The sequence below is a fragment of the Scyliorhinus torazame genome, chromosome 18 (genome assembly GCF_047496885.1).
Source record: "Scyliorhinus torazame isolate Kashiwa2021f chromosome 18, sScyTor2.1, whole genome shotgun sequence".
NCBI lineage: Eukaryota > Metazoa > Chordata > Chondrichthyes > Carcharhiniformes > Scyliorhinidae > Scyliorhinus > Scyliorhinus torazame.
Window position 1 is genome coordinate 11,544,947 of NC_092724.1, and position 72,089 is coordinate 11,617,035.

Sequence of the window (72,089 nt, forward strand, 5' to 3'; positions counted from 1 at the left end):
TTTCACAAAGACGAAGGTGGGGAGATCAGAACAGGAGACCAAAGGCTTCAGCAAGAAGATGGATTTTGCAGAGGGGGGGGGGGGGGGGGGGGGGGGGGCGGGGGAACAGAAGACATCCTGAAGCAATTCCCAGCGGAGATGTTTAAGAAGTGAATTCTAGTAAGTTGGATGAATGATTTTCTGCCAATGTTGTGATGTGTGTATGTGGGGCGCGGGGTGGGGGGGGGGGGGGGGGGGATGCTGGACTACTCCAAAGGCCCAAGTCAGGGGGATGGAGCATTTAGGAAGACACACAGAACTGGGAAGAGCTGCAAAGATGAGGTAAGGCAAGGTTACACAGGGATTTTGAAATGGCAGCGAATTCTTAAGGACTTAAAGTTGGGTATGAAAGCACCAAGTCAACACTTCAGTGATTTTATTCAATGAGTAAGTACTGAAAGGTTCCGGGTTCAATCCCAGCCTGTGCTGAGTTAAGGTTGTCGTGTTATTCACCCTGGGGTAACACGGACTGCAACTGGATGCAGTTGGACTGGAAAGTAGACTCCAAACTTAGACATTGGTTCAATACGATTTATGGAACTTCTGTAACAATGCACACAGCTTGCTGTAGGTTGACACTCTACTAATCTAAGTGTGCTAACTATAACTAACTAGACCAGACTAGCTCTGATCCACGTGTAAAAGGTGCTGACTGATATATACGCCCTGACTGTCACTACAGTTGTCACCAGTGGAAAGAGGGAGAATGTTGATGCCTTGTGTGTTTTATAGTGGGAAACCCCCCTCTAGTGTTCTGTCTGGTGATTGGTTGTGTTCTGTCCTGTGTGTTGATTGGCTGTACTGGGTGTCTGTCACTGCCTGTCTGTATCTCATTATGTGCATGAGTGCATATCATGACAAAGATCACCTCAGGCAGAGTGATGTTAGTTAGCGGTGCCCGAATTGAGCTCAGTGCTGTGGTTAAGCTGGGGAGAGCTGCTGTAAAGTGAGCTTGCTGAGAAATACACATATGGACATGAAAAGGCAGGACTGGACTCGGCGGTTGGCCAGTAACCTGCTGACATTCGCTCTCCTCGCTTCCTGAACCCATCCCGCGATTCAGTCAAATTTCATTTCTGAGACCTAAGGTGCAAGTTGCTGTTACCCAACTTGGCAGGAATCAATAAAAACATTGTTGCAGTTCTCTTTTAAAATATAAAAAAATTCTGATAAATATATAATCCATAATTCCCAGATAAGAGTTGGGGGGGGGGGGGGGGGGGAATGACTCTGGAATAATTGCCATCTTGCGTGATCATTTAGCAATCAACATAACGCATGCACCGGAATGTTATGTAAATAGCCATTAGCATCTGCAAGCAATAAGATGCTTCACTATGATAAACCATCAGACGGGAAACCATTTTTGGCAGCAGCAATTGGTAGTGCCTTTAATGCATTTGAAGCCGGTTGTAAAATCCTTCTTCAGAATGTTTTTTTAAAGGAGACTCCTTGTGCTGCACGGCACCCCTCCTTCGAGGCAATAATGATACTCTGCTGAACAAACAGATGCCGGCGGTCAAAAACCGGTGACCTGTGCCTCGAGGCTCGTGATCTTTTAATGAGCCCTGTTTTGTGCAGTTGATCAACCCTGGTATATAACAGGACTGTGACCCTGCCATAAATGACAGTGTGAAGAGTATATAACTGGATTGATTGTCCCATTAAACTGCGTAAAGAGTGTGTAACAGGCTTGTGGCCGTCCTTTAACCGATTGTGTAAGGAATGTATTACATGTCTGACTGTCACATTGGCGATTGTGTGAAGAGTGTATCGCAGGACTGTGGCGGTCCCATTAAACTGTGACAGCAGCGCATAGCAAGACTGTACCTACTCCATTACTGACTGCCTGGGAAACACATCACAGGGCTGAGTATCCCATTACCGGCTGTGCAATGAGCATAAAACCAAAGTGACACTCCCATTACTAAATGTGTAAAGAACACATCATAGGACTGACTGTCCATTAATGACCCAGCTCGGAATGGAAAGTTTGAAAGCCATATTATTTTCAAAAATGCATTAAGATATGATTTAGTCAAGATTAAAGACTCAGTAACAAATTCACAGAAGTGTAAACCTTTGGACACTTTGCAGCCATCCACAGTCCCGTGTTTCGGCCAGTCAGCCATGGCAGGAGAGGCCCTCCAGCAGTGGCACACAGCAGCTGGTAGTTGACACTTGTGCCAAAGGCAGATCTGTGCCGTCATGGTGTCCTGTACTGCTGCAGGTTCACTAAAGTTAGTTGTGGATATTATACCCACAGCACCGTCGCCAGTGCAAACAGCCTCTATCTCCGTGCCATTAACTTGCATTTCTATAGCTCCTTTCACTGGAACGTAGGAAGTGGGGGCAGGAGCAGGCCATTCGGCCCCCTGACCCTGTTCCCCCATTCTATTAGCTCATGGTTAATCTTCGACGCCTTCCACGAGGCATATGAGAGGATGGGCCTCAGACTAAACAACTGGAAAAGAAAGGTTCTCTGCCAGCCCGCTACTGCCGCACAAAACACCCCCCCCCCCCCCACCCCTGACCATCAAGGTGAACCCCTGGGCAATGTGGGTCATTTCCCATACCTTGGGAGCCTCCTCTCGGTGCGTGCAGACATTAACTGCAAAATCCAGCAGCGACTCCAGTGCACCAGTCTTCGGATGCCTGAAGAACAGAGTGTTCAAAGACCGAGACCTCAAACCCAGCACCAAACTCATGGTCTACAGAGCAGCCGTGGTCCTGGCCCTCCTGTACGCACCAGGGACTTGGACAATGTACAGCAGGCACCCAAATCCCTGGAGAGATATCACCAACGTAGCCTCTGCAAAAGGTCTGCAAATCCACTGGCTGGATTGGTGTACCAACGTGAGCCAATGTACCATTTACTTTTCTAGTTGCTTCCTGCACCTGCATGCTGACTTTTACTGACAAGGACAGACAGACACTTTTGCACGTCAACATTTCCCAGTCTCTCAGCATTTAAGAAAAAACATGTAATTTCTGTTTTAAGGGTGGTTAGCACTGCTGCCTCACGGCTCCAGGGGCCCGGGTTCAATTCCGGCCTCGGGTGACTGTCTGTGGAGTCTGCACTTTTTCCCCGTGTCTGCGTGGGTTTCCTCCAGGGGCTCCGGTTTCCTCCCCCAGTCCAAAGATGTGCAGGTTATGTGGATTGGCCATGCTAAATTGCCCTTAGTGTCCAAAAAGGTCAGGTGGGGTTACTGGATTAAGGGGATAGGGTGGAGATATGGTCTTATATAGGGTGCTCTTTCCAAGGGCCGGTGCAGACCCGATGGGCTGAATGGCCTCCTTTTGCACTGTAAATTCTATGATTCTATAAATATTGGCCAGGACACTCCACTGTTCTTTGGAATAGTGTCATGGGGTCCTTTCTGCCCAGTTAAGAAGACAGACAGAGTGTTGGTTTAACGTCTCATCCAAAAGCTGGTACCTCTAACAATCCCTCAGTATTAAAGTGCCAGCCTAGATTATGGGGGGGGGGGATATTCCGCCCTGTTTTCAGCGGGCAGGAATCATGGCCGGGGCGGCGAATTGACGGAGAGCCCCAAAACGCGGTCACTCCAGCTGGGTTCCCCCACCCGATTTTCCCGGCTCCTGTCAATGATGTAAAGATGGTTAAACACATTGACGTACTCCTTGTGGGCCTCCCTGCTGTATCGCCCCTGCACCCCCCCCCCCCCCCCCCCAAACTCCTATTGGCATGACATTGCATCAGCAGGGTTTACAACTGGTCTTTTAAAGCAGGAACCTGGCAAACGGCCCCCACCAGCGCTGCACAGTTAAGTACAGCCCCCCCCCGGGGGCGGGGGGGGGGGGTCGTGCCTGGGCAGTATCCTGGTAATGACTGGGCAATGCTGGGAATAGTGCTAAGGGGTAGTGCCTGGGCATTAACGGAAGTAGCGCGAGGGGGTAGTGCCTGGGGTTGTCGAGGGGGGGGGGGGGGGGGGGGCTTCCATTGGGGTGGTCCCGATCTCTATGGGGGAAGGGTCCCTGTGTGGGGGGGGGGGGGAGGTCCCTGTGTCCATTGAGGGTGGCCTCCGCGCCTGTGTTGGGGGGAGGTGTCTGTGTCCATGGGGGGGGGGGGGGATCCGTGTTTTTCTTTTTGTCTGATTGGGTACCCTGATCTCAGTCAGAGCCGCCCTGCCCGTGTGGTGCTATGGGACCCGCCTCCAGCATTTATTTTATGTAAGCTCTAAATAATATGGCAGGGTAATTCAGCCGTGGAGTTAACAGGCAGCACATCACTTCTCGCCTGAGTCGACACTGAATAAAACATTTTTTTAAAATTCCCCCTACGTCTCCAGGGTGGAATTCTATTGCCCCACGGTGGAAAACACAGTGAGTTGTTCAAAGGTCCACAGGTTTCAGCGGGACTGAGCGATCCCACAGGCAGGAGGGCCTGTAACGCTCCGGCCCGAATCTATGGTGTGGAAATTGAACGCACAACCTTTCGACTCTGAATTGAGCACTTTTTGTACAAATAGGCAATGAGCACAAGGCCATTCACAACACCCAAGAGGAAACCACCAAGCCGAACACATCAAACACTCACACCCACAGAAACACTGACTAAATTTAATTCAATTTTAATGCATTTTGTGGTATGCGCTCCGTCGTGTAGAAAAGAAAATGCCGGGATTCCCCCAGGTCTCTGTGGTCTCTGAGATTTCCCCAGTAGCTGATTGAAAGGATCCTGTGCCATTAAAGTGGAGGGAAATGGGGAGATGTGTCAGATTGGAAATGTCACTGGATTGGAATCCCAATTAATAAACAAACACTTCAGAAATCTGGAATATAAAGCTCGTCTCCATAACGGTGAAAATTAAACTATCATTGATTGTTGTAAAAACCAATCTGGTTCACTAATGTCCTTTAGGGAAGGAAATCTGCCGTCCTTGCCTAGTCTGGCCTACATGTGACTCCAGATCCATAGTAATGTGGTTGACTCGTAACTCTCCCCTGAAATGGCCCAGCAAGACGCACAGTTCAAGGGCAATTATGGATCGGCAACAAATGCTGGCCCCGCCTTCGATGCCCACAGGCCATGAAAGAATTGAAAAAGAAATGGTGACCTTCACTATTGCTGTTACTTGACTGACCTTGTAAATCATTGGAGCTCAGCAGCCGCCTGAGCCTCCTCAGCCATTGCATTTCAGTCATGCCTGGCTGGTTCATAGATTCACAAAGTCATACAGCACGGTGGCACAATGGTTAGCACTGTTGCCTCACAGTGCCAGGGACCTGGGCTGAATCCCGACCTCCGGTATCTGTCTGTGTGGAGTTTGCACTTTCTCCCCGTGTCTGTGTGGGTTTCCTTTGGGTGCTCCAGATTTCTCCCACGGTCCAAAGGTGTGCAAGTTAGGTGGACTGGCCATGCTAAATTGCCCCTTAATGTTCAAGATGTGCAGGTTAGATGGGGTTATGGGGATAGGGTAGGGGAGTGGGCCTAGGTAGGGAGCTCTTTCAAAAAGGCTGGTGCAGATTCGATGGGCCGAATGGTCTCCTTCAGAGTCGGGATTATATGATTCTATTACCCCGGGGTAGTACCGGTTGTAAATTATGAAACCCTGACACCGTCTCTTTCTCTCATCCTCAACTGCCTGCAGTGTCCTGTACCCACTAGTGACGAATAAACCTCTGTTTTCTGACACAAAACTTATTCACACCTTTGTCACTGCTGTACTCATATTTGGGAAGGGTGCTTTAACCAACTGGGGCAGAATTTGCTCCTTACTGCAGCTGGGTTTAAATGATAATGAGGGCAGCATCATAACAATCTCCAGAGTAGGTTAAACATGGATGATGACCGTCCTGCAGTTTCCGTTCACCGTGTAGTATAGCGGTTATGCTCCTGGATTGGTAACCCAGAGGACATGAGTTCACATCCCACCACAGAAAATTTGTTTCAGTGAAAAGTTTCACATTCAAATGAAGACCTGGGGCTGGATTCTCCGCACCCCAACGCCAAAATCGCGGCGGGCGGCAGGGCAGAGAATCCATTTCTGCGCATGGAATTGGGACCGGCGCCAGTTCCCCGATTCTCCGGGCCCTGAAAAGGGGCGTACTCTCCAAGTATCCCGTGCATCCCCTACCTGGGGCCATTGCTGGAGGCCCGCTCCGCCCCCGGCCGGCCAAATCCCCGACGGTGTGGATCTAACATGGTCCTGCCGGTCGGGATACTAGTGTGGCGGTTGCGGACTGAGTCGGTGGTGGGCCGATCGGAGGTCGGGGGGGGGGGGGGCCTAATACGGCACCGGGCTAATTCTGGGCGGGCGGTCTGGGCCGGGCGCGCGGCCCACTTTTTGGGAGGTCCAGCTCTGCGGTCTGAGTCCGCCATGGAGCATGGCGTGGCCGCTGCCGCGCCCATGCCCAGCCTCTGACCCGGAAGTGCGGGGACACGTATCTGCAGCAAAAGCTGCTAGATCAACGCTGGTTCACTGCTAGCCCCCTGCAGGGCTTGGAATATGTGGTCCTTTCACGCCAGTTTTCCTGTCGTGAAGGCCACAGTTTTTACGATGGCGTGGGGACATAGTCCCAAAAACGCAGAATCCAGCCCCTGCTCTCAGTAAAATTAATGTTAAACCCTAACTGGTTCTTAAAAGTCTTTTAGGGAAAGAAACCTGCCATCATTATCTGCTTTTACCGAAATGTGACGTTAGTTCCACCTCAGCATTAACTGCCCCTTGAAGTGACTAAGCAAACTCTCAACTGTATTGCCTGCTGCCAATGATTCACAAATAAAACCAGGCACCATTTTCTCAGGGTAACCAGGGTTGGGCAATTAAAGCCACCCCCATACCCTGAACATTTAACTTTAAAAAAGGACAACGGTCAGGTTCCCTTCTGCACAGTTGAACCTCTCCCACCCGATTCATGTCTGCGGCCCCAAATATAACTGGAGCAAAGCATTCGCTGTTCAGTTTGATTGTGCAGCTGTGGAATTCTGCAAGAGTCTCTCATTAACGATGTTAACGAGGCCTTAACAAGCAAAGATCAGCTTCTTTTATTCCCTGGCTGTTAATGCTGCTAATCTATTTTTCTGGAGGGATTGAAATGACGAGAGCAGTGGTGAACATTGACAAGGAAGTCCATTAGTGCTTTCCAATTGACAGCCCAGCACTTCTTAAAATGAGCAAAAGGTGTAGATTTCAGCCCTGAAAGACTTGATAACAAATACCCAGACATCGGAGGGCAGGTTGTGAGGAAGGTTTAAAAACAGAAAATGCTGGAAATACTGAGCAGCGTCTGTGTCAAGAAACAGACTTAACTTTGGGGCAAATCTTCTGGTCTCAAGAGTATTTTGGAGGGCCAGTTATTAATGGTCCTTCCGCCAAGTTACTGCCTCCCAGTTCCTGATGACCTCATGGCTCAGGCGCGGAGGAGGGGGGGCAGCAGACTGAAGTCAGGAAAATCCTGGCAGCGTTTTCACCACGGCTTGGCACTGGATCCATAATTGACCCTGAATTAGTCACCTGCGTACGACACTCAGGACCAGGCGCTGACAACATCGCTTGGTGGGGGGGGAACGCATCTGGGAGCCAACCCAATGCACAACTTTCAATTTGCCCCCAGCCCCTCCTCCAACCCGTTCTCTGTGGGGCTGGGCTGGGAGGATTCTGCTCAAAGTTTCAGGTTGATGACCTCAATTGGAAAAGCTCAGAGAGGCCCCATTTTTATGGACAGCAGCCGTCATGATTCTGCTTTTCCCATTTACACTCCTCTCCACCCATCACCTGTTTCTTTACTTGCCCCATTACTATCTCCTTTTGCCTTGCGCTGTCATCCCTTTAATAATTCCTGCCTTCCACCCTATCACTGACCTTCTCCTCTTCTCCCACCCCCATTCCTTTGCATTTGTTCGAAACCTCTTTATGTCTCTACAAATGGGTCCAGACGGGATGGCACTCCTTGGGGTCTCCCAGGGCATCGCAGGCCCCCAGCTGCATGCCTTTTGGGCAGAGGGGTAGCCGGGCACTGCTGGTGCCACCCTGGCACTGCTAGCCTGTCATCCTGGCAGTGCGACCTTGGTGCCAGCCTGGCACTGTTGAGGTGCCCAGGTGGTGCTGGCAGGGGCACTGCCAGGGTGCCAGATTGGCACTGCCAAGGTGTCAAGCTGGTTTTTTTTTTGTATGCTGTCGATTGGGCCGGGGGTACCCAGCGCAGGTGTTGGTGACCCTCACATACTGCGTTGGGGCTTGGGGGAGCGTCACGCCTGAGGATTTGGGGATTGGGAAATCCCGATCTCTCGCTACACTCAGGAGCTCCGGTGAGCGGTCTTCCTCGGTGTAGAAAACGTGGCTCTGTGCAGCCTGGGCCGTCCAATCGCCACCGAGGCCCCTTATTTAACGCGAGTGGCGGTGTGCAGCCATGTGCGTCTCAACACGCGGCTAAGCGCGCTCACTATGGGACTTTCTTCCCATTTAATTGAATCGTGCTGATCAACTCTTGTTTCCCTCTCTTTACAGATGCTGGCAAGAATTTCCAGAATCCCCATTGAATTGACTTTGGCTTACTGGAGGAATTAATCTGTGCGAATATGCACCGTGGAAACTCTCGCACATAACACACATCGCACGCAGAATGTGATTTGGGAATTAACACATCCAGACTCCACTTGAATTTCCCATTAAAAGACCTTCTGCCTTGCAAACTAAATAAATTATATTACAGCAATATAAATGGGAAACCTTTTGTGATGGAACATTTGCATAAATGATGGACGCGGACAAAAATAAAATTCTCAAATTGTTTGCGAAATGGAATGTTTGATATCCAAGGACACTTGGCAGGGACTGCTGCTGATGTTTTTAATGGGAATTGTGTTCCTGTATTCCGTGATTGCACACTGGTCAGAAGCTATCTTTTGAAGTTGGTATTTCAGCGCTGTGTCCTTACTGGCTTTATTAAAAATACAATTTTTCATTTTAGATTTGGAAGCGATTGCCCACAAGCACATTGGCTTTGAAAGAACGCGGTGGGCTTGAAACAGGAGCGAGCGGCTGTGAAAAGCGGTGGGCAGATTCTGCTGGCCCTGCACTCCACTCTACCACCACTGGGTGAAGTCTTGCTTTGAAAATTGGAGGAGGCAGCAGCGATTCAGACGGCAGGAAACTTGGAGAGAAAGTTAGCAAAGTGGTGTTCAGAATGAACCAACATAAGAAGTTTTTAAAATAAAGGAAACATGGGGCACAAAATTATTTTTAAGTTATCCAGTAGTTTGAAGAGTGCGCTGGGCCATTTGAGAGGGCAGTTAATCACGCGGGTGTGAGATTGGAGTCACATTCTGGCTGCACAGGCTAAGAACAGCAGTTCCTTCCCTGAAGGACACGAGTTGGGTTTTAATAATAATCTTTATTAGTAATAGTAATCTTTATTATTGTCACAAGTAGGCCTACATTAACACTGCAACAAAGTTACTGTGGAAAGCCCCTAGTCGCCACACTCCGGCGCCTGTTCGGGTACACGGAGGGAGAATTCAGAATGTCCAATTCACCGAACAAGCACGTCTTTCGGAACTTGTGGGAGGAAACCGGAGCCCCCGGAGGAAACCAGCGCAGGCATGGGGAGAACGTGCAGACTCCGCACAGACAGTGACCCAAGCCGGGAATCGAACCCTGACCCTGGTGCTGTGAAGTAACAGTGCTAACCACTGTGCTACCGTGCCGCCTTAAAGGTTAGGTCAAGGACAATCTGCTGGCTTCATGGTTACTTTAACTGGTAAAAACTTTTCAAAAGCATAACAAAGACTTGCATTTATATTGCGCCTTTCGCACCACCGGACATCGCAAAGCACTCTACAGGTGATGAAGTGCTTGTGAAGCGCAGTTACAGGTGTGACATAGGATGCGCGGGGCTGAAACTCCCTGCCCGGCCCCGTCAATGTTTTGGGGTGGTGGGGGGCGCAAATCCAGCTGGATGCCCAAAACAAGTTTCGTGCGGGTGTGAATTTCGAGCGGGACCTTCTGCCTACTTGCGACAATAAAGATTATTATTATAACTTCCAGAATCTCTGACATTTTCTCAAAGAAGGAAGCCCAAAACTTAACCAACTTAGAGCAGGACCGAAACATATGTGAGTAGTTCGCCGGCTGCTTCGAGTAACGCTCGCATCGATCCTCTACCCTCGGAAATAACCCACTCACACGTGCCCTGGTCATGTGCGTCCTATGTACCACTTTAACTGAATCAAATTTAGTCTTGCACACGAGGAGGTAGAGTTGACCCTATGCAGCAACTCGCTCCACATCCCTTTTTCACAAATATTATTGACCAAAGCAATTTTGCTCCTCCCAGGCCATTCATTTACTTCCAAGAGAGTTTGCTCCCATTCCATGTCAGCCTAGTTTCAGAGGTTTCTTTTGGTTTGTGTTTACTAAAATGAGGCAAGTAAGCGCGGGAGAGCGGAAGTCTTTCCATTTCGGGCTCTTCCTTCTGTAATGAGGCTGAGGGGCACCCCAAATGTACCAATATAACTCAATTTCCATTTCCTCCCCCGCTGACCTGTAGCTTCCATGATTGAACCTTGGCAATAGCAGGTTTATGGTCCAGATCCGTAGAGGTTTCCAGTACAGAAGGAGCCCACTGATCCTGTGACAACCGGGGCGGGATTCTCCAATAATGGAAGTCCCCACTCCAGCGTCAAAACGCGGGCGTTTCTCTCTGAACTTTCCTGAAGAAAGTCCAGAGTGATTCTCCCACCTGAAGAGGGCTGGCAGGGCCCCGGAGTGCTCCTCGCAGCTCTGGCTGCCGATACGGGGCCCTGCACGTCCAGTCGGGAGTCCGCGCATGCGCACGACGGCGGCCTGCATTGGCGACATGGCGGACCCACACCGCCGTCCGGCCCCGGAAATATAGGCCCTCCCAAGATCGTGCGCACCTGCGGAGCAGCGGCCCCCGATCGCTAGCCTGGCCCTCTGTGAGGACCTCCCCCACCCCGGTTAAAGATCCCCCCACCCCCCCACCCGGGCAGCCGCGGACTGAGTCCACAGCCGCCACTGCCCGTTCCCGACAGGCAAAACATGGCTAGAACCATGCCATTGGGAACTCGGACAGTTTCGTCGGAGAATCGCCGCGGGGGCCTGTGTCAATGGCCCCCTACCCGCGCTTCGTAAACCGCGTGCGTGCGATTCACGGCAATTCTCCGGTGACCGGAGAAATGCGGGAGTGGCGTCACGCCGGATTTCGTCCTCAAGCCCATTCTCCGCCCCCGCGCCGATCGCAATTTAGGCACGGAGACTCAGAGTGTCCCTCACCTGGTTTTCTCAATAGAGGTTTGCTCTGGGCACCTGCTCATCAGGAACTGTACTGGGCTGACTGGGACTCCTTTCCGAGAGTACCTTTTGCCATCGATGAACAAAGAAAATGTCCATGAAAGGCCACGGCTGCATTCACTGTGATACCTTGTCCACCCTAATGCTGATTTACAAACACAATTATCAGCAGGTCATGGCACTGAAGGAGGTCTTGTGGTGCAGTGGGTTAGCGTCCCAACCCCTGAGCCAGAAGCTCTGGGTTCGAGTCCCACCCCAGGACATAATGGCCAAGGGAGGTGCGTTCATAACGCAGTCAAACAGGTGGAGTATTGTAATAACCCGTCCGAGACCCATGGGGATGACCCAATTAATCCCTCCTAGTGCTAATGGAATATGAGCTCCCCCTGCTGCTGAGGCTCATGAAACTAACACTTAAAAGCCGGCCCATATTGGGACCGGCATGATCAGTAGTTCTGGCTGGGACGTATGTGCTGTATGCCACGTTGCGGATTTGCCTGAAGAATAAACCTGTGTTGTATCACCTTCTTGGGTCTTCAAATCCTTTCAAACACACCAATGACTGGCGGTCAGAGCAGAGAGAGTCCTCTCCGGCCGTGCTTGATGTGGAGTGGCGTCCCTCTGGTGATAGACCAATGACCTGTTCCAGGAATAACTAGTTATGGAAACAGACAAAAGTCTGCCACAGTGCACACTGGCTGTGGGAAGGGACATGGCAGTGATCATTCGGGATAAATTAGCCCGATTAAAATAACCAGACAAAATGAACGTGAGGCATGTATGACAGTTTGGCTCAAGATAGAATCAAAGCTTGATGGGAAATGGAATGTCAAATAGAGCTTGATGGGAAATGGAATGTCAAAGCTTTGTTTAAAATGTGTACGTGACTTTCGGGAAGCGCTTCTTGACTTTTGGGATGAATCGCTTCTGCTTTTGCACTATACAGTTTGCAATGACAGGATGCAGCCTTGGGAATGGGTTCCTCGTTCTAAAGATAATTATAACTTAGCTGAGAGCAACAGAATGTCGTAATTGGGGCCTCCTCTAAGGGAGCTGTCCTCAGAAAAGGGACAGTGTCATATATTGTATATAAGCTACTGTCGGATGTACTAATTTTGGCTTGCTGCTGTACTCCCCCGAAGTACAGTGGTGCAGCCCCGGCCGTGAATAAACATCCGTTGAAGTGACTTGGTGTTCAATTGATCATTTCATCCGACTGACAATAGCGAATTCTCATGTACTCTCAGTTGATTGATTTGTACATGTCTGCGTGGCCAAAGAGCTTGGATTGTAAAAGCCTGTGGTTTGTAGGGGCACGGGAAGATTGAGGGAAATAAGGAGTTAGTTAAAAATAACTCTGAATAGGTGCAATGAGTCATGCTTGCAACATGCGTTGTAAACTTGGAGAATAAAACAGTTTATAAAAATATCAACTGATAGCCAAAATTAGATTATAAACTGTATCTTACCTGGCAGCTGTTATTTGCTACATCTATCTTTTTTTAAATCTGTAGGTCGGTGTGCATTCCCTTCCCTCAATATAAATTGCTATGATCACACAGAAACTGTCAATGCAAAAGCTGTAAATCCGAAACAACAGAAAATGCTGGAAATACTCAGCAGGTCAGGCATCACCTGTGGTGGGAGAAGCAGAGTTCACGTTTCATTAAAATTGCCGATGCATACTTGCCCACCATTGTGCTCTCTTGCCATTGGTGGCACGATTAGAGACCCAGTTGGTGTGTCTCAGCCTTCAAGGCACAGCAGCTCCTACGGTTCCAACCAACTCTACCTCTCTGCTCTCAAATTACCGAAAGCTTTATCAAATTGCTATATAAAAATTTAATAATGACAGAATGTATGACTTTAAGATGGGAACCAAATTATAACGGTTAGCATTGCTGCCTCATGGCGCCAGGGACCCAGGTTTGATTCCTTGGGTGTCCGTCTGTGTGGAGTCTGCACGCTCTCCCAGTGTCTGCGTGGGTTTCCTCCGGGTATTCCAGTTCCCGCCCACAGACAAAGATGGGCAAGTTAGGTGGATTGGCCACGCTAAATTGCCACTGTGCCGCCCTAAGTGCTTGGCCCAGACTTTTGTACAAAAGAGTTTAATCATATGTGCTGTGCTCCTGCAATACTATTCAGATATTCTGACTTCAAGCAAACTCATATATGAATAATGGCCAATTGATTAAGTTCTCCGGATGAACCAGCAGATACAGTACAGAGGAGAAAACAAAGGGGAAGGAGAAAATAAAAGAATTAATAGTAGCAAATATGCATCAGATTTGATGGCAATGTTGTTACTTTGAATTTTGTGTGCTCTACGCTTTCTGATTTCCTAATTTTGCATTACACATCGTAAATTTTGAGATTTGCAAACTGGGATATAGCAAATCCTTTGTTTTAATGCAGCTATGGTCTTGCCCTGTGTACATAACTGATTAACTGATGTTGATTAACATGTTTTTTTAATAGGAAGTTCTCTGATGTGCTTGCAGTTTGACTTGATAGAAGATAAAAGCATTCTATTTCGTTGAGTTCAGATCAGCTGAGAATTACAGCACTGAGATAATTTCCTAATTGGCTATAGGTGACATGGACTAATCCTCTGAAAGGGGAAGGGTGCAGGAGCAGAGGAACCTGGGTGTGTATAAGTGCACAGATCTTTGGAGGTGGCCGGACATGTGGAAAGAGCAATTCATAAAACATAATTGGGCGGGATTCTCCGCGGCCCGGCAGAGCGGGCCACTCCGGCGTCGGGCCGCCCCGAAGCTGCGGAATCCTCGGCACCTTCAGGGGCTAGGCCGGCCCCAGAGTGTCCGGCGCCGCACCAGCCGGCGAGCAAGGGCCTCCACCAGCCGGCGCGAGTTGGCGTATGCATGGGAGTGCCAGCGTGTGCTGGCGTCATCCCAGCGCATACTCAGGGGGGGTTCTTCTCCGCGCCGACCATGGCGGAGGTTGACAGCGGCCGGTGTGGAGGGAAAGAGTGCCCCCACGCCACAGACCCGCCCATGGATCGGTGGGCCCCGATCGCGGGACTGGCCACCGAGAGGACACCCCCGGGGCCTGATCCCCCCGCACCCCCCCTCCCGAGGACTCTGCAGGCCGCCCGTGAAGCCAGGTCCCGCCGGTAAGGACCTGCCGCAAACGGGCAGCCACTCGGCCCATCGCAGGCCGGAGAAACGCTGGGGGGGGGGGGGGGGGGGGGGCGCTGCCAACGGCCGCTGACTGCCGTACCGTGATTCCCTCCCCCACCAAAACCCTGGCGCCGGAGAATTCGGCACTCAGCGGGGGCTGGATTCATGCCGCCCCCGGCGATTCTCTGACCCAGCAGGGGGTCGGAGAATCCCGCCCATAGTATCTCCGGCTTTATTAATTGGGGCATAAAGTACAAAAGCAAGGAGGTTATGCTGAACTGATACAAGACACTATTTAGACATCAGCTGGAATATTGTGCACAGTTCTGGGCGCCACTCTATAGGAAGGATGTGAACACATTGGAGAGAGCGCAGAAGAGGTTCACAAGAATGGTTCCAGGGATGAGAAACGTCAGTTATGAGGATAGATTGGAGAGGTTATGTTATGCTAGCTGGGCCAGCATTTATTGCCCATCCCGAGAACAAAGAACAAAGAACAAAGAAATGTACAGCACAGGAACAGGCCCTTCGGCCCTCCAAGCCCGTGCCGACCATGCTGCCCGACTAAACTACAATCTTCTACACTTCCTGGGTCCGTATCCTTCTATTCCCATCCTATTCATATATTTGTCAAGATGCCCCTTAAATGTCCCTATCGTCCCTGCTTCCACTACCTCCTCCGGTAGCGAGTTCCAGGCACCCACTACCCTCTGCGTAAAAAACTTGCCTCGTACATCTCCTCTAAACCTTGCCCCTCTCACCTTAAACCTATGCCCCCTAGTAATTGACCCCTCTACCCCGGGGAAAAGCCTCTGACTATCCAAAAGTTTCCAATTTATTATTGCAATGGCCGGGAATCGAACCCGGGTCAACTGCTTGGAAGGCAGCTATGCTCACCACTATACCACCATCGCTCACTGATAAACTAACTGCCCTCTATTTCAGAGAGCATTTAAGAGTTAACCATAAAACTGTAGGTCTGGAATCACCCGTAGGCCAGACCAGGTAAATTTGGCAGATTTCCTTCTCCAAAGGACAATAGTGAACCAGGTGGGTTTTCATGACAATAGACAATGCTTTCATGGTCATCATGTGGGGATGCCAGCATTGGACTGGGGTGAGCACAGTAAGAAGTCTTACAACACCAGGTTAAAGTCCAACAGGTTTGTTTCGAATCACTAGCTTTCGGAGCACTTCCTCAGGTGATTCACGAGCTCGGAAAGCTAGTGATTCGAAACAAACCTGTTGGACTTTAACCTGGTGTTCTAGGTCATCATTAGACGTTTAATTCCAGATTTATTTATTTTTTTAATTCAAATTTCACTATCTGCCAATGGTGAGATTTGAACCCAGGTTCCCAAATCTTGCCCTGGGTCTCTGGATTACTAGTCTGGTCACAATACCACGCGAGAAGAAGGCTAAGAAGAGATTTGATAGAAATGTTCAAAATCAGGAGGGGGCCGAGCAGAGTAGACAGGGAGAAACTGTTCCCGCTGGTAAAAGGAGCCAGGACGAAAGGGCACAGATTTAAAGTGATTTGTAAAAGAAGAAAATGTGAGAAAAAAACCTTTTCACACAACAAGTGGTTGGGGTCTGGAATACACTGCCTGGAAGTGTGGTGGAGGCAGGTTCACTCGAGGCATTCAAGAGGGCATTAATGATCATTTGAATAGAAACAATATGCAGGTGTACGGGGAATAGGCAGGAGAATGGCAGTAAGTCATGATGCTCGTTTGGAGAGTCAGTGCAGAAACGATGGGCTGAATGGCCTCCTTCTGCACCATGGAAATTCTGTGATCCCATGATAAAGTATACTGGTATGTTGATTTTGTTCAAAATGGCTCCCAATGCCCACATTAAAATAAATATAATTGGAAATTGGTATTTCTTCCTCCTCCAGGTACCATGCCCCTAAGAGGGCACTGGCATTTATGGAATAGTCTCTGATTATACTTGGAAAAATGCTGCAGTCATTTGCTGTTGCCTTCCACAGTCTGGCTGACTAGGAAACTCCCGCTCTTACTATCAGCCATATTGGAAGGATTTACAGGCTGATATTCAACCTGTCTGGCCACGTTGTGAATGCCCCTTCCATGGCCATCAAGTCCTGAAGTGGGATTTGAACCCAGAGCTGTGGCTCTGAGACAGGGTCACTGCCCAGTGTACCCCCCACCAGGACCTCATGGTACTTTTTACTGTTTTAAATAAGGGCGGCATGGTAGCGCGGTTGTTAGCACTGTTGCTTCACAGCGCCAGCGACCCAGGTTAAATTCCCGGCTCGGGTCACTGTCTGTGCGGAGTGTGCACGTTCTCCCCGTGTCTGCGTGGGTTTCCTCCGGTGCTCCGGTTTCCTCCCACAGGTCCCGAAAGACGTGCTTGTTAAGGTGAATTGGACATTCTGAATTCTCCCTCTGTGTACCCAAACAGGCGCCGGAGTGTGGCGACTAGGGGCTTTTCACAGTAACTTCATTGCAGTGTTAATGTAAGCCTACTTGCAACATTAATAAAGATTATTAAGAACTGGCAAATTTCCCACTTGCCACGTTGATCCTCGGTCCCTCCAGATCAGTCTAATCATATCATTTCTGAGAGGAAGTGTCTCTGTCCTAGGGTTTCTATCATAACGCTGTTCCATCAGCTACCAAGTTATCACTTTAAAAGTTACCACCAGAGCTTGAAAAGAAAGAAAGGCAGAATGGCATGGATTCATTGGGGATGAAATGTTGCTTATGTTAAGATGGGGTGGAACAGCTGTCTCGATGAATCAGGGGTATAACTTCTGCCTCCAAGACAGATGGGCCAAGAAGCACCCCCACCCCCCCCCCCACCCCCCCCCCCCCCCCCCCACCCGCCCTGCCCCACCAGACTTAACTTGTCACGAGTTAGCTAACTTCAGACAGTGAGGCTAAAATTGGGAAGAGCCTATCTGTGGAAACCAGGTGAGAACAAGTTTGGGCCTACCTCTTGTATTCACTCCAGGCTGTCAGAAGATGATAGCTGCTTTGGTGAGATACTGGAGGCAAACTGCTATCGGTGCATAGAACAATCTCAGAAGATATTTTAATCATTTGTTCTTGGAATGTAGATTCTGGTGGCACCGATTGCCCTGGCTTGTATCGATTTGATGTGAGCGAGGGGCTTGCCAGGCCGCTTCAGAGGGCAACCAAGAGTCAACCATGTTATTGTGGGACTTGGGAGTCACGTTTAGGCCCAGACTGGGGAAGGACAGCAGTTTTCTTTCCTAAAGGACGTGAGTGAGCCAGTTGGGTTTTTACAACAATCCAACAGCTTCACTTTTACTGAAACCATTCTTATTTCCTGTTTTTCAAAAAAAGGCTGAGCTCAAATTGTCAAATGGCCACTGTGCGATTTGAACTCGCAGTTCTTGTGTCTGTTAGTCCAGGCCACGTTTGGGAGAGGAGGGGTGGGGGGCGCGGGGAATGGGGGAATTTTTTTTTTTTTAATGGTCAGGGGTATATTTCTAAATTAATATTTTTTAACATAAATATTGAGGCAGCGATTTGGACCAAAACTGCTCCCTCGACTCTCCTTTCCCTTCAGTTGTCTAATGAAAGCCAGAATTTTCTCTCACTGATCCCTGTGGACTCCTGCTCTCATAACTGCTCAATAATAAAGAGTTATTTTCTTTTAAATACCATAATTCAGGTGTGTAAATATATTTTTTGCTTTTAAGCCCTCAGAATATGAAGGCATGACTTGTACTCTTGGCTGATTTATACAAGACGGGGAAGACGAACAAGTCAGCCCGGCCATTAAGTGGATCCATTTGGACAGAATCTAAACAGCTCCTTCTCCGCTACTTACTGGAGTTTATTTAGCACAAGTAGGAATACGTCATTTTAACAAACTCTGTAATTACAAACCTTCCCTTTCCAAAGGCTGATTCTCTGGCCCTCAGTTGAAGATCCATTGTGCAGATATAAAAAGATAGAGATTTATTCTGATTGATTGAAATAAAAATACTTTAAAAAAACGAACGGCCAGAATTTTAAACTCCCCTTGGCCGGGTGTTTGGGCAGGATAAAGCGTGAAATTGATTGGGATCCCTCTTAACCGGACCTTGCAGTGATTTTACGCAGGGGAGGACAAGGCCTCAGACAGGAAGCCCGCCCATGCCCCTATTGAGGCCTTCAGTGGTCAACGAATGGGCCATTTTTGATTTGATTTATTATTGTCACATGTATTAGTATACAGTGAAAAGTATTGTTTCTTATAGAATTTACAGTGCAGAAGGAGGCCATTCGGCCCATCGAGTCTGCAGCGGCGCTTGAAAAGAGCACCCTACCCAAGGTCAACACCACCACCCTATCCCCATAACCCAGTAACCCCACCCAACACTAAGGGCAATTTATCACGGCCAATCCACCTAACCTGCACATCTTTGGACTGTGGGAGGAAACCGGAGCACCCAGAGGAAACCCACGCAGACACGGGGAGGATGTGCAGACTCCACACAGACAGTGACCCAAGCCGGAAGTGAACCTGGGACCCTGGAGCTGTGAAGCAATTGTGCTATCCACAATGCTACCGTGCTGCCCTAAAATGGGAATTATAGATAGAGTCAATGGATGGGAGGCTGGTTTGCGTGATGGACTGGGCTACATTCACAACCTTTTATAGTTTCCTGTAGTTTGTATTTCCCAGCCAGCCTCAGGTTTAAGGCTGGCGGGTGGGCAGCGTGGTAGCACAGTGGTTAGTACAGTTGTTTCACAGCTCCAGAGTCCCAGGTTCGATTTAGGTCTCTGTGCGGAGTCGGCACGTTCTCCCCGTGTCTGCGTGGGTTTCCTCCGGGTGCTCCGGTTTCCTCCCACAGTCCAAAGATGTGCAGGTTAGGTGGATTGGCCACGCTAAATTGCCCTCAGTGTCCAAAAAGGTTTAGCTGGGGTTACTAGGTTACGGGGATAGGTTGGAGGTGTGGGCTTAAGTAGGGTGCTCTTTCCAAGAGCCGGTGCAGACTCGCTGGGCCGAATGGCCTCCTCCTGCTGCATATATTTTCTATGTTATGTTTCTATCTCACCTTCAGCTATTTCGCCAATTGTCTTAAAAATGTCCCCTCAGTACCTCGATTAAGTGTCAGCCTAAATCAGGATTTTTTAGTCACAAACTTCTAACTTGGAGGCAAGTGATCAATTGTGGATCACTGAAGAAATATTGGCCTGGATTTTTTAGGATGACTTTCGAATGAGCATTGATTGGCCGTCGGCAGCCAGCAGCTCTTCAGTCCTTGCAGCAACAGCGCTGCAGTGGCCGGACAAAGAACTGCACGAGGAGGCCTGAGACCATGTCCAGGAACCCAAGGAAAAGATCAAAGTTGGGGGTCCCTGGGTGGAGAGAGCAGAGAAGGCAAAACGGTTGTCAGAGGAGCAGTGGGCCTTCAGGAGGGGGCCATTCATTATGATCATGGCTGATCATCAAGTTCAATACCCTGATCCCGCCTTCCCCCCCATATTCCTTGATCCCTTTAGCCCCAAGAGCTATACCTAAACGGAAATGAGGGGGACCTTTTTTTAAACCGAGTTGTTGTGATCTGGAATGGGCCGCCTAACAGGATGGTGGAAGCAGATTCAATAGTAAAATTCAAAAAGGAATTGGATAAGTACTTGCAAAGGAATTCAATCGCAAGCTGATGGGGAAGGATGAAGGAGCAGGACTCTTTCAAAGAGCTCGCACAAGCACAGTGCAGCAATGGCCTCCGTCTAAGCTTTAAGAATCTGCCATTATCTGTTCCACTATTGGGACTTCCGGTGTTGGGAGGGTGCTGAGCAGTTGCACATCATATGGCTCTCCTCCTAAGAACCAGAAATTAGTCTCTTTTACTCAAAATAGCCCGCTAAAACTGGGAAGAACGTATCCCCTCACCCTATCCAACAACAATACGAAATGAAAATCGCTTATTGTCACAAGTCGGCTTCAAATGAAGTTACTGTGAAAAGCCCCTAGTTGCCACATTCCGGCGCCTGTTTGGGGAGGCTGTTACGGGTGAATACAAGAGAATATGCTGAGCAACAGTAGGTCCAGAGGCCGTAAAAAAACACAAAGCAACAGAGACCAGGCGAAACAAGCGGTCGAGACGGAACGCACAGGCGGTGGTGATGTGCCGACCACACCAGAACGAGATGGGACCGGCAAATCGCACAGGGGACTCCCCCTCAGTGGATGGAGGACAATCCCCTCCAGGGAACTAAGGGAGCTGATAATAATAATCTTTATTGTCACAAGTTGGCTTACATTAATACTGCAATGACGTTACTGTGAAAATCCCCGACTCGCCATATCCCGGCGCCTGTTCGGGTACACTGAGGGAGAATTCAGACTGTCCAAATTACCTAACAACATGTCTTTCGGGACTTGTGGGAGGAAACCGGAGCGCCCGGAGGAAACCCACACAGACACGGGGAGAAGGTGCAGACACCGCACGGACAGTGATCCAAGGCGGGAATTGAACCTGGGACTCTGGAGCTGTGAAGCAACGGTGCTAACCACTGTGCTACCATGCCGCCCACGGAAGCTCAGGGAAGAGATAAAGACCGACATATGTTATGCGACTGGGAATGCTACCCGTTGAGTGAATCAATCAATCCAGGCCTGTCTGATCTTCAGGCATTATTTGAAAAAGAACAGCGAATTGTCTTGGTGTCCTGGCCAACATTCATCCCTCAGCCAACATCACCAAAAGTAATTACAAGGCTTTTCTCTCTGTTGCTGTTTGTTGGTCCTTGTTGTGTGTAATATTTGCCTGTTGCAGTTGCATACAAAACAGTCGTGATTGGATACCAAAGGTTAACTCACTGGCTGTGAGGTCATGAAAGTCATTAAGGGCGGAATTCTCCCAAACGTTTGTCAGAGTGTCTGGCAAACCATCGAGTTTCTCTCCGGAAATAAAGCTGAGTTTTCAGATCCGATTTCCTGGCACTTAGTGCACAGAAAATCTGGAGGGATGGTTGGTGCCGTCACCCTGGTGAGTGATGCTTGACAGAGCCGGCAAGGCATCCTCCACAGAGATTGGGGCGCCATCTTTCAAGGGGTCTGCATTTAAACCCCCACCCCCATTGGACACAGAGGACCGCCACCACAGGTTTAGGGTCTACAACCCCCCCCCCCCCCACCCCCACCACCAGGTAATTATCGGGGAGCATTCTCTCCCACCCACACTGCTAATGGGGTCTCACCCCCCCCCACCCCCCCACCCCCCCCCCCCCCCACCACACATTGGGGAAATGCCCCCTCCCCATAGAGGGAGGTTACCCCCCTGGCAAATCTTGTGCGGGGGCTGCTGGGGAGGGAGTGTGTGGTGTGTGTGTGTGGTGTTAGCCTGATGGAGACAAGGGGGTGCGATGTGGAAGGAGGGCTGTGCAAGAAGGGTGGAGGGGCGAGGGCTCACGTTGGCAGGCAGAGGGACAAGGTTGAAGAAGGTGAACAATGGAAGGCGGAGGGAAGACTATGGGGAGGGAATCTGGACTCAGACAAAGCTGCTGAAAAGTTCACAAAGGGACAGTACATTATTTACTGGAAGGGGTTGCATGAAGACTCCAAATGCTGTTGGTAGAGGTCCAAATGGCGTGTGGGCTTGGAGGTGAAGTGTTGAATCGAGGAACGGGCTTCTTATTGAGGCGACTGGCCTTTTCCCTCTGGGTTGCTGACATCCTGCATGGCCTGGTGATTCAGGAGCGAGCGAGATGAGTGTGCGGAACTGGTAGTCAAATAATGGCGCCGAGACCTTCAAACCCGCCTGCTGGGGGCAGGCAGAAGAATCAACCTCTGGGCTTGCCAGGAGATTCGAGGGGAAACTCGCCTGTGCCGTGTATGATGAGTGAGATTCCAAGCGCGGAATCCCGCCATTCTGACCAGTGGGAAAGGCACCATCAGAGCCACCCGCCACCACATTCAGTCTCAGAAACGGTGAAATCCGCCCGCTGTGTGGATTGAGACGGCCCTCCCCCCTGTTATTCACGACGTGGAGATGCCGGCGTTGGACTGGGGTGAGCACAGTACAAAGTCTTACAACACCAGGTTAAAGTCCAACAGGTTTGTTTCGATGTCACTAGCTTTCGGAGCGCTGCTCCTTCCTCAGGTGAAGGAGCAGCGCTCCGAAAGCTAGTGACATCGAAACAAACCTGTTATTCACAACATTGTCCACCAGGACGCGCCAGTCGCTTGATATCTGATGTTGTCAAATGAGGCATGAAGTAACAGATGTAAACACCAATTTAATCCTTCATGTGATCGCATCAAAGATTTAATCACTGTTCTGATTTAAGACGTCGTGAATTTCTAAAGTACAATTTCTCCGTACATTGTGTGGGAATGGCAAAAAGCTGCAATGATTACAAAACAATAATCTTATCGAGGAATTCAATTCATCTCATAAATACAGAAACAGAAAAGCTCACATTTTGTTTAAAAGATTAAATTAGTCCCCGATTCACTCCTGTCCAGCTTTTGAGAAATGGAATCTAACATTTATGGGATTTGTTTGTCACTTGGTTTTGGTCCTAGTTTATTTTGGGTGAATTACACTTGCAGGTGACTGAGAGACGCAGTTCATTCCATTATTTGGTGTCTGATAATAAAACCACGCAGGGGAAAAATAAGTGTAACTACTACAGGCTTATTGGATGACGATTTGTTCCATATTTATCCATCCTTCAATCTCTTTCTCTTCTCCCCAATCTCCCTGTGTCGTCGGCTCGATCTCATTCTTACCCCAATGCCTCAAAACTCTGCAGTTCCTCTCCTCCCCTCCCTCAATATCTCTTGCCTTCTACCTTCAAACTTTAAAATCCAAGCTTAGTACCTGCTAAGTGCTGTACCTTCTCTTCTATTTTAGCAGAGGTTGTGCTGGAAGTCGAGGTGGTCTTGTGGCTCAGTGGCTAGTGTCCGTACCTCTGAGTCAGACGTTCTGGGTTCAAGGACGCGGAAGGCACTTTCAATAATGCAGCAAACACATTTAGAGTATCAACTTGTAAAATTCTTCCAACGCAAACTAATGGCAGGTGGGGAGAGTGGGAGAGATTCCCGGTCAGCCAAGGGATGGAAATAACATTGGAGCCTCTACCATCATTATCCAAAGCTCTAGACTACAATGTGAAGGCGCATGTTGCTCGCCGCCACTCTGCCCTCCTGGGGGACAGTTTGCTGGACAGTTGGTGTGGACCAGATTCAAGAGCCTGGGCCTAAACTTTACGGCAGTTGCCGCCTGCAGGATATCCCGGTCCAGCTGACGGGCGACCTCCTGCTATGGGGTGGCACGGTAGCACAGTGGTTAGCACTGTTGTTTCACGGCGCCAGGGTCCCAGGTTCGATTCCCGGCTTGTGTCACTGTCATAGAATTTCATGGAATTTACAGTGCAGAAGGAGGCCATTCGGCCCATCGAGTCTGCACCGGCTCTTGGAAAGAGCACCCTACCCAAGGTCAACACCTCCACCCTATCCCCATAACTCAGTAACCCCACCCAACACTAAGGGCAATTTTGGACACTAAGGGCAATTTACCATGGCCAATCCACCTAACCTGCACATCTTTGGACTGTGGGAGGAAGCCGGAGCACCCAGAGGAAACCCACGCAGACACGGGGAGGATGTGCAGACTCCGCACAGATAGTGACCCAAGCCGGAATCGAACCTGGGACCCTGGAGCTGTGAAGCAATCGTGCTAACCACCATGCTCCGCACTGTCCGTGCGGAGTCTGCATGTTCTCCCCGTGTCTGCGCGGGTTTCCTCCGGGTGCTCCGGTTTCCGCCCACAACTCCCGAAAGACATGCTTGTTAGGTAATTTGGACATTCTGAATTCTCCCTCTGTGTACCCGAACAGGCGCCAGAGTGTGGCGACTAGGGGATTTTCACAGTAACCTCATTGCAGTGTAAGCCTACCTGTGACACTAATAAAGAATATTATTTTTATTATTCCCCGGCAGTGAGGGATGCGAGCAATGCGAAAACCTGTTGAGAGCGGTGGGATTGGAAGACCTGGCCACAAATAGTGGGCCGCCTCCTCTGCTGTTGCAAAGCCATGCCCATGGTGTTCGACCCCCATTCTGGATAAGGGGTGGATTCGGGGCCTTCCTCCTTGCCCTACCCATGGTAGAACGTCATGGTGCTATGGGTTGGGGAAGAGAACTGAAGCTGAATGAAAAGTAGAAAGGGAAACTCATGCCGTTTCATATAAATCTCCCAGCGTAAATGAAAAACTTGTGTCAATGTTCACTCCTACAAAAGCTGTGCAAAGAAAATATAAAACTTGGGTTTCTCAATAATAAATTTGTAAATGATATATGTTCCAAGATAGTCAGTATAAATAGCAAGGCTATTAATACATTATAAGCGCCAGCAGAATATTGTAAGTGATGCGAGTGAGTATTCTGCAATACACGTTAGTTATATCGTTGCTGTGAATGATTTCCTTGCTCCATTCTGAACTCTCGGTAAGTGGCCGTTATTTTCGTTTCATTACCGCTTAGCGAAGGGGCTACACGTCTTCAGCTGTTTCATTTGGCCAATACGTTCTGCAAAACCTTCATTTCGCTCCCTGACAAGTATGTCGGCCTTGCTTCTTTCTCATGGTTTGCAAAATTTGGTTGTCGGTTTTAAAGAAAACTATTGTTTTCAAATCCCTTTTCCCTACTTGGTCCTGGCTGCAAAGGGATTTTTTTTAGCCTGCCAAGCCTCGTGATTACAAACAAATTATGAAGTGATCCTTAACTGTTTAATATTAATAATGTCATATACTTTGGCATTTAAGCCATTAGTTATCCAATGAGTTTATTTATTATTAATATTTAAATCTATTTTCCAAGGTGGGTAATTGCTGGATTATGCATTCGGCGCTTTTATTAAATTTATGCATGGGCGCTGGAGTACTGAGGGACAGCAGAAAGAGCAAGAGACCGGCTCTCCATTACTGCTCCATGAGCCCTTTCACACTATGAAGCTTATGCCAGGTTAAACATGGAGAAATGTTCTAATGGCTATAATGTAATGCACCATCACTTCAAGTCCACAAATACTTGGCAAGGGGAAACATTTTCAGCTCCATGGGGTGAAAGCAGGGAGAAAGTGGGACTAATTGGACAGTTCATTCAAAGAGCAAGCATGTCGAGCCCTGACCTTATATCTCCCCCTTTGCCTTGGCGTCCACTTTCCCCGGTTTCCTGTGAAGAATCTTGGGAATAATTTACTGCATTAAAGGCTCTACAGGAATGCCAGTTGTTGTGGTAAACAAGGGGACAAGGTACAAACTCAGTAAATCACATTGGGCTCCAGTTATACTGCAGTTTTCACACCAGTATGGATTTGCACATGGTAGCTCCTGGTTAACATAATTCAGAGAATCATGGGATCCCGAAGGAGGCCATTCGGCCCAATCGGGCCTACACCGGCCCTCTGAAAGAGCATTCTACCTACGCCCAAACCCCTCACTATCTCCATAACCCCATCTCGGGCCAATTTATCATGGCCAATCCACCTAGCCCACACATCTTTGGACTGTGGGAGGAAACCGGAGCACCCGGAGGAAACCTACGCAGACACGGGGAGAAAGTGCAAACTCCGCACAGAGCAAACTCCGCACAGGCAGTGACCCGAGGCCGGAATCGAACCCGGATCCCTGACGTTGTGAGGCAGCAGTGCGAACCGCTGTGCCGCCCCCAGCTGACTGTGAATCTGAGTACCGCGGGCGTCCTACACACAACCTGGGCTCTGCTCCCAGGTGACATTGTGAGCACTCATGGGAACAGCTTTCATGGGATCAGCTTTCATGGGATCATTGCAGTAAGGGATGAATTTGACAGCAGCTGACGGTGAAGGAGTGGACGGTTCCACGAGATACACAGCCCAGGTGGTAGCTCAGGGGGTTCACGTCAATCCCGTCTGGACTCACACACGCCCTCTCTGATTCCAGCTTTATACTGGAGTCGACTTTTCTTTTGCTGTGGAATAGAAACGGTTTCACGGTGACCCAGAGATGCAAGTGAATCTTTCGCAAAAATAATGAAATAACACAAAGCTACATTTAGAAGGGCTGGCATTGTGTCGCGTGGGAAAACAGTTTTTACTTCAATTCATTCTAAAGACCAAAGAGATGCTGGGTCAGCCGAGCTGCCAAATGGCATCTGAGATGAAGCATTTGCATCAGGGGCGACCATGTTACCAAGATGGTCGCCAAGTCACCTGCGTCCTATTTGCTGCCACAGGTAGTCTTGCGTGCCAACTCAGCTTGGCACCGGCCAGAAAGCCTGGTTTCAAAAGTTCCAGCAGAACGCTTGAGAGCCATTTATAAAAATAAAGTTTCATATCTTTTTTACGGTGAGCAAAGAGACGACAGGAGAGGTGGCTTTCTGCTGCTCGACAGTGCGTACGTGAGTGTGCACGCAAAAAATTCCCTTCTCTCTAACTTCAAAGAACTCAAATGCCTGCCGACAGGCCTTTGGGTCCCAGGCTGTGCTACCTACAGTACATCGACACCTGGGAAGGAAGATTCCCTCCACACAATAATCAATGCTTTTTTTTTGTAAAAGATCGATGGCACATGGCCCAGAGAGAGGCCATCTCTTTCCCTCCCTGTGAATTCATGGTCGATATATTTTTATAACAAGCAACATACTGGAATCTAACACAAGGATAGAGGAAGCTGGAGAAACGTAGCAGATCTGCCAGCATTTGTCAGTAGGGAAACAGAGTTAACGTTTTGAGTCAGGGCCCTTGAAAAGTTTCTCTGTGTGTCTCAGTGTGTCTCTGTACGTCTCGGTGTGTCTCGCTGTGTCTCTGTGTGTCTCGCTGTGTCTCAGTGTGGTGAATGTAAATACAGTTAATTCACCAGTTTATGTTCTATGTTATTAACCCTGTGGGTTTTATCTGTGGGCCATTGTATGGCTTCACCCACTGGGGAGATGTTGGAGCATGTACGGGCTCCGCCCATGGCTCCACCCCTTTGAAGGAGTATAAGAATAGCTGGCCTGTGGGACTGTCCTCAGCATGTACCAGTCGCAGGCAGACAAAGTTGATAGTTAATTAAAACCACTGTTTTACTCCGACGCGAGTCCTTGAGTGAATTGATGGTCGCATCAATTTAATTAACTATCTGAACAAAAACGATTATGGAGTCGGCCCTCAAACCTGACTGACTGGAGCTCGATCCACAGGCCGCGGAGGCGAAGGAAATTTTTTCACACAGGCTGCGGTGTTTCAAGGCCTACCTTGCCGCGTCGTCGACGCCATCCATCACGGACGAACAAAAATTGAGTCTCCTCCATGCACAGGTGAGTCACCGCATTTCTGTGCAACTCGAAGAGGCCACCTCATATACGGCCGCTCTCGCAATCCTCGAGCGCATCTATGTGCGGCCTGTGAACGAGGTCTATGCGCGACATATTCTCACTACTCGACGCCAGCGCCCCGGGGAGTCACTCGACTATCTGCGCGACCTCAAAGCCCTCGCGCGCAACTGCAACTATCAGGCCGTTAAGGCACATGGAGCTCGTCATCCGAGACGTCTACGTTGCGGGGGTCAGATCAAATTACGTGCGGCAGCGACTGCTCGAGAAAGGGGCACAGGACCTGGACGAGACGGTGAAACTGGCAACTTCGCTGGAGGTCGCTTTCCAGAGCCTCACTGCATTTCTGGCCGAACACTCGACCCCCTCGTGGGCTCCCGACCAGAGACTACCCCAGGCCTGTGCTGCGTGCCCACCCGCTCATCATGGGAGGTTGCCTTGTTATTTTTGCGGCCAGCCTCAACACCCTCAACAGCACTGCCCGGTCCGCAACGCGCACTGCAACAGTTGCGGCCGGAAAGGGCACTTCGCCAAGGTCGGCCTCGCCAAGCCTAAGCGCGCGAACTCTCAGACAAGGACTACCGACTCTCAGGCCCGCAGACCTCGCAATGTTGCAGCGTGCCTGCAGACTCCGACTCCGCACAGCACGTGCGACTCATGGGGGCCGCCATTTTGGCCATCCTCCCCCACGCGGCCGGCCACGTGCGATCCATGGGGGCCGCCATCTTGGACACCGTCTTCCTCGACGCCCACCACGCTTGATCAACGGGGGCCGCCATCTTGGAATCCATCTGCTACACCGCTCGATGCGTACGGCCTGCTCGGACAGTCACCGGGGGGCCGCCCCAGCACAGCCGACCACGCCGCCGGTTACCCTCAACTCAGCGCAGTCACCTTGGACCAGTCGCGACCCAAGCACCTCAAGAGCTCAATGATGGCCGTCCGGGTTAACGGGTACGAGACACCTTGCCTGTTCGACTCCGGGAGCACCGAGAGTTTCATCCACCCGGATCTGGTAAGCCGCTGCTCGCTCCCGATATTCCCGGCACAACAAACAATTTCTCTCGCCTCCAGGTCGCACTCGGTACAAATCCGAGGGTGCACTACGGTAACCTTAGCGTAACAGGGAGCTGCCCCCACTCACGGTGTGCAGCCTAGCCACTCTGAAAGTCGACCCCCTTTCCCTCTTCGCTAATCTCACCACTGATTGCAAGCCAGTAGCCACTCGCAGCACGCGATATAGCATGCAGGACAGAATATTTATTAGGTTTGACGTCCTGCGTCTCTTGCGGGAAGGAGTCATAGAGGCCAGCAATAGCCCCTGGAGAGCTCAGCTGGTGGTCGTCAAGACCGGGGAGAAGCTCCGGATGGTGGTTGATTACAGCCAGACCATAAACCAGTTTACGCAACTTGATGCGTGCCCTCTTCCCCCGATTGCAGACATGGTCAATCAGATCGCTCGCTACCGGGTGTTCTCCACGGTGGATCTGAAGTCTGCATACCACCAGCTTCCAATCCGCCCTGAGGACCGCCACTACACGCCGTTTGAGGCAGACGGCCGCCTTTTTCATTTCCTTTGGGTCCCTTTTGGCATCACGAACGGGGTTTCGGTGTTCCAACGAGCGATGGACCGAATGGTGGACCAGTACGGGCTGTGGGCCACGTTTCCGTACTTGGCAACGTCACCATCTGCGGCCATGATCAGCAGGACCACGACGCCAACCTCCACCGATTTCGCAAACCACCCAAAAACTTAATCTCACCTATAATAACTCACCTATAATAAGGAAAAATGCGTTTTCCGCACCACCAGGCTAGCCATCCTTGGGTATATCATGGAAAACTGAGTCCTAGGGCACGACCCTGACCGTATGCGCCCCCTCCTGCAACTCCCTCTCCCTCACTGTCCCAAGGCCCTCAACAGGTGCCTTGGATTTTTTTCCTACTACGCCCAGTGGGTCCCCCAGTATGCGGACAAAGCCCGTCCACTATTTAAGGCCACCCTTTTCCCTCTGGCAGCCGAAGCCCGCCAGGCCTCCAACTGCATCAAGGTGGACATCGCCAAAGCTGCGATGCGCGAGGTGGACAAGTCCGTCCCCTTTCAGGTGGAGAGCGACGTATCAGAGGTCGCTCTCGCCGCCACCCTCAATCAAGCAGGCAGTCCGGTTGTGTTTTTTTCACGCACCCTCACCGCCTCTGAAATTCGACACTCCTCGGTCGAAAAAGAGGCTCAAGCCATCATGGAAGCCGTGCAGCACTGGAGGCACTACCTCGCTGGTAGGAGGTTTACCCTCGTCACCGACCAACGATCGGTAGCCTTCATGTTCGACAATACGCAGTGGGGCAAAATCAAGAACGATAAGACCTTGAGGTGGAGAATCAAACTCTCCACCTATAATTACGATATAGTATATCGTCCTGGGAAGCTCAACGAGCCCCCAGATGCCCTGTCCCGAGGCACTTGCGCCAGTGCGCAAGAGGACCGACTACGGGCTATCCACGAAGACCTTTGCCACCTGGGGGTCATCCAGCTCGCCCATTACATCAAGGCCCGCAACCTGCCCTACTCCACCGAGGAGGTCAAAGCTGTAACCAGGGACTGCCAAATCTGTGCGGAGTGTAAACCGCACTTCTATCGACCGGATAAGGCCCACCTGGTGAAGCCGTCCCGGCCCTTTGAACGCCTCAGTATCGATTTCAAAGGGCACCTCCCCTCGAATAATCGCAATACCTACTTTCTCAATATTATTGATGAGTTCTCCCGTTTCCCGTGCCCCGATATGACCACCCCCACTGTTATCAGAGCTCTGCACAGTGTCTTCACCCTGTTTAGTTTCCCCAACTACGTCCACAGCGACAGGGGCTCGTCGTTCATGAGCGACGAACTGCGTCAGTACCTGCTCAGTAAAGGCATCGCCTCGAGAGGACTACCAGTTACAACCCCCGGGGAAACGGACAGGTGGAGAGGGAGAACGCGACGGTCTGACCCTACGGTCCAGGAATCTCCCGGTTTCCCACTGGCAGGAAGTCCTCCCCCGATGCGCTCCATGCTATCAGGTCCCTCCTTTGCACGGCCACAATCCAGACTCCTCATGACCGCTTGTTTGATTTCCCGAGGGGGACTACCTCAGGGGCCTCGCTTCCACCTTGGCTGATGACACCGGGTCCGGTTCTCCTCCGGAAACACATTCGGACCCATAAGACCGATCCCCTGGTAGCGAGGGTCCAGCTCCTGCACTCAAACCCGCACTTCGCATATGTTGAGCACCCCGATGGTCGTCAGGATACCGTCTCCCTCCGAGACCTTGCGCCCGCAGGCTCCGCCACCACTACGTCCACAGTACCCCCCGCGCTGTACCTCGCTCTTTCCCCCATGCTCAGCGCCCCCGCGCCCATTTGGCTCCTGCGCTCCCTTCCACCCGGCACACCAGTCCGCAGAAATGAAGCTCAGGAAGAGCCGCTCCCGGAGTCCACCCCTGTGCCTGCTCCGGACCCACTTCCCCAGCCACCTGAAGCGGCTGCAACACCAGCGCTTCGGCGGTCACAGCGTACGATCCGGGCGCCTGACCGACCCATCACCCCCGCCGGACTTTATTTTTTAACAGAGGGTGAACGTGGTGAATGTAAATACAGTTAATTCACCCGTTATGTTCTATGTCCCTGTGGGTTTTATCTGTGGGCCATTGCATGGCTTCACCCACAGGGGGAGATGTTGGAGGAGGTTGGAGCAGGTACGGGCTCCGCCCATGGCTCCGCCCCTTTGAAGGAGTATAAGAGTAGCTGGCCTGTGGGACTGTCCTCAGTATGTTCCAGTCGCAGGCAGGCAAAGTTGATAGTTAATTAAAACCACTGTTTTACTCCGACACGAGTCCTTGAGTGAATTGATGGTCGCATCACTCGGTGTGTGTCTCTGTACGTCTCGGTGTGTGTCTCGCTGTGTGTCTCGCTGTGTGTCTCTGTGTGCGTCTCTGTGTGCGTCTCTGTGTGCGTCTCTGTGTGCGTCGTTGTGTGTCTCGCTGTGTGTCTCGGTGTGCGTCGCTGTGTGCGTCGCTGTGTGTCTCGGTGTGTGTCTCGGTGTGTGTCTCGCTGTGTGTCTCGGTGTGTGTCTCGCTGTGTGTCTCGGTGTGTGTCTCGCTGTGTGTCTCGGTGTGTGCGTCGCTGTGTGTCTCGGTGCGTGCGTCGCTGTGTGTCTCGCTGTGTGTCTCGGTGTGTGCCTCGGTGTGCGTCTCACTGTGTGCCTCGCTGTGTGTCTCTGTACGTCTCGGTGTGTGTCTCGGTGTGTGTCTCGGTGTGTGCGTCGCTGTGTGTCTCGGTGTGTGTCTCGCTGTGTGCCTCGCTGTGTGTCTCGGTGTGCGTCTCGGTGTGTGTCTCGGTGTGTGTCTCGGTGTGTGCGTCACTGTGTGTCTCGGTGTGTGCGTCGCTGTGTGTCTCTCGCTGTGTGCCTCGCTGTGTGTCTCGGTGTGTGCCTCGCTGTGTGTCTCGTTGTGTGTCTCGTTGTGTGTCTCGGTGTGTGTCTCGCTGTGTGTCTCGGTGTGTGTCTCGCTGTGTGTCTCGGTGTGTGCGTCGCTGTGTGTCTCGGTGCGTGCGTCGCTGTGTGTCTCGCTGTGTGTCTCGGTGTGTGCCTCGGTGTGCGTCTCACTGTGTGCCTCGCTGTGTGTCTCTGTACGTCTCGGTGTGTGTCTCGGTGTGTGTCTCGGTGTGTGCGTCGCTGTGTGTCTCGGTGTGTGTCTCGCTGTGTGCCTCGCTGTGTGTCTCGGTGTGCGTCTCGGTGTGTGTCTCGGTGTGTGTCTCGGTGTGTGCGTCGCTGTGTGTCTCGGTGTGTGCGTCGCTGTGTGTCTCTCGCTGTGTGCCTCGCTGTGTGTCTCGGTGTGTGCCTCGCTGTGTGTCTCGTTGTGTGTCTCGTTGTGTGTCTCGGTGTGTGTCTCGCTGTGTGTCTCGGTGTGTGTCTCGCTGTGTGTCTCTGTACGTCTCGGTGTGTGTCTCGGTGTGTGTCTCGGTGTGTGCGTCGCTGTGTGTCTCGGTGTGTGTCTCGCTGTGTGCCTCGCTGTGTGTCTCGGTGTGCATCTCGGTGTGTGTCTCGGTGTGTGCCTCGCTGTGTGTCTCGGTGTGTGTCTCGCTGTGTGTCTCGCTGTGTGCCTCGCTGTGTGTCTCGCTGTGTGTCTCGGTGTGTGCCTCGGTGTGTGTCTCGGTGTGTGTCTCGCTGTGTGTCTCGCTGTGTGCCTCGCTGTGTGTCTCGCTGTGTGTCTCGGTGTGTGCCTCGGTGTGTGTCTCGCTGTGTGCCTCGCTGTGTGCCTCGCTGTGTGTCTCGGTGTGTGTCTCGGTGTGTGTCTCGCTGTGTGTCTCGGTGTGTGCCTCGGTGTGTGCCTCGCTGTGTGTCTCGGTGTGTGTCTCGGTGTGTGTCTCGGTGTGCGTCTCGGTGTGCGTCTCGGTGTCCGTCTCGGTGTGCATCTCGCTGTGCGTCTCGGTGTGCGCCTTGGTGTGTGCCTCGGTGTGTGCCTCGGTGTGTGTCTCGGTGTGTGTCTCGGTGTGTGCCTCGCTGTGTGCCTCGCTGTGTGTCTCGCTGTGTGTCTCGCTGTGTGTCTCGCTGTGTGTCTCGCTGTGTGTCTCGCTGTGCGCCTCGCTGTGTGTCTCGGTGTGTGTCTCTGTACGTCTCGGTGTGCGCCTCGCTGTGCGCCTCGCTGTGCGTCTCGCTGTGCGTCTCGCTGTGCGTCTCGCTGTGTGTCTCGCTGTGTGCCTCGCTGTGCGCCTCGCTGTGCGTCTCGGTGTGCGTCTCGCTGTGCGTCTCGGTGTGCGCCTCGCTGTGTGTCTCTGCTGATAGTTGCTGGCAGATCTGCGCTTTTCCAGCTTCCACTGTGGGTATATTTTTGTTGGATTTATGTAAAGTTACAGATTCATTTTAAAAATATATTTTGAATATATAGTATCACATTATGGGCGCCAGTGAGATGTGATAAATATCTTCACTTGTGAGGCTGACCATTGCTCATTTGCAGTCTCTCTGTCGGAGAGCTATCGGAGCTTCGCTGTGCACCTATTTATCCACTGGCCTTGACACATTCTCTATAAAATTTGTACTGGCGAGAGACTTTCCTGGTAATCCACTGCAAGGTTTCCCGATAAATTAACTGCAGCGCCTTAGCCAGTAATGTTTTTGATGATGGAGATGCGTAAAGAGGCCTGGAAATGGGAAGAGAAAAGTTCTGCAAGGGTCCTTTTGTAAGGACATCGAGCAATCCACACCGAGTTTGGTTGAAATGAAAACCTACTTTGCAACAATCTATTACTCACATCTGCAGTCGATCTCAACTGGGCCTTCCCTAGTCGGTGCCTTACTGGCCGTCTCTGCTTATACAAAGCCAAGTATTGTTAAGTATCGGGGGAGCTCGCAGGATCCAAATATGGCCAAGGTACCTTTGGATAATACGACCAGAGTGATAGTGGTACCTGCGATATCTAACGGTTCTCCTGTGCAGGTGTCCAACCTGTCCTGGGTGTCCATCAAATCCAAGGTCTGAATTCCCAGTTTAATGCGGTCAAAGGTCTTTTGTCCGACGATGGAGATCGCCACGTCAGTGTCCAATTCCATATCGGGAGGGGGGGGGGTGGTGCGTAAAAGATCCCGTGTGCTATTTCAAGAAAGAGCAGGGGGGTTCCCCTCCTTGCCCTGGACAATATTTATCCCTCAACCAGCATCACAAAAACCAGGTTATTTGGTCAGTTATCACGTCGCCATTTGCGGGAGCTTGCTGTGCGCAAATTGGTTCCTGCTTTTCGTACATGGCAACAGTGACTACACTTCGAAAAGCACTTGCATTGGCTGTAAAATGGTTTGGGATGCTGCGGGGTGGTGGAAAGGCGCTATATGAGAGTGCAAGTTCTTTCTTCTCTTAAGCACAAGCTCGGAGAATTATGGAGGAAATTTATTCTTGCAACATTCGCCTTCCGTCTGTACCACGTACATCATTTTGCAACAAGACAGTGAGTCACCAGCAGTCAGGATCCAACCGATCACCATTTATAATGAACAATATGTATTTAAGGTGTAACATAGGATGAGTTGTAGGCTGTATATTAATTTCAGGGTTTGGATGACAAGTAATAAATCACTTGTGCTTTACTCATGTAATTTATGACATAACACAAACCTCTCAATGAGATTACAACTGACTTTCCTATTCTCTTTATTCTGTGGTTAGTGTTTAGTAATTTATTTTACCACCCTCCCCAAGATCAAAGGTGATAGCTCACATATGCATTATATCACTTAGCGATCACTGCCATTACTTGCAAAAGTCTTTTTAAAGGACCACGGGAGATTGTACTGGCAGCCAACTCTACCGGTGGTGGGGACGCCTCCACTGAATTCACGTGGGTTATACATCTCTCTCAGAACCTGCTGTCACTGGTGCACTATTATCAATCTGAAGTCCGTAAGAGTGTGTTTTGATTGAAAACAAGGAGAAAACAAGCACTCGACTCATAAATCACCAGATTGACCTCTGCCATTCTGTCGCTGAATTCCCAGCTCTGATGTTGGGATCTTCCGAGTATCAGAGAGTTAACAGATCAATGGAGCCACCCAGTGCGGCAACCAAGCCTGACGTTATGCTCACCCAATGCCAACGTGCGTTGGCGTTCCTGAAGAATCTTTGAGAGTTCAAGCACTGTGTGATTTTTTTTTTTTCCCCCCCTCCACCATCTCCAAAACCTGTAGACTCTTAATCTAGTTGTCATTCTTTCATCCCTACCTTGGCTAAGAAAAACAACCTTAGCACACAACGGGAATTGAAAGAGCGCCCAGTGATGGGCGACCCAGGCTCATGAGTGGGCCGCAAGATTGAAGTCAGGCTTGTTCGCTGACTGTGACCCTCTGAATAAGATTGAATACATTTAATACACACCAAACATTTCAGAAAGAGTTATAGAAAATGCTTAATCATTCATCTATTAATAGAACCGTCATCAACTTCAAATGGTAAAAAACAAGAGAAATAGTCACAGTTTGAAAGCAGAGGCTCCCACGGTCAATGTTGTGAGCAATCAGCGTGCACTTCACTTCACTTGCCCTCGCTTTACCTGTGAATCAGGTCAGTCAGACCAGTGCGGAACAAAAACCCCACATGGGCGGAAATCAGTGGAATGTGGTCACTGTGTGCCTGGGCAACGGTCAGCAAAATGTCTCATTGGCCGCACTCAGAACCCAGGTGGACCACATGTACCCGTACCAGCCTCCCCGAACAGGCGCCGGAATGTGGTGACTAGGGGCTTTCACAGTAACTTCATTGAAGCCTACTTGTGACAATAAGCGATTTTCATTTTTTTCATTTCATGTGGCCTCTGGACACTGTGATAAGCCATCAGAACAACCATGCAAACACTGTCACTGAAGTACTTCTTGGTACTCTGTGGCACAATGTGGGATGCGACTGGTCAGGGATGACCAACAGAGACATCCCGAGGGCATTAAGTTGATTTCTGGAAGTTGGGGAATCTTAGCAGGGGGAGTTATCATAGAATTTACAGTGCAGAAGGAGGCCATTCGGCCCATCTAGTCTGCACCGGCTCTTGGAAAGAGCACCCTACCCAAGGTCAACACCTCCACCCTATCCCCATAACCCAGTCACCCCACCCAACACTAAGGGCAATTTTGGACACTAAGGGCAATTTATCATGGCCAATCCACCTAACCTGCACATCTTTGGGCTGTGGGAGGAAACCGGAGCACCCAGAGGAAACCCACGCAGCCATGGGGAGAAATTGCAGACTCCGCACAGACAGTGACCCAAGCCGGAATCGATCCTGGGGCCCTGGAGCTGTGAAGCAATTGTGCTATCCACAATGCTACCCGAAGAGAGAGGGGTCCCACAGACTCAAGGGGTGGAATCTCCCACTCCGGCACAAGAGCATAGCGGGTAAACCAGCCAAGTCGCGCAATGTTCAGCGAATTCATTTCGGAGCCATGAGATGCATGTCAAATCTCATGACGGGTCGAGGAAGAAATCAGCTACTCCGCCACCATGTCCAGTGCCATATTTAAAGGGCACCCGGGACCCCCTTCCCCTGGACCTCGCCTCCTGAACTCCCTTGCTGTGTGTGTTCCAATCTCCCCGCTTCCTCCATGTGCGTGCTGTCTGTTCCCTGGCAGAAGAGCGGAGGTACTGTCCGGTGGCAGCTCAGTGAAATAGATCTCCCGCGCTGGGTGCAGATCGGGAAACGGAACAGTCTGATTTCTTCCTGGCGAGGCAGAAGATTTCAAAGGCGCAAGATTCCGGTTGATGAGCATTCGGGACATGCAAATTATGATCCCCACATTCCCCGGCAGGAATGACGACTCCCACGAAGGCGCAGAGGGGACGATCGCAACTTGCTTTCCCGCCAGCCGCTTGTCGACTTTTGGCCTCATTCCAAATTTTCTGGTCTCCCCCCCCCCCAGCCATGATCCCTAACACTGGCAGGACACTGGTGGAGTGGACTCGATGGGCCGAATGGCCTTACTTCCACTCCTATGTCTTATGGTCTTATGGACCAGAACATTCCACGCAAAGTCCTGGAAAAATTCCAGGATAAATCCTGAGTTCAGCACAGTAACAATTAAGAGAGGATGATGTGACGGCTGGTGCATTTCGAGGGAAGGTTCGCACTTCAGTTTTCCCAATTGGCATATTTCAATATTCCATATGATAGTTCCCCATCTTCTGCAGTTTTTAAGCTGCCTGTGCTCAATGTTGCCCTGCAAGTAACAACACGAGAAGGAAACTTACAACACCAGGTTAAAGTCCAACAGGTTTGTTTCGATGTCACTCGCTTTCGGAGCGCTGCTCCTTCCTCAGGTGAATGAAGAGGTATGTTCCAGAAACATATACATAGACAGATTCAAAGATGCCAGACAATGCTTGGAATGCGAGCATTAGCAGGTGATTAAATCTTTACAGATCCAGAGATGGGGTAACCCGAGGTTAAAGAGGTGTGAATTGTGTCAAGCCAGGACAGTTGGTAGGATTTCGCAGGCCAGATGGTGGGGGGTGAATGTAATGCGACATGAATCCCAGGTCCCGGTTGAGGCCGCACTCATGTGTGCGGAACTTGGCTACAGGTTTCTGCGCGGCGATTCTGCGTTGTCGTGCGTCTTGAAGGCCGCCTTGGAGAACGCTTACCCGGAGATCAGAGGCTGAATGCCCTTGACTGCTGAAGTGTTCCCCGACTGGAAGGGAACATTCCTGCCTGGTGATTGTCGCGCGATGTCCGTTCATTCATTGTCGCAGCGTCTGCATGGTCTCGCCAATGTACCACGCTTCGGGACATCCTTTCCTGCAGCGTATGAGGTAGACAACGTTGGCCGAGTCGCACGAGTATGTACCGCGTACCTGGTGGGTGGTGTTCTCACGTGTTATGGTGGTACCCATGTCGATGAGCCTGAAGAGGCCTGAGAAAGGAGCAGCGCTCCAAAATCTAGTGACATCAAAGCAAACCTGTTGGACTTTAACCTGGTGTTGTAAGACTTTTTACTGTGCTCACCCCAGTCCAACGCCGGCACCTCCACATCACGAGAAGGAAAGATTTGACAATGTAATTGCCCTAATTTTGATAAATAGCAAAAGACTACTGGTGGAATTTAGCGCTCAGTGCACAGAATGCAGGTGGAGGCAAGACGCCTGGCATGTAGCTCTCCAGCTTCACAGCTGAGCTTTCCCTCAAGATTGCATTCTGTGTGCAGAAATTCTGGAGGCGTGGTTTTCTTTCCCATCATGCTGGCGGGGCGGGACTCAACAGAGTGGGCAATGCAGGTTCCACAGAGTCTGATCCGGCTTGAAAAGAATCCTCCCCACCACCCCCATGAGCACCAGGAGAACCCCACACACACCGTGGGCAGCACGGTAGCATAGTGGTTAGCACAATTGCTTCACAGCTCCAGGCTCCCAGGTTCGATTCCGGCTTGGGTCACTGTCTGTGTGGAGTCTGCACATCCTCCCCGTGTGTGCGTGGGTTTCCTCCGGGTGCTCCGGTTTCCTCCCACAGCCCAAAGATGTGCAGGTTAGGTGGATTGGCCATGATAAATTGCCCTTAGTGTCCAAAATTGCCCTTCGTGTTGGGTGGGGTTACTGGGTTATGGGGATAGGGTGGAGGTGTTGACCTTGGGTAGGGTGCTCTTTCCAAGAGCCGGTGCAGACTCAATGGGCCGAATGACCTCCTTCTGCACTGTAAATTCTGTGAAATTCTATAAGGGAAGCCTCCCCGCAATCGAGATCCCCTGTGGGCCTGCACTGGCGGCAATGCCACGCTGCCAGGAGGCAGGGGCAGGAGCATGACACCCCCCCCCCTTCCCTCCCCCTGGGGACCATGCTTACCGTTGCGGCCTAGCGGGGTCCCCACTCCCACTTTACGTTTTGCAATAGCAATTATAAACCTCGCCGACCAATCATCACGTTGGCGAGGGTGAATTCTTAAGGTGGGGGGGGGACATATGGTGGGAAAGTGCCTTAAGTATATTTAAATTTGTTAAAATGCCTTTAAATGGGGTTCTCACCCCAGGCATCACCGGCGAGGGGCGTGGGAAATCAGAGAATGCGACCTCGCCGCTGAGATTATCGTTTCAGCGAGCTGGCGGGGATTTTCCGCTGGTGTTGCCGCTTCCATTCGTGGTGAGCGGCAGCAGAAAGTCCCGGCCTGCATCCCAGTGTCACATTAGCCCAGGGCATCATGCATACCTTGTGACACCTCGTTGCCATTTTGAAATTGGACAGGAAACATCACCTGCCTCGAATGTGGTTTTGCGGCTTTTGGGCCATTATATCAGCCGTCAATCCTCTCAGATTCTTTTCCTGCACACATTGCTTTTTAGTTTAGTGTTCATTTTGGAGATTCTTTGGTTTTGTAGGATTTTTTTATTGAAACTTCGCTTCGCTGGAGCTTCTTGGCACCTGTCCCAGTGTACAGCAGAGGTTTACGATTTGAGTGCCCCATCTTACTGCCATTAAGAGATAATTTTTCAAAATGTCATAATTACTTTGGGTTTGACCTTCTGCTGCTCATGTCGCCCATTTCTTCAATTCTATTTATAAATACTTATTGGTTTATATGATATGTGCTTGAGTGGAAGAGAAACAAGAGACAGTCCAATTATAGACAGATGCTTTTATTTTGATTCCTAGAATGGCTTAATAACTAAAATTCAACTCCCTTTTCTTCCCTTACTCCTCCAAGTTAAAGATCTTAAAAGAAATTATCAAGTGTCATGAAAGAGGAAATGCTGGAAAATCTCAGCAGGTCTGGCAGCATCTGTAGGGAGAGAAAAGAGCTAACGTTTCGAGTCCAGATGACCCTTTGTCAAAGCTTTGTCAAAGAGTCATTGGATTTGAAACGTTAGCTCTTTTCTCTCCCTACAGATGCTGCCAGACCTGCTGAGATTTTCCAGAATTTCCTCTTTCGTTTCAGATTCCAGCATCCGCAGTAATTTGCTTTTATCAAGTGTCATAACATTCAATAGTTCCCGAGCAAGATGGAACTCTGCGGGAAACCAAATTCACAGCATCTTTCTAACCTGAGTAGGCCTCAAAAGTATTTGACACTTTGGGGTGATGGATGCATATTGGTAACATCACGAGATTAGCAATCTGGAGACCCAGGCTAGTGCTTTGGGGACAAAGGTTCAAATCGAAAAAAATAGCTGTTGGTGAAATTTAAATTCAATTCATCAAATCATAGAATCTCTACAGTGCAGAATGAGTTCTGCCCATCGAGTCTGCACCGACTCTCCGAAAGAGAACCCTATCTCGGCCCAATCCCTATCCCCGTAACCCCACCTAACCATTGGACACTAAGGGGCAACCTAGCATGGCCAATCCACCTAACCTGCACAGCGTTGGACTGTGGGAGGAAACACGGAGCACCCGGAGGAAACCCACGCAGACACGGGAAGAACGTGCAAATTCCACACAGTCACCCGAGGCTGGGATTGAACCCGGGCCTCAGGCGCTGTGAGGCAGCAGTGCTAACCACTGTGCCACCCCAAATCTAGAATTCAAAGATCAACCCTGGTAATGGCAACCAGGATCCTGTCACCCATTGTCGTAAAACCCCATCAGGTTGACGAATATCCTTTAGGGAAGGAGATCTGCCCTCCTGACCTTGTCTGGCCGATATGTGGTTCCATAACTGTCTTCTGAGATCACCTAGCAAGGGCAATTAGGGATGGGCAACAGCTGCTGGCCTTACCAGCACCGCCCACATCCCATAAGAATAAATAAAACAATCAATGAACGGGTTTTGAACTGTATCCATTGTTATAATGTAGGCAGTAAAACAGCGACTCCTGCAAACAGCAGGAATGTGGCACTGACCAGGTTAACTGCTGTGGTGTTAATTGAGGGATAAATCTGGGCCTGGACACAATTCTCCTGCTCCTCTTTGAAACGGTGCCATGGTGTCTTTTATGTCCACCTCAAGAGGGCAGGCAGAGCCTCAGTTTAACACCAGATCTGAACGGGAGCAATGTGACAGTGCTGCACTCCTTCATTCCTGCTGGCAGCTTACACCTTTGTACCCAAGTCTTTGTGAGTGGGTCTTGAACCCACAACCTTCTGGGGTTAGAGTGCGAACTGCACACTCGATGCCTCGTCCTAATTTGACTTCAGGAAAGGCGTAATTATCTCCCCCAGTGACACAGCTGACAAAGGCAATGAGCCTGATTTTAACCTTGGGGCCAGTTCTCAAGAGATTGGGGATGTGTGCAGGTTAGAAATTCAGCAGAGCTCAGGAAATGATTGCCGGTACATTTTACCACCGAGGCCTAAGTTTACACCCGGCCCACCAAACGTTCCAGGCAGGGAAATCGCCCGCCCTGGAAGCCAGGGAAGGTGGCTGGACTGACAGTCTGAGCTGTCGGTGGGCGAATGGCGATTGGGAAGGAGGAGACAAATCCTCAGCCTCGGAAACGCTCCTGGCCCCAGCGGCAAAGCGACAAATATTTAAAATGTCTCCTTTTTGCTCTGCTCCCACTACAGCTACCCAATCAGGTCATTGAGTTAAAATTGCGGTCGGGTCCCAGAGAGTAGCTGCTTGCTGTCCGCTACACCCCTGAGCCTGCGCTCTGCTAATGGCTCTCAAAGATCACCACTGCGTTGAAGTTTTTGCCCCATTGCACCTGTTCAGTTTGCTATAGGAGGCCACAGTCAGACATCTGGGCAGAGTGGGTGGGGACAAACTGTTCCCCCTCGCAAAAGGATCGAGAACTTGAGGGCACAGATTTAAAGTGATTTGCAAAAGAAGCAAAATGTGATGCGAGCAAAAAACGTTTTCAAGCGACAATCACAGAATTTACAGCGCAGAAGGAGGCCCTTCGGCCCATCGAGTCTGCACCCTACGCAAGCCCACGCCTCCACCCCATCCCCGCCAGCCAGTGTTTTGGGTCTGGAATTCACGGCCTGGAAGTGTCTGGTGGAGGCAGGTTCAATCGAGGCATTCAAGACGGCATTAGACAATAGCTTGAACAGAAACCAAGTGCAGGGGCGCTGGGAAAAGGCAGGGGAATGTCACTAAGTCATGATGCTCATCAGGAGAGCCGATGCAAACACGTTGGACCGAATGGCCTCCTTCTGCAATGTAACAATTCTGTGACATCTCAACCTGCAGTAGATCGCTACATTTATCAGGCACTGCTGCCCTGTTCTCCAGCACAGGACCGTGCACCATCTTCCGAATTGACCTCAGGAGATAGCTGGTGGCTTTGGAGTAGCGACTGACTTCCTTCAATGTACCGAATCCTCCACACTGAAATATATGTAGTATCACCCGAACTCTGACAAGTTCATTCAGCACAGACTGGAATCCATCTTAGAAAGTATTTGGTTGGTTTGACAATGTGTGCAGGACATCACTGAGTGCATACATGTTGCCATGGCAGCAGAGGAACAACTACTCACTGTTCTAGGCTAAGAAAATGGAAGTCCACTTCATTAATTACAACTTGAATTTATATGGCACCTTTAACTTAGGAACTGCCCAAATTAAGCAACATGTCACAGTGATCAACATTAGGAGGTGTGAGCTCTGGCGGTTAAAGCTTGGTCAAAAAGAGTTGGATTTTAGGGGAGGGACTTAAAGGAGGAGTGGGAGGCAGAGTGCTTGAGGGAGGGAATTCGATAGCTTAGAGCTGAGGCAAGGCTGGAGTGACAAAAATGTGCAGCTGAAGAGTAATCACAGGAGGACCACCACCATTCAGGTCTGCACAGGTAGTTCACAAAAGAAAGAATTGCATTTATATAGCTACTTTTATGGCATCCCAAAGAACTTTATTGCCAATGAAGTGCAAATACATTAATCTTAAGCCAGTCTGGCATCTCAGTCTGCCTTCCTCTCACCAAGGTCAATCTTGTAAGCAAGGTGACAGGTTAACTGCTAGAGGATTGGAGATACCTACAGATGTAGCAAACGCACCAAAGTCAGGCAACCACCAAGGTCATTATAGAACGCATCAGAGAGATATCGAAACAGAACGGTCCTGCGGGGTGACTGAAATATATGTATGGTCACGCTAACCAGACAGTTAGTTCAGCACAGAGTAGGATCCATCTTAGGACGTTCCTGCAAGTTAGCGTGAGCTATACAGTAGACAATGTGCCTATCAACTTCCGCGGGGTTACCATTGACCAGAAACTCTACAGGACTAGCCATATAAATACTGTAGCTACAAGAGGAGGACAAAGGCTAGGAATCCTGCGGTGAATAACTCATCTCCTGACTCCCCAAAGCCTGTCCATAATATACCAGGCACATGTCAGGTATGTGATGGAATACTCTCCACTTGCCTGGGTGAGTGCAGCTCCAACAACACTCAAGAAGCTCGACACCATCCAGGACAAAGCAGTCATCTTGATTGGCACCCCATCCACAAACAGTCACTCCCTCCACCACCGACGCACAGTAGCAGCCGTGTGTACCATCTCCAAGATGCACCACAAGAACTCACCAAGGCTCCTTCGGTAGCACCTTGCAAACCCACGACCACTGCCATCGAGGACAAAGGCAGCAGATGCATGGGAATGCCATCACCTAGAAATTCCCCGCACGCCACTCGCCATCCTGACTTGGAAATGTTTCGCCGTTCCTTCAGTGTCGCTGGGTCAAAATCCTGGACCCCCTCCCTAACAGCACAGTGGGTGTACCTATTCCTCAGGCGCTGCAGCGGTTCAAGAAGGCAGCTCACCACCACCTTCTCAAGAGCAATTGGAGATGGGCAATTAATGCTGGTCTAGCCAGCGAAGCCCCCATCCCTTGAATTCATTTTTGAAAACAATGATTTTCTAAAAGATAGCTTGATTGTTTTCCCATCCATTCCCCCAAGATATAGTGAGAAATGGTATTGCATTCATCCAGGTCAACTCTTCACCCCCGATTCCCAGAGCTCTCATTGTTATACTTTGCAATCATGGGATTTGAACTCTCTTGGTTGTTAGCTGACTGCACAATTGTCAGCTACCTGTACATATAGCCCTTGAATTGTCTCTTGATTAATTCTCCCTCCTTTTAATTTTTGGAGTTTAGGGGATTATAAAGTTAAGACTAACAGATTGGGATCTATTTTTAAAAATGGGCCATTTTTGCAATGCTATTAGTGTCAGAGAAACACATAAAATACATTAGAAGCAATTAATTTATTGGTAGAAATGTATACTATAATGGATAGAGAGGGTTAATGTGCACTCTCTGGGGAAGTATAATTCATCTCAGTCATAAGCAGCCTTTACTGTAGATGTTATGTCCATGCTTTACATCTGCACAGGATAAAATGCAACATAAAACTGCACCAGGCAGATAAAAGCTTTTCATTTATTAAACTGATGTAAACTTGACAAGTATTTTAATTCTACTTATTTTTGTCTCTATTTATGATAGTCTTTTTATGCAGCATGGAAACCTGAGGTGAAGGCGGAGGAGGATTCAAAGCAGCACAGAGCTTTTCAAAACAACCACCCCATTAGTTATTTATATGGGCGTGTGTTGACATTTCTTCCCGCTGTTTCTCCTGAGCGCTCACTGGGGTGCAAGCCAATGCATGTCTGACTTCCTCCTTGCCGAGTTGCCACCACCTATCGGGGGCCAGGGGTTTCGTGCTGGCAGGCTGTCTGACTGCACAGGGTGGAACCCATTCCTGTTCTCACTCATGAATTGGGAATGGTAACTTTGGTCCATTATTGCCCCCAACCCCCATCTGTAACTCAGGAGCTCTGAGGCCAACTCCAGCATTCCAGTAAAGAGCCGCTAAACCTAATTGAGCGGGAATTCAAGGACGGTCAAAGCAGGTAGTTAACGGTAGTGATAATGGCAATAGGCTACAAACCAGCACTGGGACTATGGCGCTAAGGACCTGGGTTCGAATCCCCGGGTCACTGTCCATGTGGTGTTTGCACATTCTCCCCAAGTCTGCGTGAGTTTCACCCCCACAACCCAAAAGATGTGCAGGTTAGCTGGATTGGCCACGCTAAATTGCCCATTAAGTGGAAAAAGAAATAATTGGGTACTCTAAAACTTTAAAAAAACTATGGTAAAGTTTAAAATAATAATAATCTTTATTGTCACATTAAGATTTGTTGCTTACATTAACACTGCAATAAAATGTGGCGACTAGGGGCTTTTCACAGTAACTTCATTGAAGCCTACTTGTGACAATAAGCTATTATTATTATAAAATCCCCTAGTCGCCACACTCCGGCGCCTGTTCGGGTACACTGAGTGAGAATTCAGAATGTCCAATTCACCTAACAGCACATCTTTCAGGACATGTGGGAGGAAACCGGAGCACCCGGAGGAAACCCACGCAGACACGGGGAGAACGTGCAGACTCCGCACAGACAGCGACCCAAGCCGGGAATCGAACCCGGGTCCCTGGCGCTGTGAAGCAACAGTGCTAACCACGGTGCTACCGTGCAGCCCAAAATGAAGGGCTCAGTGAATTGGGGGTGAATAATTGACCTGGATGAATGTAATTCCATTTCTCAGTACATCTGAAGGAAATTAAGCTACCTTTTAGAAAACCAGTGATTTTGATATTAATTAATTCACTGGTTGAATTCGCTGCCAGCGAACGGCTGGAGAATTCCGGCCAAATCTCAGCGTCTAGCCTTCCAAGCCTGTCAATAATCTGCTATGTTTCAATGGCCTCTCCCCTCATTCTTCAAAATGTCAGAGAATACAGGCTCAATTTGTCAGCAAGATTTATGAAAATGGTTCCAGGGATTGGGGATCTTCACACACAACAAAAGAGTCATTCAGACTCGAAATCCCTTCTCTCTCCACAGATGCTGTCAGACCTGCTGAGGTTGTCCAGCATTTTCTGCTTTTGTTCCAAATTCCGCAGTAATTTGCTCTTACATTGTGGGGGAACTTCAGTTCGGTGGATAGATTGGAGAAGCTGGGATACTTCTCCCTGCAGAAAAGAGGATTAAGAAGAGATTGGATAGAGCTGTTCAAAATCATGAGGGTCTCGATAGAGAGTAGATAGACAGAAACTGATGCCATTGACAGGAAGATCAATAACTAGAGGACAAAGATTTAAGGTGATTGGCAAAAGAACCAAAGGTTACGTGAGCATGTATGCAGCGAGTGGTTAGGATCTGAATGGTTAGCTGGGTGGAGAGGCTGAATAGACTAGGACTGTTTTCATTAGAAAGACGGCGGTTGAGGGGTGACCTGGTCGAGGTCGACAAGATTATGAGGGGCATGGATAGCTTGGAAGGGCAGGCACTCTTTCCCAGGGTGGAGGGAATAGTCACCAGGGGGCATAGGTTTAAGGTCTGAGGGGCAAAGTTTAGAGGAGATGCGCGAGGCAGGTATTTTACGCAGATGGTGGTGAATGCCTGGAACGTGTTGCCTGGGGAGATTGTGGAAACAGATACATTAACTGCATTCAAAAGGCATCTTGACAAACACATGGATAGGATGGGTATAGAGGGATACGGCACAAGGAAGTGCTGAGGGTTTTGGCAAAGCTTGGTATCATGACCGGTACAGACTTAGAGGGCCGAAAGGCCTGTTCATGTGCTGTATTGTTCTTTGTTCTTTGGGATGTATCGCTTGAGAGTGGCGGAGGCAGGTGTGATCATAACAACCAAAAGAGAATTGGATAAACATCTGGAGGGGGAAACAAATTTCAGGATTACTGGGCAGGGGTTGGGGGAGTGGGACCTGCTAATTGTTGTGGAGAGCTGACCATAGGCTGAATGGTCTCTTTCTCTGCCAAAACCATGCTATTCGTCTGTGACAACTTTTTCTGAACCCACTGGGAAAAAAATTAAATCTATTTTTGAGACAAAGGGTAAAAGTGCAAAGAAAGAAATGAAAACTGAGCCTGAACTCTTTTCTTTTACAATCCTCATTAAAGCTTGCACATCGAAATTGCATTGTGAAGATGGTAATGGGCAGTTGGCAGGGACTTACAAAGCTATAGTTTCATTGAATGGCAATTAAAATGTCATAAACCAGCAAGGAAAGGTTTGACCAATTTATGAATATCAGCAGAATTACTGAGATTGAATAACAAGCCATGCCATGACTCGTCGTTTGTCATTTATACTGAGCAGTTTATCTTGTATCCAATCCCTCGCCTTTGCTCGCCTTGTAGCTCAGGCAGGAATATCGTTCCCAGGAAAGCAGCAGGCTTCAAAATAGTTTGGAGTAGGGAGATGCCAATCAGCCCCTTGATCCTGTCTATCAGTTATCCAGATCATGGTTGACTGTACCAGATCTCCACTTTATCAGCCTTTCGACCATATCCCTTGATAATTTGCCCAACCAAAATCTTGTCCATCTCTGTCTCAAAAAATGTCATTTGACTCCCAACATCTGAAGCCTTTTGGTCGTCTCAAGCCCCAACCTCCCTGTCACCAACACGCCGTGGACAGAAAAAAACATCTTATTCGAAGAGAGAATGGCAGATTTCCGCCTTCATTGTGCGTGAAAAAGGGCTTTCTGATTGGTCCAATATTAGTTTTAAGGGGCTGGATTCTCCGGTCGCCGACGCTGAAATCGCGTTTGGCGACGGGCCGGAGAATCTGAATTCCCGACAGAATCGGGGGCGGCGCCGCGGAAGCAGCCGTTGCCTGAGGCCCGCCCCCCCCCCCCAATGCTCCGCCCCCGACCGGCCGAGTTCCCGACAACGTGGGTCGCGTGTGGTCTCATCTATCGGGAACTCGGCGTGGCCGCTGCGGACTCAGTCCAGCGCCTCCACAGTCGGGGGAGGGCCGATCCGCGGGCAGGGAGGGACATATTCGGGGCTGGACTACTGTGGTGGGGTCCGGGGAGCGCGAGCCGGCCAAACGGGGGAACTATTTCACGGGGAATTTCTCGGAAATTCTCCAGGCCGTTTCGGCAGCTGGAGTTGGGTGCTCTACATTGCCGTCCTGGTAGCCCCCAGCAAAATGGAGAATCAATGGCCGTTTTGCACCAGTTTTCCTGGTGTAAAACGCCACCGTTCCCATGCCCTTTTGTTTTAGATTCCCTCACAAGAGAATATAGATTCTGGGAATGATCCAGCGACCCTATTGCGCCCGGCGCGGAAGGCCACCCAGAAGCAACGCCCCCCTCCCAACAGCATCGCTCAAGGGGTCGTTGGCATGCACAAAGCTCTCCACCTCATCAAGGTGGAAGGATTCACCCATTACCACCGTGCTTGCTGACTGAAATTGATTGGTTCCTTGTCTGGCAATGTCTCAACCCCATAGGGTGGTGGGGGGAGGGGGGAGAGGGGGGAAGGAGGAGGAGGAGGAGGGGGAAGGAGGAGGAGGAGGAGGGGGGAAGGAGGAGGAGGAGGAGGAGGGGGGAAGGAGGAGGAGGAGGAGGGGGAAGGGGAAGGAGGAAGAGGATGAGGAGGAGGGGGGAAGGGGAAGGAGGAGGAGGAGGGGGGAAGGGGAAGGAGGAGGAGGAGGGGGAAGGAGGAGGAGGAGAAGGGGGGAAGGAGGAGAAGGAGGGGGAGGGGGGAAGGAGGAGGAGGGGGGAAGGAGGAGGAGGAGGTGGGGAGGAGGAGAAGGAAGGAGGAGGGGGAGGAGGAGGAGGGGGAGGGGAGGGGGAGGAAGGGGAGGGGGAAGGAGGAGGGGGGGAAGGAGGAGGAGCGGGGAGGAGGGGGAGGGGAGGGGGAGGAAGGGGAGGGGGAGGAAGGGGAGGGGGAAGGAGGAGGAGGAGGGGGGGAAGGAGGAGGAGCGGGGAGGAGGAGGAGGGGGAAGGAGGAGGAGGAGGAGGGGAAGGAGGGGGAGGAGGAGGAGGAGAAGGAGGGGGAGGAGGAGGAGGGGAAGGAGGGGGAGGAGGAGGAGGGGAAGGAGGAGGAGGAGGAGGGGAAGGAGGAGGAGGAGGAGGAGGGGGAAGGAGGGGGAAGGAGGGGGAAGGAGGAGGAGGGGAGGAGGGGGAAGGAGGGGGAAGGAGGAGGAGGAGGAGGGAGGAAGGAGGAGGAGGAGTGGGGAAGGAGGAGGGGGGAGGAGAAGGGGAGGAGGAGGGGGGGAAGGAGGAGGAGAAGGGGGAGGAGGAGGGGGGGAAGGAGGAGGGGGAAAGAGGAGGAGGAGGGGGGAGGAGGAGGAGGGGGGAGGAGGAAGGGGGAAGAGGAGGATGATGCATGATCAATGACCACTAAAGCGAGGTTGTAGTCCAACTGAAGGCTTTAATAAGCTCGATATTTCCCCCAGCAGCTCAGGTACAGAATGAGGGCTGCTGGGGCGGCACGGGTTCTTATACCCCGCCTATCAGGGCGGAGCTATTATACACTCTCGCCAATAGCAAACATGCAGGTTCTACCAATGGTACTTTAGCCTCTCGGGTACTGTAAACCTGTTGATGGTCTGACTGTAGTCGATGACCATCCTATGCTTTTCCCTGGTGTTTACCACCACTACTTGAGCTCTCCAGGGGCTGTTACTGGCTTCAATGACTCCTTCCCTCAGTAGCCTTTGGACCTCTGACCTAATAAAGATCCGGTCCTGGGCACTGTACCGTCTGCTCCTGGTGGCGACGGGTTTGCAATCCGGTGTGAGGTTCGCAAACAGGGAAGGCGGGTCGACCTTAAGGGTCGCGAGGCCGCAGACTGTAAGGGGGGGTATTGGGCCGCCGAATTAGAAGGTCAGACTTTGAAGGTTACACTGGAAGTCTAAACCCAGGAGTGCAGCCGCGCAGAGGTGGGGAAGGATGTAGAGACAGAAATTTTTGAACTCCCTCAGAGCAAGGGCTCAGAACAGCTGCAGCAGAGGGACTGGCTGCAGAGGGCCCCTTGCACTTCCACTGCGTCCAGCAGTGTCTCCAAGTCATTGTCCCGGAAACTGGGAGCGGCACGGCGGGGCGCAGCCATATCTCTGTGTCGGGGCCAGTGCGCGGATCGCGCAAATAAAATGATGCGGCGCCGCGTCATCTGGGCCCCGCGTTTCTCGCGGCCCCGCTGCTGGCCCCTTTTCGGGGCCTGAATCGATGCTGCCGGCGGCCCGTTAGCGACGTCGTGAAAAGCGACGGCGTGCACGATGGCGCGGACACTCTGCCTCCATTTCGGAGAATCCCGCCCTCTGACTCGCCATCGGAGAATCCCGCTCCATATCTATAGATAATCGTCTGTCAGTCCGAAGGACAGACAGTTTTTGCCTGTCATTGGAAGGGGGATGTCAACAAACAAGCGCTTGTCAATAATGTGCGCCTTTAGTTTTACCTTGGTAAGATTGACAAATAGCTGTCATCCTTCAAACCGCAAGGCAATGCATACTAAAATTATTCTAATTGGAGACGACAATACTATTTTAAATAGGTATGTTGCTTTAATGCAACCTGCTCTCAGTGTGCCAAGCATGGCGGGCTCAAAACCACACAGAGTTCTGGTTGATTGCTCTTTGACACACTACTTGAAAGTGCATGCCATCTAATTGCCACTTTTGGGAGGAGGTAAAGTCTTCCTGCCCAGGCTGCGGGAGTTCGATCACACATTCCCTTTTCGGTGTGGGAAGCTTTTTGGGGGCTTTTGCTGTGAACAAGCTTTTAGAGCGGATTGTGTTTACATGAAGTGCAGTTTTCTATGCAAAGGTTCAACCACTCAAATCAATCCACCTAACCCGCACATATTTGGACTGTGCGAGGAAACCGGAGCACCCGGAGGAAACGCACGCAGACATGGGGAGAACGTGCAGACTCCACTCAGCCAGTGACCCAAGCCGGGAATCGAACCCGGGTCCCTGGCACTGTTAAGCAACAGTGCTAACCACTGTGCCACCATGCCGCCCAACTTCTTGTTGAGTTTTGATTGCTTCCTTTCCCACTTCCCACCCCCACCCTCCAAATGCTATCCCCTCCTCTGTTGAGTGTGATGGATTCTTCTGCTTAATACAACAACAAGCATTGGTCACGATCTACTGCCTCAATAAAGTAACCATCATTCATGGAATAACCCATCACAGGAGGAGGCCCTTTGCCCCATCAACCCTGTGTTAGTTCTTTGGTAGAGTTATCCAATTAGCCACTCCCCTGAACTTTCCCCATAACCCTGCAAATTTGTCATTTTCAAGTATTCATCCAATTTTTAAAATTAATTCATGTGATGAAGGCATCACTGACAAGGCCAGCATTCATTGCCCATCCCTAATTGCCCTTGAATTCCCTTTCGAAAGTTAATATTTATTTTTTTATAAATTTAGAGTACCCAATTCATTTTTTCCAATTAAGGTGCAATTTAGCGTGGCCAATCCCCCTAGCCTGCACATCTTTGGGTTGTGGGGGCGAAACCCACACAAACACGGGGAGAATGTGCAAACTCCACACGGACAGTGACCCAGAGCCGGGATCGAACCTGGGACCTCGGCGCCATGAGGCAGCAGGGCTAACCCACTGCGCCACCGTGCTGCCCTCTCGAAAGTTAATATTGAATCTACTTCTCCACCCTTTCAGACGCTGTACTCCCGATCATAACAACTCCCTGCAGAGAAATATTACCCTCATTGCCATTCTGTTTCTACTATTCTTTTAAATCTTTATCCTTGAGTTCCTGTAATAATTCCAGGAGTGAAATGCCAAATTGGTTTATTTTAAACTGAAAATAAAGCCACACCCCTGGCTCTCAAGACAAAGGTCCCAGCCCAGGACTATCAGCAATGGCCTGTCCGGGTCTGGGAGCTACAATTAAAGGTCCTGCTCACCACGGGAACTCATATTCTATGAAGCCACGGGGATATCAACATAAGAACCAGGAGTAGGAGTAAGCAATTTAAATCCTCAAGCCTGCTCCTCCATTCAATCCAATCGTGGTTGATCAAGAGCACGATTTAACCATCGCGTTGCTGACCCAGAGCCGGGATCGAACCTGGGACCTCGGCACCGTGAGGCAGCAATGCTAACCACTGCGCCACCATTTCCTGGCATGCAGCTCAAGGACACTGGACTGCACGCTGCCATGCTGACTGGGAGTGAGTGACAAGGGAGCATTTAAAAGCAGCTCCCACTTGTTAGCGGCGAGATGCTGAGGTGCGAGCCTGGTGAATCAGGCGGCGAGATAGCCAGCAATGGCAAGAAGCTCCTGGGAGCTCATTTCCGGTACAAATTGCCCTTAAATACGGGCTGCAATCTCACCAGCGTGTCCACTGAGAAACACCCCGCCAATCGCGCCCTCCCATAATGCTTTGGGGCTTGGAGGGGGGGGGGGGTCGGGGGTCGTGTCTGGGGCCTCGGAGATCATGAAACCATTTAAAAATGGCTTCCCGCCCTCTTACTACACTGGGGAGTTCTGGCGAGTGGAGCTCCTTGGTGTAGAAAACGGGGATATGTGCGGACTCGGCCACGCGTTCACCGCTGAGGCCCCTTATTTAACGTGAGAGCCGTGGTATAACCACGTGTGTCTCTGTGTTGCGAGCGTCGGGAAACATGCTCGCTATGGGGCTTTGTTCCCAGTTAGTTGAATCGTGCTCTGAATGTTAGCAGATAGTTTAGTGATGGCTGAAAAGCGAGGGAGGTAGATGATTGTGTCATGTGAATCTGATGCAGTTTTTAAGAAAATTCCTACTTTTCCATCAAAGGTTATGGGGCAGGGATCATGAGCGTGGCTAACTTTTTATTTATTTATTTATTTATTTATTCATTCACAGCATGTGGGTGTCTGTGGCTAGGCCAGCTTTTATTGCCCATCCCTAATTGCCCTTGAGAAGGTGGTGGTGGCAATCCATGTAGTTTAGGTAACAGCTGAATTTCATCACCTCCCCCTTCCTTAAGCCCCAAACCGTTTACAGTATCACACGAATGCTGCAGACGCTGGAATCTGAAACAAAAACAGAAAATCCGACAATCTCAGCAGGTCGGACAGCGTCTGTGGAGAGAGAAGGGAGCAGACGTTTCGAGTCTGGGTGACTCTTTGTCCAGACTGGAAACGTCAGCTCTCTTCTCTCTCCACAGACATTGTCAGACCTGCTGAGATTGTCCAGCATTTTCTGTTTTTGTTACAGTACCACACACCCTGTCCTGTCATAGACCAGCTCACACAGAATATAGCAGCGATGAAATCTGGGATCTTCTTTTGTAACACTCTCTCTCTCTCTCTCTCTCTCTCTCTATAATGTGCATTCACTGGAGCAAGGCTATTGTGTGGGTCATATCTCTAAAAAGCAGCAGAACCTTTGGAGAACAGGGATGAAAATCTGGAAAGGCTTAAGTATAAAGGTCTTCAAAAGACAACTGTTTAATGTCTCCTGCAGAGAAGATTTAATCTGCTCTGGGCAATATTTTTAGTGAGATCAGGATTGCTTTCCTCGAGAATTTATTTGCAATACAGCACAGAGAGGAAATCTTCCCTGATGGCCCCTATTTCATGTTTCTTAATCCTCATTTTGATGGGGGGGGGGCGCATTTAGTTGACCTTTATCTGTGGGTACGATACTGGGATAGGTAAAACCACGATATGGCTATTTCAGAAGTTTTTTTTAACCGATATTGTGCAGCTGCATTTTAAGTGGTTAACCAGTATATTTTGGGGAACCACTGTACATGAGATGACATTTTGGGAGAGAGTAGGGTAAGGGAAATTTTATGGCCATCATTTGTACGATTGTTGAATGCGCTGTAGTTGGATACATCACAATGAAACCCACATTTTACCCTGCTTCTAAAAGACCAGATAGTGGCCTCAATTTTCTCTCAATCTCTCCATCAGAACTAAATATTTAACCTCTCGTCAATTACTGCAAAGTTGGCCACAAGAGGTCAGCTGTCAGTTTCAGAGCACGTCACGGCACTGAAGCAGGCTGTCCTAACAGATTTCTTTTTTCAGTTAGTCCCAGAGTTTTAACTTATTCATTGTCAATGATTAGATGCCATTTATATATAGTTTCCTCACCACAGGCCGGTGATGAGGAGATAGTGTAACGTGCAGGATTTCCAGAATGAATTACCCTGACAGCTTATAAAAGGCCATTGATGTGCTCTGTGGCACCTGACTTGCTCGTTTCCCAACACTATGGAGCTCTTTATCTCTGTCACACTTCCCTTCTTCCTCCAGGCTTCTAGTTATAATAGCTTGTAACTTGCAGGAGGATGCCTAGACTGAGGGAGGAAAGGAGTGCTGTGTTTTTGTGATTCGGAGAGGGAGAATGGGCACAGAGTAGGAGGAGGTGTAGTGAGTTTTCATCTCAACACCCCAATGATAGAGGGAGGAGAAAGAGCCGGATATTTGAAAGTAGGACAGAATGAGTAAGTAGCCACCAGAGATCAACCGATATAAGTGGAAACATAGAACAAAAATGAACTTGTGCCTCCAAGAGAGAGGAGGGAGGGTATTGGCAAAGATTTGTCAGGATTGAAACTTTGAATAAATAAAGTTAATGAAGAACATATTCTTCGTTCAACTATGTGTCCTCATTGGTTGAAGCAATATGTGTATCTCTTTTCAAAAATGTATTTTAAGTGGCAGCACGGTGGCGCAGTGGGTGAGCACTGCAGTCTCACGGCACCAAGGTCCCAGGTTCGATCCCGGCCCTGGGTCACTGTCCGTGGAGTTTGCACATTCTCCCCGTGCTTGCGTGGGTTTCGCCCCTACAACCCAAAGATGTGCAGGCTAGGTGGATTGGCCATGCTAAATTGCCCCTTAATTGGAAAAAGTTAATTGGGTGCTCTAAATTTATTTTTAAAATATGTATTTTAATATTTATTCTTTTGTTCATTCATCATTTATTACAAATTGCGGCTCCCAGGGGATGACTGGAGATTCAATAGATTATAATTCAGCTATTTTGACAACTGCTCATACTGTAACTTTATGAATGAAGCCATGAAACGGATCTATTACAGGAATATTAGGTGCCTAAGAATCCTAAACATTGCCTTTGCACAGAATCACCTGGTCGCAATACATTGAGTAACTGTGTCTTGATGGGTTATGTTGAATAGATCTCTCATTCAGCAGATTAAAGACCTCATTGCTGTTCATGCCTCATTCTTTCATCCACATTTTGATTATAATAACTGCTAAATGTCGGAAAACCCGCAGATCTAGGAGCGCGATAGGAAAAGATGACAAATTGTGACATTAGAAGGCAGTGCACTCTCTTTAATTCACTGCTCGCGGCAACCTGGTAGTTCTACAAGGCTCACATCAAAAGTGCAAATTATTGGAAAGGATCTCGAGAACCCACGGTTACAAACTTAAAGTTCCTGTCATACAGCATCTTGGAACAGGGAAGCAGCAGAACATTAGCAAGAAAAATAATTGTGAGGTGATCACCTACGGCATTGCTCATTGTGAATACAATGGGACAGGGTACAACAGAACACAACTATAGCAATCCCAGGACATGTTTACATCGACAATTTCCATTGTATTAGTTGCATAGAAATGTTCAGTGTTAAATGACGACATCACAATTTTGACCAAATAAGACGCTATGAATGAGACACTATTCATGATGCCCTATGCTGCTCTTGCTCATGTTGTTGTATTTGCTTTGTTTGGTACTTGTTCCGCACTGTAACCTGTTAGTTACTTGTCGATGTACTTTGTCGATTATTCTTTTTGTCTTCTGTGGACATACTCTGTACGTACACTTGGCCGCAGAAAAATACTTTTCACTGTCCTTCGGTACATATGACAATAAATATCAATCAATATAGAAACATAGACCATTCAGCCCTCAATCTTATTCCACCATTCAATTAGATCATGACTAATATTGTACCTTTGTTTAATTTAATCCACTAGTGCAGATACTCACACCTCAGTGGGATTAACTAGTCGGCTGGCTTCTGGGTCACTCACTGATGAGTATCTCACAGCAGGTGATCCACAGCAGGCGGAGGAAGGAACGCCCCAGAGTTCCGGCACTCAGAAAGATGCTGGAGCCCAGGATTCTGCTGAGCGCCAGGCCGATGATGTGCCCCTGGGAACGGCTGTCCCAGCACTCTGCAATGGCAGAGTCATGAGAATAGGAAGGGATGACAGCATCCCGCCTCGGACTGCCAGACCGACTGGAGGAGTCCCATTCACTTCTGTCAAGGAGATGGTGCTGTCACTCCAACACAATAAGGCCTACGCTGCGAGGGTGCGTCCATATTGGAGATCTTGGCGCTGGACGTGTGGTCCATGCTGGGGGATTTCCGTTCCATGGTTCAGCTCATGACCTCCATGGCTGAGGCCATGATCTCCATGCTGCAGGACTTCAACTGCATGATGCAGGCATGACTGGGAATCCACGAGTGTCAGCGCCAGAGGACGATGGGACTTGTGGATCTCACTCCAGCTGTCCTCTTATCCCATGGAGGAGCCCATGGACCCCGGGCGCCCCAAGGGAAGAGGATCGGAGGAGCCCAGCCTGGGGCTCTCCACACAGGAGACTCTGGAGGTGTCCAGCCCATCTGGCAATCCCCTCCCTGTGAGCGACACACCTCCAGTCAAGCACACTGAAGACGGCAGCATTGCAACACCCGTGCAGCCCGAATGTGGGCCTGAACCATCAAGGTCCCCCCCCAGGGGACGCCAACCAAGGTCATCCCAGGCAACAGGGCGTGGGAGTCAGCAGGCCACCTCAACCTTAGCAGTGGATCCTGGGGATACGCCGAGACATAGTGGGAGGGTGAGGAAGAATAGTAAACTATGGGCACCTTGTGGGCACAGGTGGATCTCGGCATTAGCAGAGAGAAATCACCATTGATATATCGTTCTTGTATTAAACATCATTCTGTTCACCCACACCGATCCTCCACGCTGTTATATCATTGGGCCATGCTCCAGAACACCCATGACACTCAATGCTTCATCCCTGTGAAGTGAGAATGGAAGCGCTATGTCTCTCTCCCTCCTCCCACACTGACGACTCAGTAAATACTCGCCACTGGTGGCATGCCCCGCCCAACCCTCCCCCCCTCCCTACTCCCCTCCCCCAGAACCCCCCATCCATGACAGTGGCCACAACCCAAGGACCTTCCTCCTCCTCTTCTGTGGGTTCCCCTCGCCGCTCCCCTCAACCGTCTCCTTACCCGAGGAGATGTGGTGCCCCTCCACCTTCTCCTGGTCCAGCTGCTCTCCCCGCTGCAGTGTCAGGTTGTGCAGAGAGCAGCAGACGACTATGATGTGAGACACCCTCTGGGAGCTGTATTGGAGGGAACCCCCCCCCCCCCCGGACTGGTCCAGGTATCGTAACCACATCTGGAGCAGTCCAATGGCTTCCTTGACCAGCTCTTGCTAGATGAGTCGTCTTGTACAGAGTCTCAGCGGGGGTTTGTGGCCTCAGCACTGACATCAGCAGCCACCTCCTGAGTGGGTAGCCTTTATCCCCGAGGACCCATCGCTCCAGCTGCTGCTCTCCCTCATAAACAGCTGGCACCTGCGAGCGCTGCAATGTAACTACCATGGACGCTCCCTGGGAACTGGACACATACCTGCATGATGCGCATCGCGTGGTCACAGACGAGCAGGTCACTGAGGGAGTGGTATCCCTTGCGGTTCACAAATAGCGCCCCATGCCGCCACGTGGGTGCAATCGATGGCACCCTGCACCAGGGGCATGCCTGCTCTATTCCAAAGCCCATGGTCCTGGCATCCTGGTCCCGGTCCAAGTTGATGTACATTTGAGTGCTCGCAAATAGTGCATCAGTGACCTCCCTTATGTTCTGCTGACTGGTGGGCAGCAGGGTGGCACAGTGGTTAGCACTGCAGCCTCACGGCGCCCAGGTCCCAGGTTCGATCCCGGCTCTGGGTCACTGTCCGTGTGGAGTTTGCACATTCCCCCCCGTGTTTGCGTGGGTTTCGCCCCCACAACCCAAAATATGTGCAGGTTAGGTGGATTGGCCACGCTAAATTGGCCCTTAATTGGAAAAAATTAATTGGACACTCTAAATTTTTTTTTTTTAAATGTACTGCTGACTGGGAGATGTCACACAGGTCGCCTGTGCAGTCCTGAAACGCTGGCATAGAGGTTCAGAGCAGCAATGTCTTTCAGGGTACACAGGTAATGGGTGACCTTCCAGTCCACGTGGTGCCAACTCTCGTATCACCTGGTACAGGCGGTCTACCGTCTCCCGAGACAGACGCAGTCTTCTCCAGCACAGGACCTCTGACATCTGGAGATAGGAAGTTCCCTGGCGGTACTGACGTAGATGGTAATGACCCCCGCGAGGCTCTGCCATCTGTGGCTCTGCGCCCGGAAGATCAGCGGGCCTGGCCTCCCCCCCGGGTCCTCTGCAGGCCGCTGGGTCTGGCTGTGTGCAGCACCACGTCGATGGTGCTGCTCAATCAAAATCAAAAGAGTTGCCAACTGGCTGGCTCCATGATTCTCCAGATTCATAAACGGAAAGGAAGGGAACATCAAAGTGAGCGATGAGGAGCCCTGTCTATGCCCTGATCCTGAGGAGCCCTGTCAATGCCCTGACCCTAAGGAGTTCTGCCAATGCCCTGACCCCTCTAAGGATCTGGGATATCTGGGCAGCACAATGGCTGGCACTGCTGCCTCACCGCTCCAGGGTCCCAGGTTCGATTCCCCGCTGGGTGACTGTCTGTGTGGAGTCTGCACGTCTCCCCGTGTGTGCGTGGGTTTCCTCCGGGTGCTCCGGTTTCCTCCCACAGTCCAAAGATGTGCAGGTTAGGTGGATCGGCCATGATAAATTGTCCCTTAGTGACCAAAAAGGTTAGATGGGGTTATTGGGTTACGGGTTTAGGGTGGGGAGTGGGCCTAGCTAGGGTGCTCTTTCTGAGGGTCGGTGCCTCCTTCTGTACTGTCGCAATCCACCCATGTGCATCCCCCTATATGAGCACCATTTCACTGAGCCTTACTCCCTCCACCGTCACACAATAACTACTTCCCCACATTTGTCCCTCTCAACTCCACCCTAATGAAGAGCTTCGACCTTTGAGAGCTTCAGCGGTCCACATGCGGCTCCTCCCCCGCCCCCTGCAAGGGTGAGGGTGAGGGCAGTCGAGTGCATTAAATGAACCTGCGTTCTAACCTCACGGGGGGGGAGCGAGACGCTGCCCCCTTCATCCATTGAACGGAGTGACGGATGAGAGACTTCACCATAACGGGTTGCATTGGGGCCCGTATCTGTGTCACCTCTCTGTTATGTCGATGTGAATATGAGCCTTTGGGACTGGGTTTCCAATTATTTTGCATAAACCAATTAAACTAAATCAAATGAACTTAAGGACAAAGTAAAAAGGGGGCAACCCCTTAAAGAGAAACTGCCTTGAACTAAAACAAGTCACAAATGAAACTTAATACATCAAACTAAAATATGATTAAAGGGATCAATAACGCACCCCAGTTCCTGTGGTGTCCAGCAAATATGGAAGGCCTAGAAGGTGCCAGAGGACACAGCCATGCTCCCTCTTCAGGGACACCCGGCTGCGAATGTAGCCGCGGTAGAGGGTCCGACAGTCAGGTCGGACGACCCCCTTGGTCACCCGCTGCCTAGACCTGCTGGGGACAGGACTTCCAACTATTTTGATCAACATAAATAACCACGCAAACTGGATCAAATTAAAGAGACAGTCCGTTAAAGGGAAATTGCATTAAACAAAAAACAAATCACAAATGAAACTTACGACATTAGTCCAAGGTTTACAAAATTGGGTGCCAATCAGTGGCACACTCATGCATTGCAATGCTGATTTAATTGGCACAATTGACTCATCAAGAAAGAGTCAGGGAGCTGATCGGGGGGGTGGGGGGAAGAATTCTATATTTCCACTTCCCTTTTTGTGAGAATGTACATCCGTACATCATCCCTGAATGACCTATCTCTAATTTTAATGGTTCTACTCTTTCCTTCTGCATTTATATATATTCTCTGAAGTGTTGGTTCATTGCGAGTCTCAATTCTGGAGCTACTAGTCTGGAGCTTTGTTTAGCTTGCATTGTCCCTTTAGGCTTTAGCCTCAATGGTATCACAAAGTCTAAGCTGTGCTGAGAGAGTGCTGCTTGGTTGGAGGTGCCGTGTTTCGGATGAGAGATTTAAGGAGGCCCTGTCGGCCCTCTCATGCGGACATAACGATGCCGTGGCAATATTTCAAAGGAGAGCAGGCGAGTTGTCCTTGATGTCCAAACTATTACCTATTCCTCAGTTGACACATGAATAGGATGGGAATAGAGGGATACGGACCCAGGAAGTGTAGAAGATTGTAGTTTAGTCGGGCAGCATGGCCGGCACGGGCTTGGAGGGCCGAAGGGCCTGTTCCTGTGCTGTACATTTCTTTGTTCTTTGTTCTTTGACACCAAAACAGATTATTATAAAACTCCTGCACAGTGCAGAAGGAGGTCATTCGGCCCCTTCGAGTCTGCACCGATCCCATGAAAGAACAACCCATCCGGGCCCACTCCCCTACCCTATCTCCGGAACCCCACCTAATCTTTTGCACACTGTGGGACAATTTAGCATGGCCAATCCACCTAACGCACATCTCTGGACAGTAGGAGGAAACCGGAGCACCCGGAGGAAACCCACGCAGGCACGGGGAGATCGTGCAACCTGGTCATTATTGCATCGCTGCTTGTGGGACCTTGCTGTGTGCAATTTGGTTCCTGCATACCCTTCAGAAATAATGTGGAGATGCCGGCGTTGGACTGGGGTGAGCACAGTATGAAGTTTTACAACACCAGGTTAAAGTCCAACAGGTTTGTTTCGACGTCACTAGCTTTCGGAGCGCTGCTCCTTCCTCAGGTGAATGAAGAGGTATGTTCCAGAAACACATATATGGACAAATTCAAAGATGCCAAACAATGTTTGGAATACGAGCGTTAGCAGGTGATTAAATCTTCATTCACCTGAGGAAGGAGCAGCGCTCCGAAAGCTAGTGACATCGAAACAAACCTGTTGGACTTTAACCTGGTGTTGTAAGACTTCTTACTGTACTTCAGAAATAAGTAATCGGCTGTAAATTGCTTTCGGACTTTTGAGGTTGAGAGAGGCATAAATGTGCCTTCCTTCATTCTGGACGTTGCAACTAATGTGGGGAAGTAAATCCTGGGCGGGCTACCTGTTATAGGAAGTTCCTTTAGACAGGCAACCACTTGTACATCTCCAACTCCAACTGGTCAGAGGCCAAGTTATGAAAGTTAAAAAAAATGCGAGGCCAAGTTTGACTCCCTTTGTCTTATTTTGGTAAACTTTTGACATTCTAAAGTGTGACGTCTGAAATTGACACTCATATCTATAGATAGTAAGCAATAATAGATGCTTGGTTGTTGCAATTTATATTGTCATCTGAACCCTTTAATTATGTCTTACCAATTTACCAACAGCTAGCTATTATCATCTACATACACATAATTAAAGGATAAATTAAGTGCGGAAGGGGAGGACATCTCAATGTACAGTGTAGGCAAACTGCTGGAACTGATGTCTTGTATTGGTGGGTCAGTACAGGACAAGTCCAATGGTCACTTTTACTTTCATTGAGAATTCTATTGAAATGTTACTCCAGTGTTAGTCTGAGGCCTGAGATCTGGCTGCTGTTCAGCCAAGATTATTTCACACTCTGTTCCTTGCTAATGTTCATTTAACACGTAAAAAGATCAGTGCCAGTCGCGCTATGTTGGCCTGGGGAAATTGCCCTTGAACTTCTCGGGCTGTGGCCACCTCCTGGTCCTCCTCCCCACCCCCTCCAGAGTTTTCAGCATTGACAGACCGAACGTTATGTTCATGCTGGAGAATTCACTAAATAACACCGGCGGGATCTAATTTTCCCATTTTCCCTGCCCCTTGACTGTGATGTAACGAGGTTCCCGGCCTTCGCTTAAATATATTTTAATGAATTTTAAAGCAATTAAAGAGCACCCCCGTCATATGTTTCCCAACCTCCGCCCCCTCCCCATCCTCTGCCACATAAAGAAATCCCCCCTCGCTGGTGTGACGGTCACATCAGTGAGGTTTACAACTGCTTTGGCAAAACGTGAAGCAGTCGAGGGAACCCACAGGGGCGCAAAGCTAAGTATAGCTACCAGGGGGAGAGGGACATGCCAAGGCTCTCCCCGGCACCACGCCTTGTCACCCTGGCAGTGCCAACATCACAAAAATCAGATAAATAAATAATCTTTATGAGTGTCACCTGTAGGCTTACATCAACACTGCAATGAAGTTACTGTGAAAAGCCCCTAGTCGCCACACTCCGGCACCTGTTCGGGTACACCGAGGGAGAATTCAGAATGTCCAATTCACCTAACACGCCTTTTGGGACTTGTGGGAGGAAACTGGAGTGCCCGGAGGGAACCCACGCAGACACGGGGAGAACGTGCAGACTCCGCACAGACAGTGACCCAAGCCGGGAATCGAAACTGGGACCCTGGTGCTGTGAAGCAACGGTGCTAACCACTGTGCTACCGTGACGCCCTTTTTAGGGTCGAGTTCTGGCCTTGCGAAATCCAAATTCAAATGTGCCAATACAAAAGCAGTTCAGGAGCTAAATCAAGCAGACAGTAAGTTTTGTTCTTGTGTTCTCCCCAGATATAGGAGTGATACTCACACATCATCAAGGAGCGTATCGTACCTTCTGAAGGGTGAAGAAGTGAGAAAGGTGTCTGCAGCAGTACGTCCTCCAGTGCAGAATTTCAGCACTGTCAACATGTCTCCAATAACGATCCATTGATTTTGCAATATTGTTTTAATGGCTGCATTTTGTTGAAGTAGAAGGGAAGAGTTCTGAATCTGCGGTAGGAAGTTCCGGAGAAAGTGCTTGCAATCTTCCTTCCTCACACACTCCCCCTTAACTATGCACACTTGACTTTGATGGGGTTGCAGTCATCTTTTTTTAATATAGATTTTTGAAGTTTTATATGCACTTCTGAAAAATTTTGTTTTAACAAGAATAGAAGCAAATGTCACACTGGGTTAATTCTCAGGGTTTTAACACTCATGTGAATTGAAAAGGGCTTTTGCCTCCTGAATTAATTTCAAAGTTAGGGGGGTGAATTAACATTCAATTGAGTACTGTACCCTTGCGTTATTCACTGTTACAGCTACACAGGCTGAAGTTTTTATGAGCTCAGTTACAAGTATCTGATTAAATAGTTCTTGGCGTCGCCTCCTAAATAATATTAACAGAAGAATGTCGGCGGAGAAAAAAATAAGCCATTTTCAAGTTTTATTATCTGACATTATTGCACGCCTTTAGAGTGGCAAGGCTGAAAGGAATCGGATTTTGCTCATTGTTTACAAAACAATTCCTTTTCCCCACACACCCTGGGACCAGAATGAGCAGGGCAGTGCTGGTAATAGATTACCCTGAAGATCTCAGGAATAGTCGCACACTGAAATTCTATTACCTTAAATTTTGAAGTAATTTCCATGAAGATAGTACCGTTGCATATTTAAGTGATAATAGATGTGCAGAAGTAGCGGTCGAGGTTATAATTGAGGACAGACAAGCCTGATTGAAGGATGAAGTCACAGGTCACATCTCCTAATCAAGCTGCTCTCTTCAATTAAAATCTGCATTTCAAGCGCAAATTCATTGTTGCAATTTGATTGTAATTTTTATGCAATTTACTTTCTTAATAAAATTAATACAAAATTATTACATCTTCCCTTCACATCTCAGGGCTGTGCACAGTCTTGGGGGTTGGAGGCAGCAGTGTGAATTGGTAACTAACTTTGCTGTGAAATTAAAACTCTCTGTATGTCAGAAGATATGCTGTCTTCTAAGGACAGGAGTATTTCTGCTGTGCAATGGACAATGCTAAGATGGAGCAATGTCCCTTCAAGGTTAATAAGGAAACATAAGTTTGGGTCAATCAAAATGTAATTATTGGTTGGTCACCGAACTGTGCAGATTGGGAAATGGTTGTAACATTTGGGCTGCAGCTCAGGAAGAACCCAGCATTAAGTAAATTGTTATTTAGAGTTGGTTTGCGTCTGTAATAAAGTGTGACATATGGCGTGATAAGCAGAACATATGTTGGGACCTAATTGGGGTAGATTGTCATCTCCACCACCTGGACATCCTTCATAGGACCTTGCTGACTGTCACTTATGATATGATATGAGCCAGATATGATCTAAAGAAATCCATCAAAGATGCCAAAAGACAGTACCGGACCAAGTTCGAGTCTCAGGCTAGCGACTCGGATCCCCGCCGTCTATGGCAAGGTCTGCAAGACATAATGGGCTACAAGATGAAGGTATGTAAAATCACCGGCTCCAATGCACCCCTCCCTGATGAGCCAAACGCATTCTATGCTCGCTTTGAGCAAGAGGTCAGCGAGAGCGAGCCCTCCACCCCAGAAGCCTCGGATGAACTTGTATCTGAGATCGCCATTGCAGACGTCAGAGCAGCCTTCTCGAAGTTCAACCCTCGGAAAGCCACTGGCCCAGGTGGGGTACCCGGACGAGCAAACTCATCTCCAAACTCAGTGGCCTTGGCCTTGGCTCCTCCCTCTGTGACTGGATCCTGAACTTTCTCACCCACAGGCCACAATCAGTAAGGGTAGGCAACAACACCTCCTCCACGATCATCCTTAACACCGGTGCCCCACAAGGCTGTGTCCTCAGCCCCCTACTATACTCCTTATACGCCTATGACTGTGTGGCCAAATTCCCCTCCAACTCGATTTTCAAATTTGCTGATGACACCACCTTAGTGGGTCGGATCTCACACAATGACAATACAGAATACAGGAATGAGATAGAGAATCTGGTGAACTGGTGCGATGACAATAATCTCTCCCTCAATGTCAACAAAATGAAGGAGATTGTCATCGACTTCAGGAAGCGTAGTGGAGAACATGCCCCTGTCTACATCAATGGGAACGAAGTAGAAAGGGTCGAGAGCTTCACGTTTTTAGGTGTGCAGATCACCAACAGCCTGTCCTGGTCCCCCCATGCCGACACTATAGTTAAGAAAGCTCACCAACGACTCTACTTTCTCAGAAGACTAAGGAAATTTGGCATGTCAGCTACGACTCTCACCAACTTCTACAGATGCACCATAGAAAGCATTCTTTCTGGTTGTATCACAGCTTGGTATGGATCCTGCTCCGCCCAAGACCGCAGGAAACTACGAAAGGTCGTGAATGTAGCTCAATCCATCACGCAAACCAGCCTCTCATCCATTGACTCTGTCTACAATTCCCGCTGCTTTAGAAAGGCAGCCAGCATAATTAGAGACCCAATGCACCCTGGACATACTCTCTTCCAACTTCTTCCATCAGGAAAAAGATACCAAAGTTTGAGGTCACGTACCAACCAACTCAAGAACAGCTTCTTCCCTACTGCCATCAGACTTTTGAATGGACCTACCTGGTATTAAGTTGATCTTTTCTCTACACCTTGCTTTAACTGTAACATTATATTCTGCAGTCTCTCCTTCCTTCCCTATGTACGGTGTGCATTGTTTGTACAGCATGCAAGAAACAATACTTTTCACTGTATACTAATACATGTGACAATAATAAATCAAATCTAATTTAATTTTGATGGAGTGACAGTCACGTGGTTCTATGAAGAGGGCGTGATCTGCCCTGGAGCAGGCACAATGTATCGAATGGCCTACTCGTGTCCCTGTGCTCCAAGACTCATCCCAATACCATTGTAGAATATGTTGTCATGTTGCCTTTGAGCTGATGAACAGTTTCATACTCATTTCTAGTCTCTTGCTTTTCTCTTCGTTGCAAACTTTCTATTCACTTGTTTTTTAAAAGAAACATCACGATAGGGCAGATGGTGGTACGGTGGTAATGTCACTGGACTAGTTAGCAATCCAGAGGCCCAGGTTAAAACTTTGGGGACAGAAGGTCAAATCCCACATGGCAGTGGTGGAATTAAAATTCAATTAATAAGGCCCAGATCTTCCTTCCTCTGGAGGTATCCTGGAAGAGGCATTCACCCGCCTCCCCCCCCCCCCACCCCAAACTGGCAATATAAAGCTAGTCTCAGTCATGGTGTCCATGCCAACTTTTTTTTAATGCACGTAGGGGCATCGCTGGCTAGTCGATTTATTGCCCATCCCTAATTGCCTTTGAGAAGGTGGTGGTGAACTGCCTTCTTGAACCACTGCAGTCCCTGAGGTGTAGGTGCACCATGGTGCTGTTAGGGAGGGAATTCCAGGATTTAAATCCAGTGACAGTGAAGGAACGGCGATATATTTCTAAGTCAGTGTGGTGAGTGACCCGGAGGGAATCTCCAGGTGGTGGAGTTCCCAGGTATCTGCTGACCCTTGAACTTCTAGATGGTAGTGGTCGTGGGTTTGGAAGTTGCTGCCGAAGGAACCCGAGTGAGTTCTTCAATGCATCTCGTAGATGGTACACACGGCTGCCATTGTTCATCGGTGGTGGAGGGTTTGAATGTTTGTGGAAGGGGGAACAATCGAGCGGGCTGCTTTGTCCAGGATGGTGTCGAGCTTATTGAGTGTTGTTGGAGCTGCACTCATCCAGGGACGTGGAGAGTGTTCCATCACACTCCTGACTTGTGCCTTGTAGATGATCGCCTTGCTTTAGGGAGTCAGGAAGTGAGTTCCTCGCCACAGCATTTCGAGCCTTTGATCTGCTCACGTAGCCACAGTATTTAAAAGGCTAGTCCAGTTAAGTTTCTGGTCAATGGTAGCTATCATCAATTGTTGTTTAAAAAAAAATCTGATTCACACAATGCCCTTTAGGGAAAGAAATCTAGCCTTGTATGTGACTCCAGACCCATTGTGATGCGGTTGGCTCTTGACTGTGACTCAGTTCAAGGACAATAATAATAATATAATAACAATTAAGAATGGGTAACAAATATGGTATTACCAGCGGTGAAAGAATATATTTTAAAAAATCACTATAGCTATTGTTCCAAACGGGTCTCCTCTTTCTTGTAATTTCAAACATATACACTCCCGACACACACACTTCCTGCCACTCACAGCTCACTGCCAGGAGGCATACTTTGGTGGCTTCTGTAGTTTTTTTAATTGTATTTTTATTCAAATTTTTAACATTGTATTATTTGAAAAACGTTGCAACTCAAAATAAACAAAACACAACCCCCCCCCACCCCTCCATCCCCTCATGTAGCCGCCTCCCCCCATCGCCCCCACACCCTAACAGCTGATGGTAACTAGTTCTCCAGAATAATGTAGAATAAGCAAATCCCATCCGTTGTCACCATTTCATAGAATTTACAGTGCAGAAGGAGGCCATTCGGCCCATCGAGTCTGTACCGGCTCTTGGAAAGAGCACCCTACCCAAGGTCAACACCTCCACCCTATCCCCATAACCCAGTAACCCCAGCCAACACTAAGGGCAACTTTGGACACTAAGGGCAATTGAATATGACCAATCCACCTAACCTGCATATCTTTGGACTGTGGGAGGAAACCGGAGCACCCGGAGGAAACCCACGCACACACGGGGAGGACGTGTAGACTCCGCACAGACAGTGACCCAAGCCGGGAATCGAACCTGGAACCCTGGAGCTGTGAAGCAATTGTGCTAACCACTATGCTACCGTGCTGCCCAAAGTTGTGGAACCCTCATTTACCCCTCTTAGGGCAAATTTCACCTTCTCTAAATGCAGGAACTCCATTTTGATTCCCCCCCGCCATGCCGAGGCACAGGGTGGAGAAGCTGACCTCCACCTCAACACAACACGCCTGTGAGCGATCAGCGAGGCGAAGGCTAAAATTCTACGATCACTGCCCCTCGTTTTATCTTCCCTTCTCTCCTTTTCATTCCAACCATGCTGTGGACCAGGATGGTACTTGTGGCCTTTCACCTGGACTCCTCTAATGTAGAAAAGTAAAGTACTCGCAGTTGACCTGGCAACGTCTTCAATTGAGACTTAAGGGGATAACACTTTCCTAGGAACATTAAGTGCAAATGCTAATTACATTGAGAATGTCTGAGGCAAAGGACCCTGATTAATTTCAGTCAAGATTAACCTATCTCAGTCATCAATCTTGGTCAAGTCTGGAACAGTAATTTTGCATTTAGCAAGCCATAAATTTTATAGATATTATTATTTCAGTGACTGAGTTCCTCTCATGCTCCAAATGTATTACTACCAAGGCTGAAAAAAAGACATTTTAATTTAATTTTAAACTTTGAAAATGTACTTCATGTTAACTTTTTTAACAGGATGGATCTAGATAAAGTTACACGCTTATTCCTAGAGTTGAGACTCTAGATTTGGTGGTGCTTTTGTCTGGCCTGGAGAGCTGCTTCATTGGTCAATTGTCAGAGTTTAAAAAAAATAATTTAGAGTACACAATTCATTTTTTTTCCAATTGAGGGGGCAATTTAGCGTGGCCAATTTCCCCTACCCCGCACATCTTTGGTTTTGGGGGTGAGACCCACGCAGACACGGGGAGAATGTGCGAACTCCACACGGACAGCGACCTGGAGCCGGGATGGAACCTGGGGCCTTGGCGGCGTGAGGCAGCAGTGCTAACCCCTATGCCACCGTGCCACCCTAATTGTCAGAGTTGATCATCTCTCCTTTCTGGTTGGGAGCAGACACAAGTGACCAATGTGAACAAAAGGTGTTCTGTCGAATTGGACAATCGTTGACTAACCGACGGGTCTGTGTTAATGTCATCTCCTGCTTCAAAATTCCGCAGACTTCACATTCAGTGAGGTTTGAAAATAGATGACAGCTCATCATCTCGGAGTCCTGGGGCGAAGAGGTTGTGGGTTGGGTCCTTGTCAGGCCAACCACTGCTCAGCACTTTTTCCTTTAATTTTTTGTGAGCACAGAGAAGGTTCAGGTCCCCTGAGAACCTTCTACCTGACCGACAGGCACCAAAGGAACAGTCGGTGAATTCCTTCAAGTGTTTGCCTTTCATCCGTGTTGATGAAGTGCTCGTCTTCGAGGAACAGGTAGTGGGAAACTAGAAATGCTGCACAAAATAAACGCAAAGTTTGCCAGGGTAAGGTCAGTCATGGTTCAATGTGTAACACGCTTGCCTCGGGGTCAGGGGGTTGTAGGTGGAATCTTCCCAAAATTACACAGTGTGCTGGATCAGGTGGGAAAAGCTGTGTGAAACTCGCTGACTTCACAGGCGCCTTTTCTCACCTGATTAAACAGCCCTCTGTGCAAATTTTGGTTATATAAAACTGCGACAAAGTCAATAAAAAGGAAAGAAACCGATGGGCCACCCGGCCTCGACCTGGCACTGATGACGACAATGTCAAACCCAGTCCCGTCAATCCTGCAAAGTCCTCCTTACTAACATCTGGGGGCTTGTGCCAAAATTGGGAGAGCTGTCTCACAGACTGGTCAAGCGACATCCTGACATCGTCATACTCAAGCAATCATACCTTACAGTCAATGTTTCAGATACCACTATGATCATGCCTGAGTATGTCCTGTCTCAGCGGCAGGACAGAACCAGCAGAGGTGGCAGCACAGGGGCATACAGTCGGGAGGGGGTTGCCCTGGGAGTCCTCAACATCGAGTCTGGACCCCATGCAGTCTCTAGTTTCAGGTAAAACATGGGCAAGGAAACCTCCTGCCGATTACCACGTACCGGCCACCATCAGCTGATGAATCAGTTCTCCTCCATGTTGAACAGCACTTGGAGGAAGCACTGAGGGTGGCAAGGGTACAGAACTCTGAGTCGGAGACTTCAATGTCCATCACCAAGTGTTGATCAGTCGTACCACTACTGACTGAGCCCTAAAGGACATAGCTACTAGACTGCATCTGCGACAGGTGGTGAGGGAACCAACAAGAGGGAAAAACATACTAGACTTCATCCTCATCAACCTGCAGATGCATCCGTCCATGACAGTATTGATGGGAGTGACCACTGCACAGTCCTTGTGGAAACAAAGTCGCATTTTCACATTGAGAATACCGTCCATTGTGTTGTGTGGCACTACCATTGTGCTAGATGGGATAGATTAACAACAGATCTAGCAAGTCATGATTGGGCATCCATGAGGCGTGTGGACCATCAGCAGCAGCAGAATTGTATTCAACCACAATTTGTAACCTCATGGCCCGGCATATCCCCCACTCTACCATTACCACCAAGCCAGGGGGTCAACCCTGGTTCAATGAAGAGTGCAGGAGAGCATGCCAGTAGCAGCTCCAGGTATACTGAAAAATGAGGTGTCAACCTGGTGAAGCTACAACACAGGACTACTTGCATGCCAAACAACTATAAGCAGTAAGTGATAGACAGAACTAAGCGATTCCACAACCAACAGATCAGATCTAAGCTCTGCAGTCCTGCCACATCCAGTTGTGAATCGTGGACTATTAAACAACTCACTGGGGAAGGAGGCTCCACAAATACCCCATACTCAATGATGGAGGTGCCCAGGACATCTGTGCAAAACACCACAGCTAAAGAATTCGTAACAATCTTCAACCAGAAGTGCTGAGTGGATAATCCATCTCGGTCACCTCCAGAAGTCCCCAGCTTCACAGATGCCAATTTCAGCCAATTTGTTTCACTGCACATGGTGTCAAAAAATGGCTGAAGGCACTGGATACTGCAAAGGCTACGGGCCCTGACAATATTCCGGCAATAGTACTGAGGACTTGTGCTCCAGAACTTGCTGCGCCCCTAGCCAAGCTGTTCCAGTACAGCTACAACACTGGCATCTACCCGGCAATGTGCAAAATTGCTCTTGTACACAAAACGTAGGACAAATCCAACCCAGCCAACTGGAATCAATGGGAATCAGGGGGGAAACTCTCCACTGATTGGAGTCATGCCTAGCACAAAGGAAGATGGTTCTAGTTGTTGGAGGTCAATCATCTCAGTCCTGGGATATCACTGCAGGAGTTCCTCAGGGTAGTGTTCTAGACCCAACCATCTTCAGCTGCTTCATCAATTTGTTTCCTTCCATAAGGTCAGAAGTGGGGATGTTCACTGATGATTGCACAATGTCCAGCACCCTTCGTGACTCCTCAGACACTGAAGCAGTCCATGCCCAAATACAGCAAGACCTGGATAATACCCAGGCTTGGGCTGACACGTGGCAAGTAACATTCGTGCCTGGCAATGAACTAATAAGAGAGTATCAAACCATTGCCCACTGACATTCAATGACATTACCAGCACTGAATCCCCACTATCAACATCCTGGGTGTTACCATTGACCAGAAATTGAACTGGATTAGCCATATAAATACTATGGCCATAAGAGCAGGTCAGAGGCTGGGAGTTCTACAGTGAGTAACTCACTGTAACCGGTCGACCATCAACAAGGTTCAGGTCAGGTGTGTGATGGCATACTCTCCTCTTGCCTGAAAGAGTGCAGCTCCAACAACACTCAGAGAGATTGACACCATCCAGTACAAAGCAGCCCACTAGATTGGCACCCCAGTCACAAACATTCATTCCCTCCCCAACGACGAACAGTGGCAGCCATGTGTACCATCTACAAGATGCACGGCAGGAACTCACCAAAGCTCCTTACGCAGCCCTTCCAAACTCATGACCGCTACCACCTGGAAGGACAAGGGCAGCAGATATGTGTGAACACTACCACCTAGCGGTGCCCCTCCAAGTCACTCGCCACCCTGACTTGGAAATATTTCGCCGTTCCTTCACTGTCGCTGGGACAAAATCCTGGAACTCCCTCCCTAACAGCACATACACCACATGGACTGCAGCGGTTCAAGAAGACAACTCACCACCACCTTCTCAAAGGCAATTAGGGATGGACAACAAATGCTGGCCTAGCCAGCGAAGCCCACATCCCGTAAAAATGATTTTTTAGGACAACACGGTGGCGCAGTGGTTAGCATTGCTGCCTCACCACGCCGAGGTCCCAGGTTCGATCCCGGCCCTGGGTCACTGCCCGTGTGGAGTTTGCATATTCTCCCCATCTTTGCATGGATTTCGCCTCCACAACCCAAAGATGGGCAGGGTAGGTGGATTGGGCACTCTAAATTGCCCCTTAATTGGAAAAAAATGAATTGGGTACTCTAAATTTATTAGAAC

At 49.6% G+C, this 72,089-nt stretch overlaps 1 non-coding gene across 1 annotated transcript; it reads right to left on the minus strand.

The window, feature by feature from the left end:
* Positions 1-15,300: 15,300 nt before the first annotated feature.
* On the minus strand, positions 15,301-15,372 carry trnag-ucc (transfer RNA glycine (anticodon UCC)). The gene has a single exon. It is a non-coding gene; the product is annotated as a tRNA-Gly (tRNA).
* Positions 15,373-72,089: the final 56,717 nt, after the last annotated feature.